Below are 70,979 nucleotides of genomic sequence, written 5' to 3'. Positions count from 1 at the left end.
CAAACAATGTAATCTAAAGCAACTCAAGACTGTTTTCTTTGACTTTAATTGGCTAGCAGTTTAAGAATCTTAACTAACCTGAGTCTCAGTGTTGTGCTCTAATCCATCCCTTTAGTGCTGTATCTACTGCTGTCACTGCAGTGTACACCTACAGATATTGCATCCACTGAGTATTTAGGCATAAAATCTGGTCTTCCTTTGCAGCCCAGATTTCACTAACAGCTTGTTGAATCACTGTTTGGTTGTTTTTTTTAAACAGGGTGGAAGATGCAATTACTTGCCACACATCACATTAATATTTCTGATTACTCCATTGATAATCAATGGTTTATGCCTGAGTTTTTCAAACTATGTGATATGAGAAAACCTGCATGCTCTGTTTTCAGTATTATTGCTTCTTGTGAAGAAACATGTTTAGTTAATCTGCCTAAATGGGTCTTTAAAAAAACCCAAAACAAACCAAAAACAGGAAAGCAGAACAAAGTTTTTAAATTTTTGAGAGAAACCTGCTTTTTCTACAACAATTGCAAAAGCCATATCAGCAGGACAGAAGAGCATCATACCAGGAAAATGAGCAACTAACCCCTGGAGACCTTGCTCTTGATATGTTGGATGAGTACCTGAATGCTCAGGAACGTAAATATTAACCTAACATATTCAAATCTATCTTCTTCAGAAATGTGACTCTTCTCAGAAAAAAACTGATTTGTGTGAGTGAGCCTTGGAATAAGTGACCTTTGTTGTTTTTCCATCAAAGTAAATAATCATCCTCTTTTCTAGATGTACTAAAGATTTCTGTTGTCCAGTGGGACACTGGTTCTTTCTCTCTTTTTGTCATTGAAGCAGGGGGAATACCTTCTTCAGATTAGAAGTACACGTACTGGTGTATTATAACACAATTTAAGAGACAGACCTTCTTGAACTATACCAGCATATAAAATCACTGCTATGGGTCACTTAGTTTTATGTTATGAAGTTATGAAGTTATGTAGTTATGAAGGATCCTTTTTTACCCAAACTCACAATTTCTGATTACTTTCATTTCTCCATCTTTCATTCATATTTCCATTTTGCACAGCAAGCATAAACCTGCTCAGTCTGGAACAGATGCAAATGACTTAGCAATTGCAACCACAAATATCCCGTTATATAACTGCATACATGCTTCCTATTTTAATCAGTGAGGCAAACTAGTTATTGTATAAATGTGCAATTAAAACCCTGCTGATATGAATGCATGATAGAGAAACCTTCACTTCTGAGATGCCACTAGCCTCCAGCTGAACATATCATGTCCAGTGCAGTAGTTCTTGTTTGTAATGACACACTACCTAGCTCACCTGTTTACGCTTTAAGAAATGTGCTGAGTTGTAACTTTCATGCCCTTTTGAAGAAGCAAGAGGGATTGTGATGCCTTCATTTGGGTGACCTCTGCGGGCACAGAGATAATCAGTTTGTTGCATTCGAGGTATCATATATTGATCCATGGTAAAATTTAGCTTGCTCAAGATCCTTTTAGACTGCGGGTAGCTGACCTCACAGTGAAAGAATTAGCTATTTATAGAGAAAGAAAAAGGTTTGTTTTCCCTGTTTGCATTTCTTTATTTTCTTGGAGAGATGATTTCAAGACTACAGATTTTCTTCTATTCTCTATGTAACAGTGATGAAACAGAAAAGCCTTGTTAAGGACTGCCATGCTGGATTACTCTTCCCCTCAAGTTATGGCTAATATTCTGAATGCCAACACAAGCAAGAAAGGCATGCATGTCCTCTGACACACACAGAAAATTAAAAATTATCAACAACCAGTGACAATCTATAGAGAGATATCAACACCTTTGAAAAGGAAAAGCACCTATATATGGGGGGGGGAGTAATTTCATAAAGTTCTCTCTCTAATTTTAGACTTACTATTATTAATACTTAAAATATTTAAAAGTATTATTAATATTTAAGTATTATTAATACTTAAAATACTTTAAAGTATCACTATTTTATTGGTTGTCAAAGCTCAAAGCTGCTTCAAGAATGCGATACATCCATATTTAACATGCTTGTTCCAGGAAGGAAACAGAGTTTTTTTGTTTTCATGTTCTCTCCCTTTTTTCAGCATCTAGTGTATTAAAAATGTACAAATGCAAAGGGCATCCATGAATTAAAGATTCCACCAGTTCTGTAACCAGAACCATATGTATTAGTGTCCAGACCTGCAGACTGCAGTAATGATGACTGCTATCATTTTAGCAGGGAGAGCCCTACAATTTAAAGTCCTCACCAATTAGTAATAATATCAACCCAGAGACATAAATTCCAACCCAGAAAAATTGGCAGAATATATACTATAAGCATCTAAATTACAGGGAAAAATGCCTGGGTTCATTACAACTTCCTTACAGCTTTTTCTACAAGGTTCTTTAATACCAACATCAATATTTTGCAATGTAACTATAGTTAAGTATATAGTAAATACCTAGTATATAACCTAACTATAGTTAAGTATATAGTTTAACCATTGCAAAGTCCTCCAGAATTAAAATGCTGCCACATGTGACTTTCAAAAATGGAAGCGGTATTCTTAATGAAGCCCCAGAATTTCTTGAAATATTTAATTTTTCCTGTTGGTATGATGTCATGACTTCCTGATGTTAGCTTTCAAGTTTCATCTAGTGTAGAAAAAAATGTTTCCAAAATCCTGCCTGTACCATGATAAGATATTAATCAAATTAAAACCATACTATGATATTAAACCAGATCTTGTTTTTTATTTCTGTACTTGTTACAACATAGAGAGCTTTCAGTCTACCTTATTTTTGTACTGAAAATGTCTCACAGTATCCTAACTAGTGTAAAGATGCTGAAAAACAAACAACTAATGTTCTTGGCACCAAGATGATTTACAAGCACTTAGAACTTTAGAATAAAAACATGTCCTAGGAAACTGGCTTTCATTTCATAGATTGCTTCTCAGTCATCTTCTATAGTATCCTAACCCTTCTTCTGCCCATAAGCAAATCTAACTTTTGAAGCAAACCATTGTATTCTTGGTCTGCCTCCCTACCACAGCCATTTTAGAACTCATCCCTCTCCACTTTAAAATGCCTCTATCACACCAGACTAGGTTTGTTAGATTATCTTTTTACCACTTTTGCTAACAAAGCAAATTAACCTTTTGCACTGAAAGAACCTGTAAGCATCTGGGACACAAAGTACATTGCAAAAGAATCAAGTCACTAGAAGCATCTTTTGAAGGCAGCTCTGGGTACATGTGTAATTTTGCAGACTGGCATAAGCACACCATCTTTCCATGTCTCTGATTAACTACCAGCCACCTTCAAACATTTCAATATGTAATTCAAAATACAGCATGGAGATCTCTCTGGTTTCATAGTCCATACTGATATAAAACCTGGTTATCTATCCATCCAGTGATTGCTACCTCTCTTACATGAATGTGATAGATCCTGCGGGCCACGCAGTATCCCTTATAGAGACAAATAATAAACTACACAGATTTAGGTGGATTACTTATGCAAATAATTTGAAAATGTCTTTAGAAGGGCAAGATGAAATGATAACCCAAGAAATTCCAGGAAGTGGAAATAGAAAATATGAGGTTGGAATAAAAGCCTTAAGAGAGAGAGAAAGGGAGCAGGCTTTATTGTCCATCAACATTACTATTTTCCTGTGCCCAGGATCCAGTAAAGAACAGCAGCAACAGCAACCAATCCATAAAGGCCTGGCATCATGCTTGCTCTTTCTTTCTTTCAAAAAAATATTTCCCCCTGTTGCCTGGTGGATGTCCTCATTCATCCCATTTATCAGATTTTATGACAGGACTTACATTACTGTTTTCTCCTAACAGAGTGGCAGATGAGCAGCAGATGCTGATTGTAATATCACCTCTAATATGAGCTGGTTTTGTGTTTCCTCACAGGTGTTTGTCTTCCACATGACTGACAGCTGAAGTCAGTTCAAAAAGGATCATTAAGGCTGCAATAGGTATGAAGCCAAGTTTCCTCCTGGATTCTCTTCCTGCTGTGCCCCATGTGGCTGTGAGAGCTTTGTCATTGTACAACAGAGGCTGCTGGAAGTGAAATCTTCTTAAGGAGACTGGCTTTTGTTCAGTTTTGATTTAGGCTTCCAGCCCAAACTCTGTTGAGCAATCTGCACTGAGAAAGCTTTCTGTGCCTGTGTATAAAGTTTGTGTTGGGTTTTTGGTGGGTCTTTTAGAGACTTCCAGTCAGAGTCAATCTCTGGTGGTACAGAGAATCATTTTCTGAAAGACTGTGTTCTGGGCAGAGGATCTTCATTATCAGCCTTGTGCTAGCATAGTCCTTGAAATTTACATGAAATTAGGCTTTCGATTTAGATGCAGATGAAATTATTCTTAGATATCTATGCTTCTGTTTCTTTATCTGGGCAGATTGCAGAACAAATCAGGGAGGCATACTGTACTCTTTCACTTCTTACCTACTAATTAATTAATTCCTCTTTCTTTCCCTGTACAAATGTGTGAAAAAAATGGTGTTTGCACGCTACATTTTTTTTTCTGATAAAGGAACGCATGATTCAACAGCTCATTTTCTGTCACAGCCATAATTTCATCATGTGAAATCCAAGGTTGCTCTGTGCTCTCAAATAGTCAGCATGTTCCTCATCTTTTTGTGGACATGCAAGAGGCCAAATAGTTTCATGGGTTTTACTAATCCTTTTCCACTTCTCTTGGCATGACTTCCAGAATTCAGTATCTGCTATATCTTTGCACAAGTCTACAAACTGAGACCCTCTTTAGCAATATAATTTTTTGGGTGCACTCATACCAGCACAATGTTCACAGAGCATTTTGTGTAATTGTTGAAGGAGTATCTCTCTTTCATTTTATTAGTGACAATAGTAGACAACCACTCCTGTCTCTCTGTTAAAAGTTATCATCACCTCTCACCCAATCTCAAAGCATTTCTAGCCAGCCTTTACCTGACAGATATTTTTTTTTAAATGCTTTGGTGAAACATATAAAAATTGTATGTACCTTTTGCTGCAATATACACTTTACAGATCCTTCACTTACTTCTTCTCCAGCTAAAAAGAGAGGAGTGAGGACTTTAATTAGATGCCATGTTTCTTCATCTAACTGTAAGTCCCAAAATGCACATTCACCTCACTATCTTTTTCTGCAAAAGGCAGTTTTAGAACGGCTACAAGCTCCTAGGTAACAGCTTTTTTGTTATTATTTTTAATCACATCTAAGATGTTTGGTTTTCCCCCTTAATTCTGTTTTCCCCATCCTCATTCCATCTCAAGAAATCCTTTTTCCTCTGCTTCTTCCTCTCTCTCTCCACACTGCTACATGGGGTCTTTATCCTGAAATAATTTAATGGATGACTTTTGCCTGGACTTAATTTGTTACAAATTGTCACATCCAGGCTTGAGCTCCTACTTTTTAAACACTTTGACAATATATTGCTTCTTGAAATGCTTCTATTTTCTGTAAGAATACATGAATGTACCAATATCTCAAATACCTTAAAAGCAGGAAAGCATACAGGGTAAGTGAAAAAAGCCAGAAAAAAAACCTGCAATTGATCCACAGTGGACCTGATTATTTTGCCAGAATCACTATGAATGGGGAAGAACCATTTGAATTATAGAATGGTATCAGCTGGAAAAGCTAATAAAGATCATATTGTATTAGTCTTCCTTCCGTGTGAAGAAAATCCTTCCACTAAGCACCATCCTCAAAACCTTCCTCAAGCCCCATCCAACCTGGCCTCAAGGACTTCCAGGTCTGGGGAATCCACAGCTTCTCTAGGAAATCTGTTTTAGTGTTTCACCACCCTCACAGTAAAGAATTTCTTCCAAATATCCAATCTAAACAAACTCATTTCAGCTCAAAGGCATTCCTTCTTGTCCCATCACAACATGTCCTTTTTCTCTCTCTACAGCTCTCTTGCAGGACTCCTCAGACACTGGACAGCCATTAGAAAATTGTCTTGGAGCCTTCTCCAGGCTGAGGGTTAAGGTTAGGGTTGGTTTTCTAGGTTGCAATTGTACATTGCTGGGTCATGTCCGGATTCTTGCCCAACAAAAACACCCCAAGACCTTCACCCCAGCGCTGCTCTCAATTCATTCCCTACCCAGACAGTACTTGTACTTGGGATTGCACTGACACAGGATATTACACTTGGCCTTCATGATGTTCACATGATCCAACTTCTCCAGTCTATCTAGGTCCCCCTGGATGGCATCCTTTCCCTCAACTCTGTCAGCTGCTCCACACAGCCTGGTGTCATCAGCAAACTTGCTGAGGATGCTCTCAATCCCACTGTGTCTTGTCACCAACAAAAACATTAAATAGTGCTGGTTTCAAGATTCCATGACAAACATTGTTTGTCAATGGTCTCCACCTGGACATTGCACTGTTGACTGGAACTCTCTGAGTGAGACCATCCAATCATCTCCTTATCCTTTGAGTGGTCTAGATGTCAAATCCATGTCTCTCAGTTTAAATATAAGGATGTTGTGTGGGACAGTGTCAAATGCTTTGCACAAGCCAGGTAGATGAGGCCACTCACTCTTCCCTCATCACCTACCTCTGTATTTCTGTCATAGAAGGCAACCAAATTTGTCAGGCACGATTTGCCTTTAGTGAAGTTTGTCACCGATCACCTCTGTATGTTCCATGTACTTTAGTTACCAGAAAGTTAGCTTCATGTTTTTGCCAGGCACTGAAATGATTGACTGTTCTGTAGTTCCCTGTATCTTCCTTCCTTATTTCTCTTTTTAAAAGTACAGATTATGTTTCCCCTTTTCCAGTCAGTGGGAACTTCACTGGACTGCCATGACTTGTAAAGTATGATGGATAGTGACTAAGATACTTCCTTCACCAGTTCATCCAGGACCCACACAAGAATTTTGCTGGATCCCACTTCACATGTGCACCTTCAGGTTTCTTAGATATTCTTGAACTTGACCTACAGCAGGCAGTACTTTGTTCTCTCCATCCCTGCCTTCACCTTCTGCAATTTGGGTGGTGTGACTGGAGAACTTACTGGTGAAGAAATAGACAAAAAAGTCACTGAGTACCTTGAGCTTTTCCATACCCTGAGTAACCAAGTCTCCTATATCCATCCTGAAAGACATCACATTTTTCTTAATCTTCTAAGTCTTCTTTGTTTTCAGCAGTGTACCTATAGAAGCTTTTCTTGCTGCCCTTGATGTCCTTGGTCAAATTTAATTCTATCACTAATTTAGCTTTCTTAATCTGATCCCTGGATATTCAATCTCCCCATATTTCTCCCAGGCTACTTGTCCTTGCTCCAAGCCCATGTGGGCTTCCTTTTTATGTTTGAATCTGTCCAGTTCATCCATGCACACCTCCTAATGTTTTTACCTGCCTTCCTCTTTGTTTGGCTACTCCTGAGCCTGAAGGAGGTGATCCTTGAACATTTACCAGCTTTCCTGGGGTCTTCTTCCCTCCAGGGCTTTACCCCACGGCACTCTACCAAGCAGATCTTTCAAGGTCAAGACAGCTCCTCTGAGGTCCAGGGCTTGCTTTGCCCTTCCTCACTGCCCTAAGAATCTCAAACACCACCATTTCATGGTCACTGCAGCCCAGCCCAAGCTGTCCTTGAGCACATCCCACACCAGCCCCTCCTTGCTGTGCAAGGTCCAGCACAGCACCTCTCCTTGTTTTCTCTATCACTTGGAGAAGGAAATTGCCATTGAGGCATTCCAAGAAACTCCTGGGTTGCTTAATGCCCTGCTGTATTGTCCTTCCAGCAGATAATAGGGTGGTTGAAGTCCCCCATGAGGGCCAGGGCTTGTGAACATGTGGTAGCTCCGACCTGCCTATAGATGACTCATGTCCCCTGTCCCTGACATTCCTTAAAGCCTGGCCCATCATCCATGCCCAGGCAGAATGCCACACATTCCAAGCTTCCATTGACATAGAAGGCAACAGGTCCTCCTCATTTCCCTTGCCTGCCCCTTTTTAAAGAGTAATACATAAAATACGGAGAATCATTATTTGTTTTGGTCTTTTAAAATGTGTCCACTGTTATGAAGCCATGATATTGGTTCTAATACCAATACCTTCAAACAGTTTCTGTAGAGAGAATAATGTATTTTATTAGGTCAATTATGTATAGTTGTAAAGATAGTAAGTTATTAAGTATTATCATGGTTTAACCCCAGTTGGCAGCTCAGCCCCACACAGCTGCTCACTCATTACCCTAGTGGGATAAAGGACAGAATCAAAAGGGTAAAAGAGAGAAAACTCGGCTTGAGATAAAAACAGTTTAATAGGCAAAGTAAAAGCCACACATGCACGCAAAGAGAAATAAGGTGTAGTAGTGGAGATGGATGTGACTCACCCCGCCAAGGTTCATACAACAATTGCAAATTTTATTGAGTACAGCTCCTTTTTATAGGGTTTTCAAAAAATCATGCATTCAATTTAGCCAATTGGCAAAAATGACCCAATGGTCATGGATGCATTCATGCTCACTGGGGATTGGCTGACATCTCTTGTTTGAATTTGAATCTCTCAGCTCCTCAGTGCCTTCTTCAAAGACATGTTTACTTTTTTCCCTTAACAGCATGGGCTGATTGAGTCATGGTCAGGATTACCTATGACCATGAGGGTTCCAGGCCAGCTGTTAGCCATCAGAGTTTCCCCTTTTTGTTTTTAAACTACAAAAATTGTGCTTGCCCCTCTGTGGGGCCCCTTGCAGAAAGGATAACAAACACAGCACAATGAGGGAAAAATTTATACATAAATGATAAGCCCAGTTCTAATGATGCTATTCACCCAACTGAACAAGCCTAACCTTACCAGCCTATCTGGCTGTGGTCTATCCCACACACCATCAAAATTTTTACAATCATGTCCAAGACCTATCAAAAAAGTCACAGTTTTGCAGGGTAGTATGCCACACACTATTCACATCTATGGCTGGATTATTCAAATCAAAAAAGTTTCATTTACCTTCGTTACAACAAATAAATTCAAAAACTGTGAGAGGTATTATTTTGCTGCCTTTTCTCAATTTGATCTTACAGGTCATGTCCGGTTGTATAACTAAAAATTACATGTCTTTCTGCTAGTCATGTCTTTAAATTGTTTGACTCTTGAAGTTATAGGTAAACTGTCATACAGTTGTTGATAACATTTCATATCCAATAAATATCAGTTTATTAGGTCATGTTGAACGTGATTGAAAATTTTAAGAACATCCAAGGCCTTTGTAGGGGGTATATACCATTCCCACAATCCCCCTTCTTTGTTTTAAAAACTATGATGGGAATATATTTCAACTTATTAAATTTAGGAGAACTTCCAATACAACATGCACCTTCCTCATTATGAATAATAAAACAAGACATCTAATAAACAACAAACATTACTGAACAAAAATCAACAAGGTAATATTTACAATTGCCTAAAAGTTTTACCATCACCCTGGCTCTGCCATAGCTGGGAAACCACACTTCATAGCAAGGACTTGGAAAGCCTTTGCTGACAAAGACATCCAAGTTTACCTTGAAAAGAGGGTCCAGCTTCAAGAGACCAAATCCACAAGTCAAAGTGACTTGATTTCATTTTTAGGACAGGAACGCCTGGGTCTGATGGCATACTTCCCCTGCCTGCCAGGGCCAGCGCTTGGCCAGAGCCAAGACCTTGACTGGAATGATTTCCCTAACATACCTTACAAACAAACCTCTATTAATATCTGCTGAGAAAGTTTCTTAACAGGAACAACTTGCAACTAATCAAAGGAATGCATATAAATAATATCAAATAATATCTCATGGCTAGATTCTTCTATGTTATAATATATTCAGAATCACTGGTCATATTAATTGCTTCTTGTGTAAAAATATTTAAAGCTAGTACTACTGCATGAAGTTCACTCTGTTGAGTGGAACCAACTGTTTGAATTATTGCATCATGATCTTCTTGCCATCTGTTTAATTTATTTCATACTTCTATTAATGATCTTCTTGCCATGTAAAGACTGCCTTCACTGTATATTCTAATCTGTGTGTCACATGAGTTTAGTTATGGCACACAAGAGTTAGTGGTAAAGGCAAGTAAACAACATTTCTGCAAGTTTGTCTGAAGGTAAAAAGCGAAAAAATCTGTGCCACGAAATCCCCCAATGCTGTGTGAAAACACATGAATTTTTTCAAGAGACAGTAGTATGGTATACAGACAAACACAAATTACAACTCCTTGCCTATGATATTTCAGAGGGACATTATCAATTATAAGCTAAATTATTTTGTCTGGACAACAATGTATTTATTAAGCTATGGCAAGAACAAAATCTTGATTCAATTTGTGGCTACCTTAAGGACAGAATCTCTGTAGGCACTATTACTCTTAAATATGAGTATTCCTGGCATATCAACAGGAAGAAAGCATTAATTACAAAAGTCAGTGGAAGTTAAGAGTAACCACCAGAGATCTCTAAGTGCACTTTTTCTTCAATGACTAGATTCAAAGTTGAGAGTGCCATTTCAAAAATTTCAGATATAACAGAATTTAACTCATTTGGACTCCATCATTACAAGACAGATACTGATAATTTGCCATACAATAGTTGAGCATCAGTGAATTCATTTATAAATGACACAGCAGCAACTGCAGGATGTACTGGAAAGATTATAAAGGTGTGGCAAATACATTGTGAATTTAGTTAAGAGAACAGGTTATAGTCAACATTATTGAAAATTCCTGTTCACAGTCACTACTTTTTCTGGTATAAGCATAAGATTGCCAAGATTTTTCAAGGAGCAGATTTACTCAGATAAATGACAACTTGTACATCTGGGCAAGTGGCATTTGCAACCTGCCTAGTTTGCAGATGGCAATACAGGATTTTGTGATTGCCAGTACAATGGATTTGAGCTTGGCGTATTAAAGCTAATGAAGTACAGATATTTAAGGACAAAGGACTTAATTATGTGGTCCATAAATGTTTTGATATCAAGTTCAATTTCAGTTTGTAAGTGGTAAGGAAGAATAATTACATTTGAATCACTGAACAGCTGTATCAGTTCAAAATGCTGTCAGATGATTTTTCATGGCGTAATGTTCACACGTAAACTGCCATTCAAAGCGTGTCTGATTATCAATTCTTTTGAAGATCTCACCAAAGGAGATTTCCTCAATGCATCCTAATTTTGTGATTAGTTCTGTGTCTGCTTCTATGTCGGGCACTTGCACCCACGCGGGCACCATCCAGTTTCTGGGTTCCGCTTGCGTGCTAAAGGTCTAAGTGGGTGTGCAAGCAGTGTCTGGGCTGTTCAGTCAGCCATAGGCAGGGGTGGACCGAGTGGATTTATGGTGATACAGGGCATGGAACAAAGTAATGGCTCAGGCAAACCTGCACACAACACAGGTGCACTTGAAGCTGGCAGTGGGGGTCTCCAGCAGCGCAGCAAGACGGTGCTGCAGGACTAGGGAGTTTGGACAACAGCTGCTCCCCCTTTGGCTTCTCAGCTGTCCCCCCGGAGCGGCCTCTATTCCCCTTGCTACCCCTGCTCTCCGTCCTCACCGGACATTCCAGTGGGCGGTGCCCATGGCACCTCAGCAGCAGCTCTTGCACTCCATTCAGCTCTGATCTACTTTAAGCAGTCCAACACTGTGCAGGCCAGTAAGCCACCCAGCAATACAACCACTGTCCCCTGGAGAGAAAGCCTTTAGGCTCCAGTTTACCACACTCCCCTGCAGGGAGAAACCCTCGCTAGTAGCCTTCAGTTGTGGTGAGCAGAAAGGTTATCCCCAACATGCTTTTCTTCCGTTTGCAAATTGTTTGTATTCCATTGGCCCTTCCCCTTTGCTCTGCCCCTGAGCCCTCAAATGATTACCCCTGATGTTCCACCCTGGCTCCTGCCTTTCCTATATAAACCCCTCTTTCCTCTGACTCCCTGGTTTTTTGTCCCTGGATCCCTCCAAGGAAGAAGCTGAATAAAGCCCCCCAAGGAACTCCATACAAAAGCTCCATTTCTTTTCTTCCACATCACCCGGCATTTCACAAAAGGGCTGAAATCACTCAGCAGCAGCAGATGTGCTTGTGCATCCAGGATGTCCTTTTAAGGAACCTTCTCCAGGAAGGTTGCAGTACTACAACCACCACTGCCTGCTGCAACACAACACCAGCTGCCAGGTCATTAAAATGTCTTTAGCTGCTTCGTTGCCTCAAGAGGCTGATTCAAATAGTAGTTGACCAGCCCACTCCCATGTTTGGACATTAAGTGTCTTCCATGGTTGTGTCCAGTTCATGGCTCTTGCACCATAACAGCAAGGCTTGCAAGAGCCTGTTCATCATATTTTATCCCCAATTTATATAAAAAGAGGATACATATCTGTACTATGGCTTTTTCCTCTGTCAGGACTTAGGTTCCCACGTCTCCAGCAACTTCTATTTACAAGGTCCGGACCTTTGCAGCAATCCCTGCTGCCAGAAGCTTTCCCAGCTGGGGTTCTGTCTCCTGCTGCTATTCTCAAGGCCTGGCTATTACTGATCACGTTGGGATCACCACTTGTCGCAGCTGAGATGGACATGACTCAACACACTAAGGTTCATATAGCAATACAGAATTTTATTGAGTGCAGCTCCTTTTTGTAGCATTTTCAAAAAATCGTGCATTTGATTCCAGTGCGCATCAAGGATTGGCTGGAATCTGCTATTTGAATTTGAATCTCTGGGTTCCTCAGTGCCTTCTTCAAAAAGAAGATGTTTACTTCTTTCCCTTGATGGCATAGGCTGGTCAAGTTATGGTAAGGATCACCTATGACTGTGAGGCTTCCAGGCCAGCTGTTAGCTGTCACAACAAATAATTCACTCCTTCCCATAGACAGGCAGCTGTCCAGCCATCTCCAGGAAAGCCAGGCTTCATCATGCATAAGAGCGACTGGAGAATACATATGCCATCTCTCTGAACCTCCCTCTTTTCCACCTTCCTTGTCTTCCCTTAACTTCATATGCTGAGCATGACGTCACAAGGTATAGAATGTGCCTTTGGTCAGTGGAGGTCAGCTGTTCCAGCTGTGTCACCTTCTTAGCTCCTTGTGAATCCCAGCCCACTTGATGCTGGGGTGGGGTGAGGAGCAGAAAAGGCCTTGGCTTTGCACAAAGACTGCTCACCAAGGAAAGCATCCTGAGTTATCAAACACAGTTTACAAGACAAGTCCAAAACCCAGCTCCATACTAGCTACTGTGAAGAAAATTTACTCCATCCCAGACAAAATCAGCACAATTTTTTTATAATGTGTTATAAGTACCTGAAATTTAAGTGAATAAAAACACACATGGAAACACAAGTCTTTCTTTCATTTGGTAAAGTGCAACAAGATTATCAAAATTCAGCCATGACTGGGAAAAAAAACCCAACAAAACAAAACAAAACAAAAGATGAGCCACTGGGAGGAGTTCTTTGGGAAGGAATCTTAAAATGCTGTGTTCAAAATCTGGCCTGGGAATCCTTTGGTGTTCCTCTTTCATTGTCTCTCTCTTCCTGGGATTTTCAGCCCTTCCCCAGATCCCTCCCCTTTACACTGTCCACTGAAGTCCAGATTTGGACTAACAAGGAATGATCTTTTACAAATCCTGAGCACGCCAAGTCCTAATGAAATGAAAATAATTTGAGATGGTCCTACTGTCGTACCCTAGCACTACATGCTGGGTAACAGGGCTGGGGAGGAAAGCACCTGTTTCTGGAGAAGACTGGGAACTGTTAATGTTCATGTTCATGTTAATGTCTCAGCCAGAGATTGCTGAGAGTGGGTCACATCTGCCACGGATGCCAGAAGAGAGAAATGTCAGGCATTTCCCATGGGGTAACACTTCCTCATTTTCCATGGAGCAGCTTTTGCAGCTCCCTCCCTGCTCAGAAGACGGATGATTGTAAGCCTCATTGCTGGAGACCTCTATAGGTTAATTGCATGGACTCCTGGTATATAAAGGGATGTATAGCTTTCACTGCTGAACTGTAAACCTGAACAAGGTGTAGGTGCTAAATATTTCATTCTGTTGAGCTATGCCTACATTATGTTTGGCCAAGATTGCTACTATTTGCATTAATATTTTTAGCTTTCTGATATCCATTTATCACTGAATTGAAAGAGCTAGTTTCAGAGGACAAAAACCATAGGTACTGAATATATTTTGGACAGGAACTGAGAAGAGGGAACTAAAGGAATAATTATTTTAAACGGAAAGAGAGTAGGTTTAGACTGTATTTAAGGAAGAAGATTTTTACCAAATGTTGGGTGGTCAAAACACTGGCACAGCTTGCCCAGAGAGGCGGTAAATGCCTCAGCCTGGGAAACACTCAGGGTCAGGTCAGATGGGGCTTTGAGCAGCCTGGTTTAACTGAAGATGTCCCTGTTCATTGCAGGGGCATGGACTAGATGACCTTTAAACATGCCTTCCAACCCCAACCATTCCAAGATGAAACGGTCCTATGTAAATTGTGGTGACCAAGAGCTCCCTCTTGTGTGTCACAGAAAGAGCAGCAGGTCTTTGTCTTTTACAGGTCTCACCTTGGACCCGTAAGTAAAATCTTTTTCTGACATTTGCAATCATGTTGAGTTCTCTGCCCTGTCTGAAAAGAAACAAGCAAACAAATAAATAATAAACCACCATGGAACAGACATTTTGAAACAATTTCTAATCCATTCAACCTTCTTCTGTAGAAACACATTTTTAAATTATGTTGAAAATCAAAGGACTGTGTTTATACAAACATAGGTTCACAAACTCTTCTTGTCAGTAACTCAGAACTCTGCCAGAGTGCAGGTCAGGTATTATAGCTGGCAAGAGGGGTTACATCTTTCTTGATATTCTCCCTTCTTCCAACTCCTTGCACTACAGCAGCTCTCAGCCTGTTCCTCTGTGAAGCTGTACATGCAGAAAGACAGAAAATGCTTCATTTTAGGTGCCCCTAATTTTGCTTTTCATCTAAATCCTTTATTAGACTTTGTTATTTTCTCAGTGTATTCTGGTAGAAGGTGTTTGGGCTTTTATATAACCAATTAACATAAGCACAGACAGTAGTGCCCTGACTTTTTTGACTCTAACAAGCTCATTTCTTGTTCCCTCAGTTTTGGAAACATGAGAACAGAGGTTAGAAAATGCACTGAACCTTGAAAAAAAGGATAAATTCAAGTAGTTTTAAGGTCCAGTGAATTTTTCCTCCACAGCATGACTTTGCACAAATCATACCAAAATGGTGTGATGAAAATGTGTTAGTATACTTGACTGCACTTCAAGTGTTTTTTGCAGGTGCCAGAGTTATTAGATGCTGCTTTTTAAAGTATGAAGGCCAGTGAAAAGAAAGACCAATCTGTATTTTAGCCTGTCTGGTTTATTTTAGTAATTTTAGCCTATCCAAAATTAAGCACTATACCGGGAAGTAAAGAGGAATTATCTTGACATCAAGATCTATTATTTATATAAAATCTGCCAAAGCAAGCCCACAGTAAAGGCTTTTAAAGGAGAGGTACTTAAAATGGGGAAACATTACCATTTTAGGTAGTTTGAGTAGCAAGATAAAGCGTACTGTGGAATATGTTTTAAATGAGAATTAAATTAAAATGACAAAGTGGATTTTTTAAACTGTTACACACAAATAGATTTCTGGAAAGATATTAAAGGACTGTACAGAAGAATAGTTTGGGTTTTTTTCTTTCACTGTTTAAACAACAGGAAATGTTATTTTAGTCCCAAGATCTTATTTTATAAGTCTGCAATTGCATCCATATCTACAACCTCTAACATGGGTAACGGTCTGTAACTACCTCAGGAGAAAATATTAGAAATTTGGTTCAGCTACTAAGTAGAGAAGAAACACTAAGACCTGAATATCCTGTGTTTTTCAGTTTTCTTTGTTCTTTCTGCAGTGGCTTCCATGTATTTCTGAAGGAATGAGAACTGCTTGTGCAACTATCATTCATTATCAGCCTTCAGGAGAGCATATTTTAACTGTCTTCACAAGAAACACTTGTCTATGTTAATTTAAATTTTCCACATAGAGAAAGCAGCAACATACACTTACAGATCAAGCAAACATAAAAATAAAATGACCTCTTGCTTTATTTTCCTAGTCTTTGACTTTTCACATGAATAGTCATGTACCTATGAATGCTGGTATGTGGGAAGTTGTAATACAGACTTCTGATTGCAAATATTCTGTCATAATAGAGAAAAAAACTATAAAGATTTTTCTCAGCAAGACCTATGCTGAAAGCACCTAAAACCAAGTCTCAACCTGTTTAAACAATTGTCCAGTAAGAAAAGAAAACTCTTCGTATGGCTCTCTCTAAAACATATTTCTTGGACTTACTATTATATTTATTGAACTTATTTCAGTTTCAAGATGTAAAAGAATTACTGAAATTCATATGCAGTTCATAGTGCTAGTAGCTAGTTCTCAATTACTATCATGATTGCTATGTATATAAAACAATTAGTCCTTAACAAACCTACACCAGACGAGCTGCAAGCACACCACAGAGAGGAGCTAATGCTATGTAGTGGTGTAATGAGGAGTTACAAGGCTTAAGGGGACCAGGCTTGAGAACTTCTTGGATGCAATTTGCCTTTTTCACTCTGGTGTCTGATAATCTCTGATCCCAATCCAAAAAGAAAAGGATGTAATCTCATCTGCTTTCCCTGATTTATTTTGGGGATTCAAACATCATCTGGGTTTTTTGCTTATTCTGCAGGTTCCACCGGGTTCCTTTCTTGCCTGCTCTGTATCTTTCCCCTTCTGGGCTGTTGTTTGATTATTTGGTGATAGGTTTCCAATCATCATTTCTTAGGTAAGCTTCATTTGGCCCATTCAGTGCAACTTTAAGAAAACGTCTGGAAAGAATGAACTAGGAAACTGTAAACTGTACATGATCACTTCAACTGATGTGAAAAATCACAGAGGAAGTCCTCCTGAAATGTATTTCTTGCCACATGAAGAAGGTGATTAGTTGATACAGTTCCTACAAGTCTATGGTCACTGATTTAAATAAAATTACTGGAGCTGCATCATTTGGTCCAGATATATAACCTGCTTTTGATATATAACCATCTCAGCTATCAGCCAACACTTAAATGCCATCTAAAAGAAAAAGAGTGTTTAAATGAAAAAAAGGAAACATCTGAAGATTAATTGTAAATGAATGATGTCTGCCTCGGCTGTAAAGTGGGTACTTGGTAAAGTATCTGCCATGTCACTATAATCCACATGTGCAAATCTGTCTGAGCCTTCTACATACCAATTTTGGGTACCTCTGCCCTGTGAAATCCGCAGTCCTCAAACTGATGCCCAGGTTTCTTACTCAGTGGTGAGGATGAAAATCATACATTTCACAAGCTAGCACAGAGTTCTCTTCAAGGCTAGAGGATTATGCAGCAGCTCCTCAGTGTGGTGCCTTTTTCGGCAGAGGTACTTCACACAAGTTCAGCCCCTCTTTCAGAGGAGCAAAAGGGCTTACTAGACCTACTCTTACAAGCTCATACTCCTGCCTGGGAGGTTTGAGCTGAGTTTTCCTTTTCCTACTCTGCCTGATTTGCCACAGAACTTAATAAGTAAGAATGGAGGATTTTTTAAAATTATTATTATTTTTTTAAATTTGTAAAAATAACTGAGAAAGGCTGAGAGTGTTTGGGCTAGAGAAGCAAAGGCTGTGCACAGAGCTTATAGCAACCTTGCAGTATATGAAGGGGACCTACAGGGAAGCTGGAGAGGGACTCATCATCAGGATCCGTAGTGGTAGGACAGGAAATAATGAGTGCTAACTGAAAGAGGGGAAACCTAGGTTAGATGTAAAGAAATAATTCTTCACAGGGAGGGTGGCGAGACACTGGAACAGGTTGCCCGGGGAGGTTGGGTATACAGGTTAGGGATACTCCAAACCTGTGAGTGTTCAAGGCTAGGCTGGATGGGCCTCTGAGCAACCTTATCCAGCGGGAAGTGTCTCTGCCTATGGCAGGTGGTTTGGGACTCAGTGATTTTTAACATCCTTTCCAACTTTTAACATTCTACGACTCCACGACTGACTGGAGTGGAACTTGAAAGTCGACACTCAGCGTGAGTACTTTAATCCCTGATTTAGATCTCTGTTTATTAATTAATCTCATTATTAATTCTCTCTGCAATGAACGTTCAAGGATCCGCGCAGCAGAACTCTCCAGACTCCTCCTTGTGCGTCCTGATTCTCGGAGGGCGCTCTTTGCGTGGGCTCGACCCCAGGAACCCGCCATTTCCAGCTCGAGGGCCTAACGGGACCCTCAAGAAACGCTACTGGCGAGCCACAGTCCCGCAGCCTGCCGCCTCAACACGGAGGGGGAAAGGCCGAGGCGGTGACCACCCCTTCCCCCCCGCTTCCCCGCCCCTTCCCCGCCGGACACACGTCCCGGAAGCGCTCCAGGAAGGCGCTGCCGCCGCGCGGGCGCTTCCGGGTGCGGCCGCTCGTGCCCTCGGCCACGCCGCGTCCCGCCCGCCGGCCCGAGCCCCGCCGCGCCGAGCCCCGAGTCCCTCCGCGCCTTCCTCACCTCCCTCCGCGCCGGGCGATGCCGCCGCGGGGCTCTCGGGGGCCGCTGCTGCCCTTGCTGCTGCTCTGGGCGCTGGCGGCCTGCGTGGCGCGGGCCTCCGAGATCACGTTCGAGCTGCCAGACAACGCCAAGCAGTGCTTCTACGAGGAGATCGCCCAGGGCACTAAGTGCACCCTCGAGTTCCAGGTACCCCGGCGGGAGGAGCCGCCCCGGGCGCGGCGCCGCGCTGGGCCGCGGCCCCGATCGCCGAGCCCAGGCCGCTGCCGGGGGGGGCTCTCGTTCAGCTCCCTTCCTGGAGGGAGTATCTGGGAGTAGGCCCGGCAAGGGAGCTGCGGCTGGATCCAATGAGAGGTTTCCAGCTTGACTAAGGAAAACTCTGTGAATCTTCCATTTAGTGCAGGGCTGAGTGAGACACAGAGTTGGCCCTGAAAACTGGCAGTGCCGGTACCCTGGTCGCTGCCATGTAGTGCCTCGCCTGAACAGCGGAGAGAATATCTAAAGCATACCTGACCAACGAGGTGCAGCAGACGTAATTTCCTTGTGGTTCGTGAAGCATCGACAGGATGAACACAGTACATCTTAAGAGCTAGCTTCGTACTTCAGAGACACTTCAGATTTGGGTTACATGCTAAACAATGGAAGTGTCCTAGGAGAAGGATGCGGTACAGCATCGCTGTTTTGGTGCCTCTGAGTGCATCAGCAGGGTTGGAATCTTTCAGTCTGTCACTTTAGTAGAGGAAGTCACAGAGAGTATAATAGCAGCGTAAGAGAAAAGTCATCCCCGATGACAAAAATCACAGTTATCTTTGGGGGCTTTTGAAAGGATTGCATAATTTTTATGGGCTGACTTTTCTTGCTGAAGTCCTGCATTTTCTAGTTTCTCAGTTGCTGTCCCATCTCAAGTATGGGGAGTGTTGCTGCCAAATACTAGTCCTTGTTACTCTGTCCTATGTGGTCTAGGTCTTGGATATCTTTTTCCCTACTCAAATATTTCTTCTCCATGACTGTTTCTTCCATACAGTCTCTTCTGTGCAGGACTTTCCCCTGAAGTTTTGAAATGGGTATCACTGGACAGATAAGCCTGCTCTTGCCACTTTTATTGGTGATCAGAACAGGATTAGCACTGCTAAAAGAAATGTCTGGATTTAACTAGCCACTGGCAGCCTGAAGTGCTGTCTGAATGTCCTGTGGCAGTATGTCTCAAAGGCCAGCGGGAGTTGCAAGCAAGTTCCGTGGCTAGGTATCTTAGGGAAACTAAAGCTCTGGCCAATCTTTACTACCTCTATGTAAACCAGTATTTTCAGAGTGCCTACACAACTGAATGCAAGTAACTTCCATGTAATTGGTGAAAAGCACATTCTTATCAAATTGTAGTTTGTATTTCAAAAATGAAGAGCTGTGTTATTGCTTGCCAACTAGATACTTCTAAAACTTTGCCTTTGTGGAGGAGCTGCTGCTCCAATATGTTATTTCAGTTGTACCACTAATGTGATCATTTTAATAACCTGGTACTTCGGTAAACTGAGGAGCATTTAAAAATGCCATGTAGACTGAAGTGCAGATACACAGATACTAAAATATTTCACTGATTTCTGTACACATGTGAAATAAGCTTCTTCCTCCTTCAGCATGCTTTATCTTAAAAGTAAAAAGTTTGCAGCAAGGATAAAGTATAAAACTGCTGTGGTTAGAATCATCAGAATATCAAGCTGTGAACCTAAACTCTTGATCAGTCTTTCTGGAGAATCTAGGTAATCAACCAACAGTAATCAAAACCTCAAAAACCCCATTGGGACAATAGTGAAGTTTTGAGTCAATTGCAGGCATAGTCCAGGTGTGCTGGTTTTTGGAAGAACTCCTGTGTCTAACTGCAGGAGGGAAGTGGCAGGTCCCCCAGAGCATTGCTTTGTTGGCAGAAGCAGACAGGAAAACTGGACAGATTGAAATTCCTGTTCTACTGGTCAAACACCATTCCTGCAGCCTAATGCAGCTGATATAGTAGGGCAGTTAAGCAGGAAGGAAGTGTCTTGCTGCATGTTAGCAGTCTCAGCTGGATGAATGAATTCCACAGAGGATTTGAGTGTACAGTAAATGTCAGACTCATTGTCAGTTGTGTCTTTGCTGTACCGTGGAGTTTCACCAACTGTAGCCTTTGCTGTTGTACAGTTAGTAATAACAAAGTAACTAAAATTGCTCTCCTAAGGGTTTGAAAATATGGTTGACATTGCATATGCCGAACCTAAAGCATTTTAAATTCTTTTCTGTGTGTTTTTCATGGGAAAATAATTTTCTAGACTTGCTTTGAAAGATTCTCAAATGAATGCATTTTACTTTAAAAGACCTGTTAAGGCAAAAAGCTTTGCAGTCCCATCTGCCAGACCATACTTCTTAGCAGAAATATATAAATGTCCATGTTTTTTAAAAATGCTATTTCTTGATCTTTGTTTCCAGGTGATCACTGGAGGTCATTATGATGTTGACTGTAGGTTGGAAGATCCCGATGGCATTGTACTGTACAAAGAGATGAAGAAGCAATATGATAGCTTCACATTTACTGCATCCAGAAATGGAACATACAAGTTCTGCTTCAGCAATGAGTTCTCTACTTTCACACACAAAACCGTGTACTTCGATTTCCAGGTTGGAGAAGATCCACCATTGTTTCCTAGTGAGAACAGAGTAACTGCACTTACCCAGGTAAAACGTTGTTGTGTTTTACAAAAGTTGTTAGGTGAAGGCCATTTTTCTTGAAGTTCACTTGTTTTAGTTATCTACATCACTTTTGAAAAGAAATGAATTTAAACTTCTAAAATACTTTAAATTGAGACAAATAGGGTTTCTTTGTAAAGATAAGATTTGTAGAACAAAAAACAGTGCTGAGAAGGAATCACCAATGGTTAAGAAGAAATGAGGACAGAAACTTAAGGGCACTGTTTGTGGTTTTGTTGTTTGGGTGGTTTCTGGGTGGTTTTTTTTTTTCAATTTTTTCTGTTTGGTTGGGATTTTTACAAAGACTCTCAGGGAATGTCTGTTTAGTGACATAGTACTACATCTTGACATGTGGATTTCATAAACTAGATATTGGTGGAATAGGGTTTAAAAAATTTCCAAGCTCTGGAGAAACTCTGGGAATTATTTCTATATTTAAAGCAGTAGAGTCTTTTTTTAGGAGGAGGACTCATGTAACTATTATTTTTAAAATGGAGAATGAAATTCTAGCAAAATAAATTAATGAAGTCAGCTGTATTTATCTAGATATTTAGGCTTTATACGTCTACAAAGTGTCAGAGCACTGGTTGTTATTGTATTTTCAGTATTTTACAGTTTTGTACCACCTCTACACAATCTAAATACCTTAAAACTTCCTTTGGAAGATTAATTCCTGCTGTGCTTTATTTTGAGTTCAGATTTGTGATACTATATCTCTTAATTCCTTTTCCTTGCTTCTTTGGTAAGGAGGTTCTTCTTGCAGTTCTGGTCAGGCTTATGGCATGACCAAATTCAGGCAGCCTTTCATGAGAACAGGTAAAGGTAAAACCCTAAAACCAGAATGACCTTGTGTTTAAATCCCTTTTGCAGATGAGGCTGTTCTTACAATTTATCAATAGGAAAAAGTAGTTTGGAAAAAGTAATCCTAAATTTTGTCAAGAATATTATCTTAGGCTTGTTCAGACACTTATCTTGAAAGTCATTGACTTGAAAATATGATTAGACACAGAGATAAGTGACTGAGAGCAGCCCTGTAAGGTCATTAAACATTTCCTTTATAATAATTTGTGCTGTTCTATCTTCAGGAAATACTCATTTTAAGCCATTAAAGAGAAACCTAAATTATGAGAAATAAAAAAGTAAGTCTTTTGAAGATCTATTGACTAATCTCTTAGTGATCAAAACACAATGAGGGGTACTTTTACTTACAGCATATAAATTGAAACTGCAAGAAGTTTATATAAAAAATTATATAGGGCTTGGAAAACCAATAATGCTTTTTTTAAAATGAAAAACTATTAAACTGGTCAAATTGGTAAGTATTTTTATATGCGTATGGTATTGAGAGCTCAGGAGTGCTGAAGGATAACAATTGTCTCTTCTCTAACTACTTGTACACATGACTGAGACAACAGAATGCACACTGTACAACTAGAGTGAGAATTAATCAATGAAGAATGTCACATCTGTGAAACAGAAGCATTTAATATATGCTGTATGTATCTTAGTATTATAAGCAACTGCTTGTTTTCCTGTGGAATTAATAGCTGGAGGATGACTGACATTTAAAAGTATTTCTGAGGTTCGTTTTAAATCCAAGTATGAATTTGGAATTTTTTCATTAATTCTCAGAGCTCATTGCTTTTTATTAGTTCTGTGGTTTTATCTGCTTCTGTATTTAACATCGTCACATTTTTGTGTGTAAAGTTTCATCAGTATAAGTTACGTTTTACTGTATTTACACTATTTCTAACATTGGTCTGAGTTAATTTTTAGTTTGCAAAGTTACATGACTCCTCATTTCAAATATCAAAGCACAAAACCACTAGAAGAGTTCTTAGTTCCGTGTTGTGTATTTGTTTGTTTCCCCAGATGGAGTCTGCATGTGTTTCAATTCACGAAGCTTTGAAGTCTGTCATCGACTACCAGACTCACTTCCGCTTGAGGGAGGCGCAGGGCCGCAGCAGAGCAGAGGATTTAAACACAAGGGTGGCCTACTGGTCAATAGGGGAAGCAATCATTCTTCTTGTTGTTAGCATCGGGCAGGTATTTCTCCTTAAAAGCTTCTTCTCGGATAAAAGAACCACGACAACGCGCGTTGGCTCGTAACCAGTAGCGGCAATGCTTGAGGTGCGTTACTCATTAAGATTAGCGGTTCTTCAATTAACTGTAGGTACAGAGGTCTGAATATATGCAACATTCAAATGCGTATACTCCTCATCTCTTAAAAATAACAAAACAGACCCAAAAAGTTATGAAAGGGACACATAATCTGAAATATTTTTAAGGATCCTTTGGAACTTAAGTGTTTCAATTCCTATATTAAAATATCTGGCAATGTCTAGTCTTTCTTTATTTCTACTGATACTAACCCAAACCAAGTTTGATTTTTACCAGTACAGTTAGTCATCTGCAGTGTGACACTTTAAAATAACCCAACAGTCTAGTGTCTGAGAGATATTTATGAAAATCTCAATTCATTTTCAGGCTGAATATCTTGGATTATAAAAAAGAAAATGTGATTAACTGTAGTGCATTGTTTTGATTTGCTGTTTTAAAAAAATGCAGTACCCTTTGCTTATTTGTAAAATTGTTGAGAGCTTGCCACTACATTGTGGTGCACGTTCTTTATCAGCCTGGAAAGTCTTCATCTTTGAACTTTATACTTTATTATGATTGCTTAAACGTACATTCTTCTGTATTAAAATAAATACATTTTCTCTTTTGCAATGTTTGTTTTACTGAAGAAATTGTAAGCTGAGACTACTCAGGAAATCCACTTCTGCATACAGAAAAAAAATCCAAATTTCCAAGTTTATGTAAAAAAACATGCAGTAGAGTAGGAAGTTTTCTAACTTTGTCATTGAACCTGTGCAGTACTTGCATCTGCTGCTGCTGCTGCTGCTGTTTTTTGGATTTAAGACCAGAGGTAGATTGGTGTGTTAAGCAGCACAGCACCAGCACTGGATGAGGTTATATTATGTGTTAGGCACGTACACAGCTTTTTACTAAATTGTTTTCCTAGAAAGAGGGCAATTTGATATTGCTACTGCATTGCACAAGCGCTGTGAATATTCCTCTGTGTGGTGCACTGAGACAAGACAGCCTTGTGCATCTAATTGCCACTCTGTTTTGTTTGTGGTCAGGAAATGTTTTGAAAATTTCAGGTTATCTTTTTGTAGAGTTATTAGAGTTCCATTGTTTTCTCTGCTCATGACTTCAGTAGCTTATGTATTGTAAAATTCTGTTTTATTTGGCTGTGGAAAGTAGTAAATGTATGTACATGGCCATAGCTTGAATTGAGCTGGTCATAGTAAGGCTAAACTCCTTCAGATGGCTCTGGGGAAAAAAAAAAAAGTAGGCTGACCAATGCTTAAATTGAATTCTTAAACACAAAATGAGCTATACTGAAGAATTTGTATTACTAGCTAAATGAAAAGATGCTTCTTATACAAGTTCTTGGCAAGTAGAGAAAGAGTGCTACGCCCTTATTAGCTGCCTGTAGTATTTCTAGCAAAAATTTGAAATTACATGTTCAGGTGACACTTGAGCAGTCTGAAGAATTGATCTAAGATGACTTGATTTTAAAATCATGTCTTGGTTGGAAAATATAAAAATGCTTCTGCTCTGTTTGGAACTGAATGACTGCTCTTTTGGAAACTGAAGGAAAACATCAGACAGCTCAAAGATTGTTCAGAAGGTCATGGAGGTATTAAAAAATCTTTTAAGTAAAATTCAGGATGTAAAGTTTTTCTGTCCTGTACTGAATTTTGAATACTGCAGTCCTCTTTTGGGATGCGGGTTCCTCAGAAATAGTTAGACCCACTAACAGGAGAAAACAAAAGTCTGCACTTGTTTCGTGATACAAATCTGGGCCTGCACACAACATTCTTGGTTGAACCTCTATGCTTCCTTCTTGTGTTTCAGCAACTGATATCTAGTAATTTTGTGCTGCATTGCACACAATAATGAAGCAAGAGGTACAATTTGGGTGCAAGTGTCAAATGAAAACATGATTTCCTTTTGCTAGTGTTCATTATTTCTGGAGTTTGAATATTAGTTATATAGCTTTAATCACAACAAAGGCATTTGTTTTAAGGCTTGAATTGTGTTGGGTTTTTTTTCCACTGAGTTGTTCTGTGTGCTGGCAAAATTGGTAAATAGTGCTATGAAACTGATGATGATCAGCTATTGCATACATGTCTCTTTATTCTTTCATAATGTTTGAATGTGTGAAGTGGACTGTTCCATTCAATATTACTTCCACTACAGAGGTTTAGTGGACTTGACTTTAACATTAAAGTTAGGTGTCTGAACCAGTGCTCTGGCATCCTGCTGCATAATATGCAGCAACAGCTTAAAAATGCCTTTATTTTTGTGTTGTTAAAAACATGGCACAAACACACATTTAAACGTAGCTGTATATAGTTTTTAACTGACCGAATAGGATATAATAAAACACATGCTAACACGCAGTGGGTGAATCAGTGCATTGTGACCTTTGGTTGAAGCTGCACCTTTTCAGTGTATGAACAGTTTGGTTAATGGTGTGATACACAAGAAAACACCCTGCGTTAAAGGGGATATAACTGTGTTTTTAATTGCTACATGCTCTGGGTTTCAGCTATGCGTTGGATGTTTTATGTTTACAAGACTTCTTTTTGTGTCCTGAAATGTTGGTTCTTTAGTTTGAGGGCATGGGGGGGGAAATTTAGTTTGAATAAGACAAAAAGCAGACCCTGTGAATATTGTATGGGAAAATAAAAAAATTAATATATGAATGTGGTCTGATTGTTTTGTTTGCATACGGGATTGGGGAACATTATTATTCAAAAAAGCTTTGAATCATAATTTGAGTAGTCAGCTTGTGTTTTAACATCTTACAGTTAATCTGCCTCCTGACATCCTGCCTTCAGCCATACTTAGCAAGGTATTGTGGTTACTGGCACTTTGCTAAGTACATCAGTAATGCAGGCAGTCATATTCATGAATCTCTTCATGTTGAAGTAGAATTCAAAGTACTTAATTGCAGATGCCAGGAATTATTTGGGAACTACTTCATCTTTTCGCATTAATTCTGTAGATAGAAAATTATGGGGGGAGCTGGAAAGGTGCCTCTGTTAGCATTGTCCAATTACAAGATACGAACTTCAGATAAGTAGTAACTGAATGTGTGATTTGAGGTACTTTATATTGTGTTGTTTAAGCTTAAAGAACATATAGTAGATATCACTGTTTTGTGTGGTCACCTTTCAGAATTAGTCTTCTTGCTAAGTCAGTTGCTATATAATCAAAAAATTTCAAGACTATTTGTACAACAGATTAAGTAAAGTTTTTATCTAGAAGTATGGGTAAGTTCTCTTTCAAGTTACTGTTAGGGCCAAGTAGTTGTCTGGGGCATTTTTTAGGTGCATGGCACCCAGGATTTTAAAGTAATTTAAGTTGTGATCTGAAGTGCTTTTCTGCTGAAAGTCCTACCAAAAAAAAAAAGCAAATTAGACAAAGTGAAAAGATGAGTCAGTGGATCAAGTGACATGTGTGATGATGACGAAGGCTTTTATCAAGGAGGGAGTAGAAATGTGCTCTGGACTACCACAAATTTAAACAATTCCTGAACTGCCAGGCTACCAGAGGGCACAAGGGCAGCAGTGATACCACAACCACCTCCTTCAGGGGTGAGATGAAACCAAGAGTTTAACTCGGGCCCTAAATTAGATGGATGAAAAGTCTTTCACATGCTTTCCCTTGACTTGTAGAATCAAGTTCCAGAAAGGCAAGGCTGTGCTATGTGCACACTGAGGGTGCTACTGATTTCAATCAAGTTGAAATGAAGAAAAATGGTAACTCAGATTAGCTTAATAAAAACTTCACAGTAATGATGCCTGAGGTTTTAGCTTTCATATTTTTCAGATTCTGTACTGCCTTAATGTGTGACTCTGAGCTTCATATAAAGTGTTAGCAAGTTCCCTTCACAGGGTAGCGAGACAAAACAATCCTTTTCCAGCCTGAGAACCAAGGCCACTGTTGCAGCTTCAGGCCCTGAAAGTATAAACAGCAAATTGAGGAGAGCAATCTGGGATGATGGGACTTCATAACCTGAAGCTGTAATTGGGGAATTAACCCAAATATGTAAGTGGACCAAAACTTATAAAAGTGTGAAAACTTGTGACTGGTCATCTGCCTTGCCTCTATTTGGGTCCATCTTGGGCAGAGCCCAGGCCGGGCTCTTGTACTGCCCAAGGTGTATCCTTTGAAGGCCTTTTAATTAATACCTATTTTATTCCGTTAACTCTGTCCAGCTTCTCTTCCAGGTAGCCTCTTTAGGCATCAGTATCAGCTCTCAAAAGGTTCATTATTTATATTAAAAAGTTCGTGTTGCACTCCACAAGGCAAGATGTTATGTAAACATAAGGTGGTTTTATTTTGCAACACTTCTATTGTTCTAAAGCAGATTGATTTGACTCACTCATACCTTCTCCCTCACCTGCTGACAAGAACCAACATACATGTGTGAGAGGCCTGGTAAGCATCTGTTGTGTGCAACACATTTTTAAGCAAGTGGACTGCCTTGTGTGTCCATGTTTTATGTTTCTTATTACAAGCTGGTTTGCTGGTGAACTAACAGGAAAGGGAGTGGCATGGGTTATGCTGTAGTTTTGTTGCCAGCCTCCTGTTTCAGGATGAAAAGTCCTTAAATGAGTCACCTGAACTGTGGTTTTACCAGAGTACAGAAACTAATCCTGACAGGAACACCAGGTTCTTTAATTTCACTGCTGATCATTGTGTGTTTGGTTATCAGTAGAGGCCATTCAACAGAACTTCCTCCTTTTCATGATCTGAATTTCATTGTGAGAGTCTGCCCAGCTCAGAATACAGCATATGAGAGGGAGTACAGCAGGATCCCATCCCTTCAACAGCCTGCATTTTTCAGGTGTACATTCCATAGCTGAATGTATTTTTTGGTGAGTTTCCACAAGCAGGATGCAGTAACCTCCTGCGGACACGTGTGACAGTGTATGGTCTGTTACCAGTTGCATATTTGAGATGCCTCTGCTTGATGGAGTATTCCTGGCTTTAGCAAGAACCTTTTTGTTATGGATGGTTTCTGTGCATAGCTTGGACACTGTTTCCTAAATTTATGTACAGGGATTTTCCTGGCACCAAGAACAGAAGATTTATTCAGCCTTAGCTGTAAATGAGTACTTTTTTAAACAAGCGAAAAATAAAGTATATTGATATATTTTATATGCAGGATATGAAAAGCCAAAGAGAAGCATTTTCTTCCTGGAAAAAATCAAACATGAGGAAAAAGGGGTTGGGAAGGCCAACATTGATATGAGACGAGCTTTTTTGGCACAGCACTATCCTTTGCTCTGGTGTTTGGAGAACACAGTACCACTAGGTGTCAAGAAAGTAACTCAACGGGGCCAGAAAGAGAGAGTAAGATGGGCAGAAAAGAGGGGGGAAAGGAGGAGGAGGAGTTAGGGAGTAATAAAAGGATAGAAAAAAGGGAGAGGACAGATGTGACAAAGTGGAGAAAGAAGCCCATGTGCTGGGTTTGTGAGGGTTAAGAAGTGCCTAGATTGCTCCCTATGGACAAGAGGTACTCCCTCTCCAGGTATGTTGGTGGCCGTTGGTGGCCTTTGGTGGCTGCTGCCCCCGGTACAGGTTGACAGCGTAATCTGCAAATAGCAGCTGGAAACCACACCACAATCAACTCTTCCTAATACATATTGGCACACACATGTTATCAAGTGCTCAAGCAGGAATAAGTTATAAAAGTTTTATTGAGAACTAAATAAAAATACACAAAGCACAAGGGGCAGTGCTGGGAGCATGGCTCAATGCTTGTTCACAAAATAGCAGCTCCGCCTTTTAAACACCTGGGAATTACATCAGCTACATGAATATTTATGAGCAGTAATACATATTTTAATATTTTCCTTATATACTTGGGTATATATATATGGATATATATATAATATGGAGGGAATATATAACATATATAATATAATACTATATATATATATATAAAATATGGAGGGTATCTATTTTCCTTACATATACCCTCCTCTGTTGTCCATTGATAGAGAGCTCCTCACAGGTGGCTAGAGGTGAGGTGTTGGCGTGCCAAGGTCCCCAGTGGCATGCTTCACCTGTCCCTGGCCGAGTCCTGCAAGGGGCACGTACACCCCACGTCTCTGACTACATTGACCAGAGCTGTCTGGTGGCAACAGGGATGGGAGAAGAGAGGACTGAAGGGAGAACAAAAAGGGGTCCAAAGCCAAACTACAACAGTTCAACAATATTCATATTCATATAACAGTATTCAACAATATTGAAAGAACTTTAAACTTCTTTAACACACAAAATCATTTGTGAGAGCCAATGACCTCACCATCCACCCATAATATACATAATGAGGAATTCAATGAAAATTACCCTGAGGAAACTTAGAAGGAACATGTGCCAAAGGGTATTGTTATAAATACACTCGAGAGAGTGTTAAAATTGATTAAAGAAAAGTTTTATTAATTATAGCAAGCAAGATAATAAGCAAATCACAGCGCGCTGACGGCCAAAAAGTAACCCACTTCTGGCCGTGTCTCCGTGCCCCCCCCGCATTCCCTTTTATCTGTTTGGCTCTTCTGCTGAGTATTTTCCTGAGTTCTTTTTGCGCCTGCGTTCTTCCAGCCTTCAGGGGTTTTTTCCTGGTCTCCTTCTGCCCTCTTGTGATCACAAGATTCTTCCTCCTCTGACCTTCTACCCCTTTCGGAGGTTTTAATCGCGGCAGCTTTCTGGAATTCAAAGAATCTCAGCAAGGCCATAATAATTATGCCAGCGTCAGTATCAACCTTCAATGTAATCGTGATTTTACACAACATAGCATTACAGAACATCATGTTTAGTCGAACAAAAGAGTCTCTGTTTATCACAGGTATGACAGCATATAGCTGTGACTGTATGCTTTGTAAGAGAAGGAGGGTTTGGCCACAGTGGGCAGGGTGGTGGGAAGTTGGAAGAACGGGTGGTTGCTACAAATGGGGTGTTGGGGCTTATGTGTCCTCTTTTTAGTTCTGGCTCACCTGTGGAATTTTTACCCATTAGTTCCGGGGACACCGCACTGCGGGTACTTGGTGAGTGCTGGAGAAAACATAAGGAGATCGGCTGGGCCCAGAGGGGGAAGGGGGCAGAAAAAAAGAAGGGTGGGGACAGTTTGGCGGGCTTTCTTCAGCTTCGGAGAAGGACACTTTGGGCGCGGAGGTGTTGCGGTGAGGAGAAGGGAATTTCGCCATCACCCAGACAGAGCTGCTGCTGCTTCTCCTTCTTCCGTCTTTGTTGGTGGCCTCGCACCCCCTGTCCTGCCGGGACGTGTGGCAGTGCCAGGCACCGCCGTGGAGCTGCTGATACACCTCATCCACTAGCCCAAGATCTCACCATCCTCTGCCTGAGAGCCCCTTGATTTCAGAATTATAATAATTCGGAGGGAGGTGGTCTACATTTTCATTCCAGGGGAGGCTTTTGCCCTCCCTAGCAGACACCTGTCTTCCAAAACTGAGACTGGAGGGAATGGGAAGAACAGAGAATGGTAACAACCAGGAGGTGCTGTCACCTGTGAAATACTCTGCCTTGCCTAAAACCAGCTTTTAATGCACAAACCCACAGTGACTGCATTTCTGCGTCAGTGCTTGTTGTGAACTGACTTAAGATAGTCAACTGCCCACGCATTCTGCATGTCCGTTTCCACTCACAGAGCTGCCTAAGACATTAATGACCTCACTTGTTACCACACCACACTTGTTCTCCTCTGGAACAAAAGCCATCAGAATTGAAAAATTCACAGAGCAGAAAATGAACCCTTATTTCATGACTTGCACAAGTCCTTAGGTCAAACCACTAGGGAGTTACACAGCATGGAATTGTATAGCAAATGGAATTTTCACCCTCTTGCAAGTCTCACCTTAGAACAAAATCACTTGAATTTCAAAATGCAACTAAGATCTTGAAAAAGCATTGGAACATAATGCTTTTAGGTAAAATATATGGCATTTTTTGATGTAAACATTGCAGTTTAATTTCAGTTATAGACAGTTATATTTACAATACACTGGAACACAGCATATGACAAGATGTCTGAAACATTTCTTTCCTCCAGATTACTATACTTTCCTGCAAGAATACTCAAAATCAAAAACTTCCTCTTACTTTTACCCTGAAACCCCAAGAGTTGAAAGTTGAGCTGCTGGCAGTCGAGAGTCCTGCAAGCAGTGCAATCAACAGCAGGGGAAAACACTTGTGGGTGTCCTGGGAATCCGTATCACCCTGTAGGGTTGGACTCAGGATATCCATTTCCTCTCATAATATTTTCTCATGACTTTGTGTGAAACCAGGACTGCTATAAACTAGGATTGCTTCTGAGCTCTTGATTGGAAGCAGTGATTTTACAGAAGCACTTTCTTGGAAGTACACTGAATGCATAGCAATAAAGAAATAGGATGAATGGCACTTGCCTGCAAGTGTACATTAATAGACTTCATTAATGCCAAGACACAAACGTTGCTGCCTACCTTCAGCTCATCTCTGTAGGACTGAACTTTCTCACCATAAATCCTGACACCAGCTCATGGTAAAAGAATCCCGTTAAGTATCAAAAAATTAAATAGAAATATTGAACTTCTGGCAGTATATAGGTAAAACTACATGCAGGGAAGGATGACTGATTTAGGGCAGGAAATGTTAATAGCTGCATTGGTAGGTCATCTACTTTACTAATGCATAAAGAAAACCAGTGTCCCTGGGTGCAGGTTCTGCATTGCAAGATATTCAGAAATTACAATCTTGTAGTGTCTTGCTGTAATGTTTCAATATCTGAAATCACTGCAGAAACTATATTTCTGCCTGTCATTTCCATTTACTGACAGACCAAACACTGCATTGTAGTAAGGAGATCCCTGCTTGGTGAATACAAACTGTCACTTGACATTCTCACTGCCCTTGGATGTTTGGAAAGGGAATGCTCTGATGGGCTTTTAGCACATTCAAATAGTAATAATAATGATAAACACGGTCATCTTTGTTATACCTGTGGTGGATACTGATCAGCCTAAATCCCCAATAAGCTTAGATTGAAAGTAGTTCTGAAGTCATAACAAAAGCTCTGGGAGAGTGGGGCTAGCCTGGCACTTAAGCCAGTGCCTTCTCCTCCTAGGGCACTACTCCCTCCTCAAGAGATCTGTGCATTTCATGACACACAACCATCCACTCCTACTGAACTCCCAGGAATATGGCAGGATAAAAACAGGAACCATTTGGATCACTAAATCATACCTCCTTCAGATGCATCAGCCATGAGCATTTATGCAAGAAGAACTCAAAGAACATCCAGCCACTACAGCCTTCAGGACTCAATAGCAAGCAAATGGCCTGTCATTAATATACAAGCTCACAAGTCTCAATGAAGATTCCCCAGACAGTAGTCCACTGGGAAACCTTTAGCAGATCTAAAGCAAAGGTCAGTGATGGAAAATAAAGCTGAAAGAATTAAATTCTGAAAGACCCAGAGCCATTGCACACCCGAATTTGCTCACTTAGGTCACAGACACTGCTGGAAATAACAAACCCAGCACAGCTCTGCACACAGACTGGCACCTCCATGCTTTCAAACTTTTTGTGGCTATCCCTCAGAGCCCTTCACAGTCTTTGAATCAACCAGATGTGGACACCCAGATAGCGGTACAAGATGAGCAGAAGAAACTGGTGCATTTGAATGGGTATTTCCTCTCCATATGATATACTGCAGATCCTTTTATGTGGATTTGGAGCAAGAAAAGTTCTTTTTCCCCATTCTGCAGACTAGGCAGTGGATCTGAGGAGGGCAAATCCTTCTGTCTCAAGTTCCTCATTAAGCTTGTGGAACTCCAAGGCAACACTTGAGTCAGGCTATGGAGCAAGACTGTCGCAATTCCATCTCAACTTCCAAATTCCAGGACAGCACGGCAACCCTCCTACCCATTTTGTGAAACTTAATAACTCTCAGTTTTATTCTTGTTTATGCTTTCAACCCACCCAGGCCTGCATGGCTGGTATCATGGATTAAATCACTGGGAAGTGGGAGTGAAGGCACATGGAGGCCAGGGAAAAGGGAGAAGGGATGTGCAGCAGTTTGCTTCCCAGCACTTCGCCAGTGCCTGCAGGAATGTGGAGTATCTTTGAGGCTGTGGTTATTGATGATGGTTCAAAACTGTTGCAGAGCGTCTAGCTCTAGCCTTGAGCTGTAGTTGTAGAGGCTGAAATACCATCTAAAGGACAGAAGACAGCACTGGACAACCTGTCTGAAGGTAGTGCTGCACCCCAGGGATGCCTTAAGGCAGAGCAGGTGGCTGGTCATTAATTCCAGCTCCTCAAAAAAACCCATTGATTTAGAAGATTTATTTTCAGTATGTTGACCTTCCAGTTTGGCTGATTGGCTGTCAGGATTTTCCTTCACATCTTCATTTCCAAAAACTGCTTGTAGGTGTGAAAGAAACATCCAATCTCTGGTCTCTAATATTTGTATTGCAGGACAGCAAGTGGTTGCAAAGAGTGATCTGATAATTTTTCTGTCAACATTGAGAAACTCTTAAGGACAAAAACTGTTGCTAGATGGCTTATGCATCCAGGTCTTTGAGAGAACACAGAGTGACAGCAAACTCCTGAAGCTGAGTAGCTGGGTACTCTGAGCACATCTCTACACTTTCTAGACCAATAAATAATACTTTCTGTGCTCCAGAGTAAACGGAGTAAAGACAGGATTCCATAACTTTTATGTAGCTCTGACTTTGAGTTCCACATGTGTTCCCTTGTCCTTTCCCCTCAGAGTAAGTGGATACATAGAAATTGGTTTGGGGGTTTCAAAACTACAGTGCCCTTGCTGTAGTTTTGCCTGTCCTGTAGAAGGGCTTCAAGACTTCTGTTGTGAAGATTCTTGTGCTGCATTTGGGACTCAAACAAAAGATGATGTGTTTCCATGTCAGTAGTCTAAAGAGAAAGCCTTTAGTGTCATTCAGGAATGACAGCGATTAGGTCAGTCTGGCAGTTTTGTGCAGAGTGGCTGGGCAGATGGAGAACACAGGTAAGTATAGAAAGTGTAGCAGCTGCAAGGCCAGATCTTTCCCAGACCCAGACAGAAGTAAAGGACAGTAACTGAGCAGCACTGGGAACAACAAACAGGGAAAATGCTGTGGCTGTTCACACCAGCTAAGGTGCGGAGCTGAAGGGAGAGGACAACAGAAGGTAAATTAGCTGAATTAGGAGAACTACAGAAGCTCAGACAACAGAAGCTTTCCCCGGATGGCACACTCAGGCATTCAGGAAGGCAGAGATCCCCCAAAGGTCAGCATTGTAGGGACTACTTCACAGGGGACAGTTTTCTACCAGTGGCTATGGGACAAGAATCTGCTGCTTGTGCAGAGAAGATTATTTGTTTTCTCAGTTGGAGAGCTCTCCAAATGGCAGCAGCTGAAGGAAATGCAGACACCTTCAGGAGAGTTGCAGGGCAGTAGCAGTCCTCTGAAACTTATGCCCTCCTCAGGCTATCCAAGTTTCCTAGGTAAGAGAGCAAGGATTGCAGTGCACCTTGGAGGATCAAAGGGCACAAAGAACAGCAAGGAGCAACTTGATGCTGTCAGAAAATTGTGTTACTAGACCTGGGTATCTGTGTTTGGGAAATTAAATAACAGCCAGCTGCTGGGCACAAAGGCAGCAAGCTTTGTGCAGCATCTAGATGAGAGGCTCCAGGGTCATAAATTCTTCAAAGAACAATGGCTATCTCAAGAGCTGGGATATGAATGATCAGTTTGATTCAGTGTTACCTTGCTGACATGGCAAGGAATAAGTCAGTGCCCTCCCTCTCCTCTGCAAAGCTCTGGCCAACGCCCTCCTGCTTCCCACAGTGCCAGCAGAATGCTCATCATGTCCACTAAGTGCCCTTCTGCTCCTACAGGAATGCTACCAGGGCCTTCATGGCCCATTCCCACTGTGATTCACAACTCCTGTGATGCCATCCAGTGCCTGTGCCCAGCAGGACAGGGGCAGGTGGAGAGAGGATGAGTACCAGTAAGCCCAGTGTCCACAGTTCCAGTGAGCGCCTCCTTCTCTGAGCAGGGATGGGGGCTTCCTGTGATGCTGGGTGGTGCCATGGGCAACCCCCATGGGCAGCTCTTGGGGCACTATTAACTGGCCCCAAGGCATCACTCCCCACACCCAGGAGGCCCAGAGGGCTGTCTCTGCTCTCAGTGGCCACTGGGCACAGATGAAGCCAGCTGGAAATGGTGGCGGGATGAAGTTACTGAAAGGCTTCAAAAACCTTCCACACAGCCACCTCTAGCGAGTCAGTGGACAAATGTGGGGAATGACAATCTGCACATAAAACAGTGGGGCCAGCAGCACCAGGCATTGTCCCCCTGTGCTCAGCACTGGTGAGGCCACACCTTGAGTCCTGTGTCCAGCTGGGGCCTGTTACCAAAAATCAGAAAAAATAAAAACTCCTTAACATAAATGTAGCATTAAGAAGCCAGAATTCCTTCTTCAGCTGGATGCTTGAGGGGATATCTCCTCCAAAATCTCATCCATGCTGAGTACAGAGAAAGCTCTAGTTTATATACTCTATTTTACTTACATATTGATAGTTTTTCCTAGAAGAAACACAGATTTGAGAATAACTTCTCTGAAGTCATTAACATATGCTCCTTCCCCTCTATCCATGTGTTCTTCTTTCCTGGGGGTCTCTTTGGTGATCCTTGGTGGTCATAGCTGACACCCTAGTGAACTGGCAAAGTTGGGCTGGTTGCTTTCCCATTTTTCTTCCTGCAGAATAAGGATTGTGCAATTCCACAGGTCAATGGTCTATAAAGAATAAGCATTGTATTAACCCACCAGGTGCAAACAATTCTTCATCTGCCAACAGGCCCCTATCTGCAAGGATACTGAGGTTCTGGAGTCATATTGAGGTGCTGGATGAAAGGTCTGGAGCTCAAATCCTCTGAGGAGCTGCTGAGGAAACTGGGCTTGTTTAATGTCAGGAAGAGGAAACTTGGGGGACTTACCACTCTCTACAACTGGCCGAAAGCAGGTTGTAGACAGGCAGGGGTTGGTCTCTTTCTCCCAGGTAGCAAGTGGCAGGATGAGAGAACAGCTTCAGGCTGTGCCGGGGAGGCTTACGTTGGACATTAGAAGGAATTTCTTCATAGAAAAGCTGCCCAAAGAGGTGGCTAAGTCAGTGTCCCAGGAGTTGTTTACGGAAAGACGGGATGTGGCACTCATTGCTACGTTTTGGTTGACATGGTGGGATTCGTTCACAGGTTGGTCTCGGTGATCTCAGAGATCTTTTCCAACCCGACTGCTTCCGTGATGCTGCAACAGTTGAGCCACTCCAGCGCACCCGCGCGGCGCGCCGCTCTGGCACGGCGGCACATCGCTACAGCCGCCGCTGAGGGCTCGGGGCGGGCCGGGGCGGGGCGGCCGCCGGCCCTGCCCTTCCCGGCTGTGGGCGGTGGCGGCGGCCATTGGCCAGGTCCGGTGCCGACATGGCGGCCAGCGCGGTATCCAACCCGTCCCAGCTCCTGCCGCTCGGTAACGATGGGGGGCCTCCCGGGGCCCCACACTCGGGGCCCGGCCCGGGGTCCCTCTCCGGGGGCAGCGGTGGCTGCGCGCCCCTCTGTGGGCCGGGCCGCTCCGGCGCCTGGCGGGAAGCGCGAGGGCGGCTCCGTCAGGCGGCGCGGCCCGCGCNGGGATGGGGGTCTGGGGGCTGAGGTGGGGTGTGGGGCTGTGCGAGTGTCTGAGGGAGGCCGGTGGGGTTAAGGGTGTCGGGGGCGGGCTAGTGCGTGTGGGAGAACGGAGGGGGAATGCGTAAGAGTCTATGGAATGTGTCTCTCTGTGAATAAACGCAAAAAAAAACCCTGTAAAGCAGGAAAGACTTCCTTTGTAGAATGTATGCTTTTCTGTTTATCTACAGAACTTGTGGATAAGTGCATCGGTTCACGCATTCACATCGTGATGAAGAGCGACAAAGAAATTGTTGGGACACTTCTAGGATTTGATGACTTTGTCAGTATCCTTTGATGGAAGTGTAAGGCAATCTGCTTTATGCTCTGTTCTAAGTAATTTATAGCTGTTGAGAGTTTTGAGTTCGCTGAATAGAACCTTTTTATATGAATCGGTCGTATTCTATTTTCAACTTTTAGGTAAAATCACTTTCTGGTATAAAATTAAAATAGCATTAAATACTCTTGTTTTAAAGTCTGTGCTTTATTTTCCTTGAATCTGGATTTTCAGATATGGTGCTGGAAGATGTTACGGAATTGTAAGTATGTTTTCTGCCTTTTGTTGCTATTTAATGTTTGGTTTACTGAGGCAAAATAGTGTGTAAGGTCTGCTAGAAAAATGTTTTTACATTTTTTGAATAATTGCCAGCTGACTAGTTTAACCTTGGACTCAACTATAGGAAAAAAAACTGTAGAAGGTGATCTGTTCAGGATGGCCATGCCATACTGTAGCTATTGTATGGTTTATGCTTGTATGGGGATCCTATTCGCAGTCTTAATTTTGCATGGGTTGTGTGGCAAAAGTTCCAGGAGTTAATTTGTTTTTACACTTCTTTACGACACAGGCAACAATTCAACAAGGTAACAAATATTTTGACTTTGTCATAACATGTTGATATGTCATATTCAAGAATTTGCCCAGCTTTAGAGAGTGAATATACATCTCCATGTACTGAGCAGAAGAGACGTTTTTAGATACCAGTTAGCTTTCTGTACCTAGGTGCTCCATTTATCAGGATCATGCTGCAGTGTGGCTGATTTATGTGTTAGTTCCAGCAATGGTCACCTTAATGCAGAGATTTCTCTTGGTTCTGTGGACAAAACTGGAGTCGTTACTCCCTGGTTCTGTGTTCTTACTGTTTCTAATGCTCCTTCAGTGAGATCACACCTGAGGGCAGAAGAATCACAAAGCTGGACCAGATTCTGCTCAATGGAAATAACATAACTATGGTGAGTCATCAAAGGCTGCATGCGTTGACTTTCTGTGCCCGTAAATCGATTGGCGATTGTATTCAACTCCTTTAAGCTGAGCTTTCCTGACAGCTTTGTTGCATCAGGAAGTTTCAAGTAGCTTGTTTGCATAGCTGGCCACAAAGCCTGGCCTTCCAACACAAGGGTATTCCTAATTTTGTAGAAAGGCCCAAGTCGGAAGATTTGTGTCTAAGTTGGCTCTGTATGAACGAGAAATTGTCTCCATTGTGTTGTTTTACCTATCTTCCACCTCTGCAATGTGTGCCTGAGCAGGTGCCATCCTGTGTTAATTTCTTAGCCTTTTTCTGCTTTGGCTATTGTTTTGCATGTTGACAGACAGGACAGCATATGTTCTGAATCCTTGCATGGGGTGAAATTCCTGCCATCCAGTCAAGCTGGTGGTGAGTTGCCCTTGGAGAAGAGCCTGTTTTTTCAGCAAGACATAGATACATTTCTGAATTAGATCTCACCTCTCTTTTGGAGACATGTCTTCCCACAACAGGAATTCCATGCTTTAGACTTTTTCTTATTTTGATCCCAAATCCAGTGAAGCTCTTTCTCTTTAGAAATGCTCAGCTGATTAGGATGAAGATACCAGTAAAAGGAGTAGTTAATCCTTTTTTTTTCCTTACGCTTTTCCTTTTGTATTTCTTTTTCTCTTCTTCGGTCCTTTGCTTCCTTCACAGGGAGATGTTACGTTGATTTACTCCCTGCTGCCTTTTTGGTGTGTGTGTGTCTCTGGCAATAACTTCCTCTGTTGGGAGAGTCTTTTGTGGTCTAGCCACTTTTGTGGTCCATGTCCTAAAATGTTTGCTGTAAAGCAATAGCTGTCATGCATGGGTTTGTAAAGCTGAACTCCATTGCACTAATACAAGAATCTCTTACTCCTTCATAGCTGGTTCCTGGAGGAGAAGGACCTGAAGTATGAAGACAACAATATTCATACGTGTATATAAATGCAAAATCTAAATACAGATTTTGGGGTAGAAGTGTGTTTGGGTGTGGATCATTCGTTTGCTTTGCTTACAAACTTGACATTTTACAAAAGACAACTCTAAGAAAGGGGCTGGTGGTAACGTTGACTTTGTAAGTTGAAATCATTACTTTTTTGTAAAGACACGTAAACCTCTTCTGAATAAAAGGCTTTTTCTTTGTTGGTTACTGTGTTCTGTTATGTAAGTGCACAAGTTAGATAATTTTATAACTACTTGAAAGAGTAGAAAAATGTCAGTTGTGTTTCAGTTGCCATCAGTCTTCATTTTTCCTACATCTGTTGCATTTCTTTCTGGCCCAAGTCTATATAATACACAAGTCATGAGCCAGGATGTTGCTGTCCTTTGGCATACAGGCAGATACTGAGCTGGGTGTTTTATTCAAAGGCTGTGTCACTTGAAACCATGTGGCTTAGTTCTGAAAGCCCTTCAGACTGGGTGCATCTCTTTGATGCTCAGCAGCCTTTGGTTCTGGTGGCCTTGAGGTTCAACTCTTGTGGACCATTTTGCTTGGCTTCCTTAGAGCAGAGGCCCTGTAATGGCATTTGGCAAGTAAGAACAGACAGACCAAACCTGTTTCATGTTCTGGGGGTGAAAATCCCCAAGGCTGGTGTTAAAACTCGCTGGTGTCAGTGGTGACTCTGCTTCCACCACTTGATGATGCTGTGTATACTCAAATTGTGTGTGTGGCTGTCTGTGGCTGCTTGCACAGTTTGGAACACTAATTTCAGAATAAACACGAGTTTCTGTCTTCATCTGTTCTGTGATATAAAAGTGTGACAGATGTTGCAAGCTACTATTGTAGGATAATTTCTGTAAAGAAATGCTATTTTGTTCTGATGCCATGCTCCCAGTGCAGCTTATGCTTCCATAGTACACCTCCCCTGGCTTACATTTGTCAATGTCTTTGGAGAGGAATCACAAAGACACCGTAGACACCGTAGACAAGCAGGGTGCAGCATGGGCTCACGTGGACAGGATGTGCTTTGCCTTCCCATCACGAGATGAAAGGGGAGTTGGAAAAAGGGGCTCAAGAGCAAGATTCTGCAAGGAAGGTGCTGTACTGATCTTTCTGCCTTGCTTAATCTGACAGAAGAGCTGCCTTCTGTTAGCTGGGTGTGAGCTCACAAAGCAGTGAGAACCTCTTGCTGTTTTTTAAAAGGGAGAGGGAGTCCCTCTCTACAGGGAGTGTGCAGCTTCTGGCTCATTATGTGTTCTGAATAAATAATCTGTGATTGCAGTGTTCAGGTTGTGTCCTGCCAATCTATACTATTTACTCCCTGAATGTGTTTTTTCCCTTTCTGTCTCAATTTCTTCCTCCAGCTTTGTTTAATACATATATTTTGAAAAGGTACATTTTTTGAAACTTAGATTTGATTGAAGCATCATCTGTGTGTATTTGCCTTACTTTCCTAGAAATAACGAGTCTTTTCAGAAGAAATTCAAAGATTTCTAGTCAGGGCAGCACTACTGTGTTGAGATATTGTTAAATAAAATTTTGGTTTTGTTCCAGTATAGGCACTTGATTTGTACTTCACTCGGTGTTTTGAAAACAGTCATGCTTCTGAGAGAAGAGTAGATCTTGACTCAAAAGCAGCTTTTACTTTGACAGCACAAACATCTTGTTCTCTCAGGAATTTGTTGCCTTGAAAAAACCCAAACAACTTGATACTGCCTCAGTTCTTGCTTGATTGGCTGTGTTTTGTTCCACTCACTGCAGAAGGAGTGCTAAGACTTACGTTTTCTGAAGACAGTTCTTGACTCAGGGGTCTGCAGAGATTCCTCTGAAGACTGTGTGTAAACACAGTTCTTTCTAAGATTTCACTCTCAGCTGAGAATATAATGTATTCCCAGTGGGTCTGGTTTGCTTTGCATTCATTATTCTTGTAGCCTGTTGCTTTGGAAGCACAGCTAATAAGTTTATCCATTCATTAAGTAAGTAGTGTTTTTTGTTCTTCTTTCCATAGAAATCCAAGTGCTTAATTATACTACACTGTCCTGCTGTGGACGCTAGTGTTCTCCAGTATGCTATTCAGGGTGCCACCACTTGTAGGTCATTTAAAATAATAACCATAGGCTTAAAAAAGATGGAAAATTGAATGAGGCTTTAAGTTTAGAGCAAGATGGCTGTCAGGTTAAAATCATTTTGTGGTTAGGCCATGCACAGTGGTGGTTCTATCAGATTTATGTTTGTTTAGCTTTCTGTTTTTCTTCAGGATAGTACTGGTTGCAGTGATTTTTAGTTCTACTAACTGGCTGTCTGCCTTAGGATGGAGAAAGTTCCCTTCTGCCTAGTCTTTCAGTATGCTTGCTCATTTTGGTTTGGGTATAAATATCCTCTGAGTAACCTCATTGAAATTATTAAAATGAGTCCCATCAGTCCCAGGTCACTGCAAATTCTTAACACAGTCAGTGCTTCCAAAGCATATAATTGTAATTGTAATTTATATGCTTTGGAAGTCTCATCAGCAATGTTTTGCAGTTGTAACATTATGTTGGTCAATTGAACTACAGTCAGAGAAAATGTAATCAGAGAACACTAGAAGATTTATTCCAGTTTCAACTCCAATGAATCTGACCTTGAGGCAGTCGATACAAAGAGTCAGCAAATATTTTCAGGAGCTTGCTTTGACATTTTCAAACTACTATAATGAACAGGAATCAAAATTCAGCTTTGTTTTGACTGGCGCTGCATTAAAGCTGGGCCACACTTTTGCTTTCTGCTGAAAGAGAGAATAGATTTGAATTAATCACTTATTAACAGATGCTGCAGCTTGATGTCATTTTCATGAAGACACTAGGGTTGGTTAATTAAACTTAGGAAGAAAAACTATGCCATTTTATTTCAGAGGTCCTTACTTACATTTGTGCAATATATTGCATAACTCTCCATTTTCTGCAGAACCTAATATATATTTCATGGCTATTTTCTATAAGCTTTTAGAAGCTCACATTCTCTTGAAGCCTTCTTCTAGAAGCTCAAAATAAGAATTAAGTATTTGTTGCTTTAACAGGAAAACAATTACAAGAAAACACAAAAATATACCTGTTTAATCCATTGTGAAGATGGTGTTGGGGCATAGGGCACATCTCCAGCCATATAGTGGTTGGTTCCACCACTATCAGCACATAGCACTTGCCTTGGCAGGTTTGTGGGACTGCAGTCTAACTAGCCAAGCCTCCCCATATTTGTAGTCTGACCACTGTTCCCCATGCTACAGAGGCTTTACTTGCCCTGCTTTATTGCAGTGCATGTTTCAAAATTAAGAATAATCTGGGAAATAGTGCCCATGCTTAAGTTCACTCCATGGTCAAGTCACAAACCCGTCTATATTGTTGCATCTCTTCCCTGATGACCTGAAGCATCATAGGGCCAACGAGCCAGAAATAATTCACCCCTTTTTTGCCAGACCAGATCCATCTGAGACGCTTTAATCTTGGCAGTCCAACCCATCTGTGCATTGTTGTGATGTTCTTCAGTAACCCAAGTCCTGGGTGTGGGTGGATCTACATGACATGCTTTGACAGGCAGTGGTGTCTTGTCAAACTGCAGCAGCTCAGATGGGTTTACCTCTGTGTTGCTAGTTGATCTTTTTCCATGGATCCAGCCACCCCTTACGGAGCATACAGAGTGTACAGATAGGGTGTTGGCCATTTCTCTTGTTTAGTAATATCTAAAGCCATCTGGATGGCTTTCAGCTCTGCATATTGACTTAATCCACCTTGCCCTGCAGTAGCTTATGCAGCTCACCATGCAGTACTCCATATAGCAGCTTCCCATATTTTATTTATCCCCATGATATGGCAGGAACAGTCAATGATGAGGGTATGTGGCTTTCCTCTTTCTGGTAGCTGGCTATAGGGTGGGGCCTCCTCAGCACATGTCACCTTTTCGTCATCCTCCTCTGATGATTGTCAAAAATGTTTGGCTTCCTTGATTTCTAAGATCCCTGGGTGATCAGTATTTCCTATTTGAGCTCACTATGTAATCAGCACAACTCACTTACTCCATGTAGCATCAGTGGCATGATGTGTGGGAAGGACTTTCCCTTTGAACATCTAACCCAGTGCCAGCAGGAGCTGTGCTTTGGTGCCCATCACTTCCAAAGCAGCTCAAAATCCTCCATAAGCTGTCAGGATCTCTTTTTCAGGTGGGGTGTAACAGGAATTTGATCTCTTGTATCTCTGAGTCTGGAACCCCACTGGTCATCCTGAAGTCTTCCTGGGTACTTTTTGCCAGACTCCAGGAAGGACCATTCTGCCCATCTGCCCTATAGAGCAAATTTTTCACATCTGCTCCTATCCTGACCGGCCCAAAGGTTACTGCATGAAGATCGCCTGTTCAGTTAATTCAAAATCTTGTTGCAGGACCCCACATGAAAATATTCTTCTTTCACATCACATGACAAAGAGAGGGTATACAATCTGACCATAATCTGTAACCTGCATCCTCCAGAAACCCACAGTGTCTAGGAAAACCTGTGCTTGCTTCTTGCTGGTTGGTGGGGACATAGCTGCTTGTTTGTTGACCACATCCATTGAAATCTGATGACATCCCACTTGGCATTTTACTTCTAAAAGCTGAATTTCCTGGGCAGATCCTTTGAGTTTGTTTTGCTTTATGGCAAAACTGGCCTTCAGGTGGATCTGGGTTATTTTTTTCCCCTTTCTCGAAAACTTCCTTTGCTGTGTTGCCCCATACAATATCATTGATTTACTGTAAGTGTTCTGCAGCGTCTCCATTTTCTAGTGCACTCTGGATCAGCCAATGGCAAATAATGTGGCTGTTTCCACCCCTGGGGCATCTGGTTCCAGGTGTACTCAGGCCCTGCCTCTTCTGTTTTGAGGGCTCTGCTTCCACTTCATCCCTCATGAAATGAACTGACTACGTGTTGGATTTCTTTTTCTGTATAGGGGTGACTGCTACTGTCAGGGGTTGTTCCTCTGGCTCAGCAGCAGTTTGAGTGGCCATGGTGCCTGTTGGTCTGCTTTCTTTCTCCTCCCCTGGAGGTGATGTCTACTATTGAGCAGCTACCAGTAAACAGTAGCCAGGACAGAACATGTTGCGTAAGTTCATGCCTCTCTGGAGCTACTACAGCATTTTTCTTTGACACATTTCATCCTTTTAACAGGTTCCTGTAGTTGTTGATGGGTGAACTGCAAAACCGTTGGAGAAGTCCTCCTGGCTCATATCCTACGTTCCATACCACTCATTACTATCCTGCTTCAGGGCAGATCTCTGAATAACCCTAGAAATTTTGTTGGCTCTAAATATGGTGTGCACTGCACTGGAAGACCTAGCAACAAGAACATGCTTTCCTTAATATCTAAAGGGAATTCAAAATTCTTAAAAGCTGTTATAATAGGTCTGAGGGGGGGAAAGGGGGTGAAAGCCTGGGGAAAATCATCCTCCTCTTTTCTCCCCATAGACTGGATACTTTTAATTGGACTCCCAAGGGTAGTGCCTTAGTTAAGGTTGGAGGTCAAAACTGAATACACATCCAAAATGACCCCTGGTATTATCAAGTCATGATACCACACAGTGCAACAGAGCAATCCTGATCCCTCTCCATGCTCTGAAAAAGAGAATCATGATGGGCACACAGTGCATGTATAGAAACATATTGAGTTTCTATTGCCCAGGTAGGTATTTGTGCTGGGGGCTACAGGTATGTCTTCTGTGAGAACCTGCTGGAACCTTCCTCACTGTCTGGCAGAGTCAATGCCAGCTACATCCAGGACAGGGGTGTCACTGCCAAGGCTGGGCCAATCAGAAATGATGGTAATGCCTCTGTGACAACATATTTAAGAAGAAAGGAAAAAAAAATTATTGCACAGATGTAACTGTGGCCAGAGAAGAGCAGAAGAATATTTGAGAGGAACAACTCTGCAGACACCAAGGTTAGTGGGGAAGGAGAAGGGGAGCTGAGATCCACCTGCAGTCTGTGGAGGAGAGCAACTCTGGGGTGAATGATGAGAAGAGGCTATGAATTCATGGGAGTCATGTCCTGAAGCAGGCTCCTGTCCCAAAACAGGGATGTCCTGAAGCAGGGACCTGTGGACCTATGGAGAGAGAAGCCCATGCTGGAGCAGGTTTCCTGGTAGGACTTGTCACCCTTTGGGGGGACCCATGCTGGAGCAGTCATTTCTTGAAGAACACTGTGGAAGAGTGATCCCTGTTGCAGCAGTTTGTGAAGAACTGTTGCCCATGGGATAGACTCACACTGGAGAAGTTCATAGAGAACTGTCCTGTGGGAGGAACTCCATGCTGGAGCAGGAGGATTCCTCTTCCTGAGCAGCAGCAGAAACATACAATGAACTGACTGTCCATCCCCTGTCTCCTTGCAATGCTGGAGGAGAGGATGTAGAGCTGGGAAGGAGCGAGAAGTGAGGGGAAGGTGTTTTTTTGTTTTATTTATTGTTATCATTCTCTGATTTTGTTTGTAATAAATTTGATTAATATCCCTAATTCTAGCTGGTTTTGTCTGTGACAGTATTTGGTGATCTCAGGATCACCAGGATTGATCTCTCCTGGTCCTCATCTCAGCTCATGAACCCTTTGTTACATTTTCTCTCCCTTGTCTAGCTGCAGAGGGGATGAGGCTTTGGCGGGTATCTGCCATCCAGTCAGGGTCAGCCCACCAGGGGGGTTAGCTAGCGCATCCACATGAGCAGACCAAGCAGCATTGTGACCAGTGACTCTGTACCTAATACAACAAATGCTTAGATCAAATTGTTTCCAGGTCACACTGGGCAGATCTGTTATTATATCAACCCTTCAAGCCCTGAAGACAGATAAGGGTGCTGTGGTTTAGGAATGGTGCTCCCCAGTTCAGTGCCCCCAGTGAGACTTTACCAAACTACACACTGCTCTCTCTTGCTGCCCACCTTGCTGCAGCATGCTGGAGAGGAGAATTGGAGGCACGAAAGGTAAACGCCATTGGTTAAGAACAACTTACTTGAAAGAGCAATGAGATACAAATCCAAATGTAACAGCAACAGTACTAATGTCAGAGGGTATAAGAAAAGAAACAATTCACGCAGAAAAAACCCCAGATAATAGACAGTATTAGACAGCTCCCTCCACCACATTTTCTTGACCGGAAGAACTCCTCTCCCTAACAGAATCCCATTTCCCTGCTCCTGGCAGTGATGTGAGGTGGTGTGGAATAGGCTACTACTAAAGATTAACCTTGTCCTGGCTAAAGTTAGGACATATATACTGACTTCAGCATTTAACACCTAGTAAAGGGAAAAAAAAAAAAAAAAAGCAAGCCTCTTTTCACTATTTTCTTGACATTGCTGCCCCTTGGAGCCCTGGCTGACCAACCATGCAGGTCAAGGGCCCTGTCAGAGGACACCAGAGCTCATTCCTGACCCACCAGCAAGTCAGCTGTTCTCTTTCTTTCCTCTGGGAGTGGGCACAGGTAGGACCTTGTCCCACCACTGAATCTGTACCTCCTCTGGCAACTGTGTAGCCACTGCAGTTCCCTTGCAATGGCTGCAGCCATGAAATCTTACTGTGATTTGAGTCCTTTTTCCTGTGCTCGGTGAATTCTTATATGCATGCATGAACAAGATATAGAGAAAATGATGCTTTCAACAGAAGGCACACTAGAACATTTCCTACAGCAATACATGTGGCAGCTTCAGCAAAAAAATAAATTTTATTTATTGTCTCCTTTACACTTTTGAAATCAATCCCTAATCCTAAGTGGAAAGGACTAAGTAGGCACACAGGCAATGCTACAGGAAATGTATCTATAACTTGACAAAAAGTTAGAAGTTATTAATAACCACACTTTGTTCACTGTTTAGAAAATTTTATTTTCTGTATATTTTTTCCTGTATAAAATAGTTCTCCCTTAACTGAATCAACTAGATTGACTGCCTTGTTAATGTTTTTCTGCTTACATCATCATTGGATATCTGATATAGATTTCTAAAGGTCATAAAATACCTGTATCCAGTGTTTTCAGAAAAAAACAAACAAGTCTAAACACACTCTTAACAGCACTATTCTCCCTAAAGATTACTCAACTCTTGTTAAAACCTTAGTAACATGACATCCAATTTAGCCCTCTAAAAGCAGATTTTAGTTCCCAGCACTTACTTTCCTGCTCTTTTTTTTTCTTTAAGCGCTTTGTCCGGTCAATGGCAGCCAACTCAGCTTTCAACAACAGGTAACGTTTCCGAATTTCCTGCAATTTTGCTTGGAGAATTGTTATGCGCTCGGTGCTACTCAAATTTTGCAAGTCAGCTGCAATTTAAACAATTTCTTTTAATTATTGCACTGCAGCATTTCCCAGTTCTTCAGAATTTCAGTGAAGGGGGAGGTACTCAAATCTTAGTGATGTGCTTTGATGTAACAGGCAGCAAAGCTGAGGAACGGCAGGTGCTGTGTATTATCACTATCTTGACTGACACAAACATAGTGAAACCTCTTCTTACAAGAAATACTAAACAATTCCTGGTTCAAGAAGGTAAAATGGAAGGGGGAGATTAAAAAATGAATAAAAATTAATAATCTAAGAGGCTGAACAGAAGCAGAGAACAAGGACTAAAACAACAAGAAAGAAGAACTATCAGGATATATGACAAAATTAAGCAAACTGAGGATGGAGTGATTTTAGAGGGGTAAAACCCTCAAAACCAGAAAATTCCAATAGGCTTCTATAGTATATAGCAAGACCACAGGAGGCATGTTTCAAAGACGATACTTACACTCTTGAAAACTCCATTTGCAACCTTTGGGCAAATGATTATCGTGTTCTTTTAGATCAGATTCCCTCTCTTCACTTTGCCCACATTTTCCTGTGGGAAGGTAGATTGTTACAAAACAATGCAACTTTCCCACCCAACCCAAAGCTTACCAGGAGCTGTCTCACTCTAACATGACAGAATCCATCCTGTGGTAGCAGCTTGGTACACAGCTCTCTGCACCACAGGTGCACAGGTACAGGACCACAAACCAGGTCTGTAATGGGGCCCCTCTAATTCTGGCATGCTGGGAAAGGGAAACCTTGCACTGGAAACACCGGCCAGTTAGTTGTTGTGCACGTAGACTCAGATCTGTTCTGCGGATTTATGGGAACCAAAGTCCTACAGACCTAGAAGGTTGATAAAAGTAGCAGACTGTGGCTCCACAATCCATCCCGAAAACTGGCAAGTATTTAACTGGAAGCGTGTTTACATGAGCATAAGGAGGTAGGGTAGGGACACACTTCCTGGAAGGAGATTCTTGAATACGATCCAGCTGCTCAGGGTTCGTATAGCCACAGTCCATTCTAATCTCCAACTGGATCACGACAGCAGTACACTTATTGCTTTAGAATCACAGCCATAAATAAATTGCCTGCATCAGAAAATAAGGCAAAGAGGCACTGTAATGTGTTCATGTAGGTGCCAAAATTGTCTACATCTTTCTAGTTACAGAGCTATATAGTCTTTAAAAGACTTTGCAAGACTGATTATTACATCCTAGCTCTTGTTCACCTTTTTAAATATTATTTTCAAACAAATGGCACTTTCACACATTTTATTTCACATTGAGCTGCTGTACTTACTAATTTTATTCTTCTTTTTGATGTTCACAGATGTTTTGAGGCTTGTTTTCTGCTTTTTGGAGGAGCTGTCTCTTCCCTGAGCATCTTGAAGATTTTTTTGGCCTCTAAACACTATAAAGGAGGAAAAATATCCCAAAAATAGAAAGAAACAGAAATAACAACAACAACAAATAAAAAAGCCTTCAGTTCTGTGTGTTTTTTTTCTCCAACTATGTATATCTGTGATTAACAAAGCAAAAGAGATATATTTGTTGAGGCCTGCCCATTGACCTCTTCCAAACTCTCTCCTTTGTTGAAGGAAACACATTTTGTTGCATTCTTTTAAAACAACACTTCCAGATGAATGATAATAGTAACACACTTTAAGGGCATTTTGAGAAAATTCAGTTAATTGTTTAACTGAAGTCTGTTGCAATGAAAAAACAATTCTGTCATTTCAGGAATATAGTCAGACACATATTATCTTCCTCAGACTTAAAAATTTTTTAGATGCTGCAGCACACTTAAAGCAGCTGTATTTTTGATGAACTGCAAAAGACCCAGTCACTTTCACAAAAAAGCTTTTGGATGCAGCCTTGTCAACAGTTAAAAAGCAGGCAGCAATACACTGACATCATGTGCACAATTGTTGGCTGTGTTTATTATCCTCTGTTCTCTGGTGGTCTCAGGATAAATCTCAAAATCACATCTGAATGTGAAGCCCAGCTAAGAAGGTCAATGTTTGAGATCAGCTTAACTTCCATTTTTCAGAACATTAACTTCACAAGGGGCAATGGTTGCCCAAACATGCAGTAACTGGTGCTTCCCCCTTCAAATTAAATAGCTTACAGAGAATCAAGATTTATGCAAGAAACAGCATCTTCTATTTGTAAGCAGGGCACTCAAAATGCTTTCATCTTGCTACAATAAGTATTTCTTACACAATGTATTACATCGTGTTTTGGGCCTTTCTTGTCAGGTCCAGTATGAACATCATTCTTTTTCACTTTTTTCCTCATTGAAACCATCACAATTCCTAACAAAAGGTCAAGAAACTACCTGGCAGTTGTATTTTATTCACTAGATGATTATACCATTTCTATGCATTAGACAGTAGACTACTATTTCCTACAAAAATTCACTTCCCAGCAGCAAAACTATAGCAGAATGAAGATACATCCACAATAGTAAAAGGAGACTTGTTTAAGTTGAAGACAACTCTTTTTACCCTTTCCTTTACCATTTTCAGCATGCTCTGGCTCTGATTGATTACCACTACTGGAGGTGACACTGGCATCAAAATCTTTCGAAGAAATATTCCGCTCAGATTTGAGATCTTGCATCTGCCCTGCAGTATTCTGTATCTCTGCTGTGCCATCTGTTTCACTTGTGATGCTTTGCATCTCTTCTTGATTTGGTGTTAAACTCCCAGAGACAGTGACAGTGGATTGATGGTAACTGTACTCTGCTTCAGCTACAGTGGAAGGTGACTCAGGAGTTGAAGGAGAATTTTGGACTAAAAACTCCTCTTCCTTCTCACTGTCAGTTTTATTCTAGGTGAAAGAATACAAAAAACCCTCCTCATCTGAGCAATTACAAGATTGCAATCCTAAAATTACAGCGCTTACAATTATGTTAAACATTTGATGTGTAGAGGAAAGATCTCCTCTTCATTTGAAAGACTACAAGTACCTTCCTACAGTCCATGCTGAGAGCTTTCTCCTGAAGACAGAACCTTTGCTAACACCAAAACAAATGTGAAAGCAAACACAGCCCGTGCTGTAGAAGCCGTGGGGCCGCGGGGTGACAGGCACAGCCCGGCAGCCGTTGGGCAGTTGGGCAGTTTGTGGCCGTTGGGCTGTTGGGCTGTTCCTTGGCACTGAGGTTCCAGAGGGAAGGAGGGTGGGAACATGGGGCAGCAGGAGCACTGACTCCTGTGGCAGAAGGTAATTCTTCCTTGCAGCCCACTGCTGGAGGAAGCTAACCTATGCCTCAATATCAGTTAAAAAAAAAAAAATAAAAAAAAATATATTTTTTAAAGAATTTCTCTGAAATAAAATGATACAGATACACATGAGTCCTGTTTGCTCTCCAGAATCAGCAGAGGGATCTCCCAGATTTCACCCCATCAAGTAGGCTTCCAACATGGATGAAATGGATTCTTCTCATTTGTTTTCTATTAAGTCATACATAAATTTAATTGACAAAAGAAAAAAAAAAAAAAAAAAAAAAAAGAAAAAAGTGAAAACCCCAAAATCTTTATGGGAAAAGTTTTCATTTTTTAAAGGCTGGGAAGTCACTTTTCCTGTCATGAATTCATACGTCAATCAAAAGGGAACAGAATAGGCCATACTTAAGAATGTGCCAAGCCAAAGTTGGGGGTAACAAGAGCAAAAAAGGCAGTGAAACTACCTTTATTTTCTTTTATTCTAAGTTTGGTACTTCCCCTTGGTCTGCCTTTATCCATCATACATAAACAAAAAAGTAAGTTTTTACAAAAAAGTAAGTATACATTTTTGGCTTCTAGCAGCAAATTACGACATTTGTAAGAGAAATTACCAGGGAAAAGAAGAAAATCAGGAGCCATATAAAATGGAGTTTGGATTTGAATAAAGAAGTCATTTGTGTGCTTTTCAATTTGCTAAGTTTCAGCTAAGGTTCAATTCTCCATGTCTTGGGACACAGATGATAAAGGGTTTTCTACACGGACAGGTAAGAGCAAAGGTGCGGTTTTTCCAGTCGGCATTGAACAGTAGGGTTGAACAGGTAAAACACTGAACAAGTAGAACACACCACCCAGATGAAAATTCAGTATGGATCTCTAGCAGATTTAATTTGTATATATACTGTAAAAATTTAACAGTAAGATAAATTCTTACAACTAGATAAAATATGACCAGGTAATAAAAAACCACTTCTGAGCCTGAGTGTCTGCAAAGTGGGAATTTGGGGTGATTAACCCACTTGGAGTCACTAACTTTCAAGTCACTTACTTTTCACAAAGACTTTTAAATCCTTTTTCAGTTCAAGGCTTCCACTTTATATCAGAATGATACAAAGCAAACACTACTCCCTAAGCACCAAGATAATAACAATAGACATCTTATGATCTAGGGCTGGGCCTGTTCAATGTAAAAGCAAAGAGGTACATTCTTAGAGATTGCTTTGTAAATCCTCCACAGAATTGCTAGAGGGAAAGCAAGGAAGAAAGAGTATTTTTCCGGCTGCTAGATTGATACTAGCAAAGGTATCCCATTCTTAGGAAGACAAGGCACCTCAAGGAAGTAGCAAGCCTTGGCAAATTCACTGAAAAGTTCCAGTATTCCTCTGTGTAGCTCATAACATGAAAGGATCAAACTATTTTTCTGGCTGTGAGCAAAGAAAGGAGGAGAGTTAGTCTCATATCCAAATACTGGAATATTAGATGAGGGATCTGTTCTTAATTTAATTTATTTTAAAATAATTTCTCTTCTTCCCCCTTTACCCACCCCAACATACACTACTCTTCAGAACTTGAAATTTCATTCTATGTGTTCCTGTCTTATTTCAGTGTCTGACTATAAAGTACAAAACTTGTATATTGGTAAAGCTTCGCCAAACTGAGAAAGAAATTAGTATTTGGACATCCAGCTTTCTGAAGGGGAGAAAGAAAAGTGTTGACAAGCCTAAGTTTTAAATGCCTGAAGCACTCAAAAATAAATTTTGTGATATTGTACCACAATGTTACAGAGTTAAAACAACCATGACTCATTAGTATCTGGACTTCATTGCTCATTATGCTTAGAAATGATGCTTGAAGGCACTTCATATCAAAGATACACTTCCTGTAAATCACTGTATATACAGATCAAAATCCTACAAAAAATCAATGTCAAAACCAGCAATAGTGAGACTTTTCTCTTTGGAAGTGGCTTAGGTGCTCCTGGAAATCACCAGGCCTAGACACAAAGATGTGTATTCAGGGGAGGAAGAGAACCACCATGCTTAGGTCTAACTGTGACCTTTGCTAGCAGATCTTATTAGCAGTTAATAAATTATGTTTATCCTGCTGTGAGCCAGAGCCAGGATGGGAATCCAAGTCTAGCTGACAGAAGAAGATCACAAGCCCTCAGCCTTTCCAGAAGAGGAAAAATACAAAGTAGCATGAATTGGCATTGCGTTTACAGCATTTTTTACAGATCTATAGACAAGTGATGAAGCTTAAAAGATGACAGCCAAGGGCAATCAACAGATACACTGAAATTGCGTGAAGAGGAAAGAGACTTGAAAATTAACTTAAAAGCTACACAGAAAGCTTCTCTACTTTTTTCAGTTGCTTCAAATTTTAAATAGCAAAATATTGGAGTACTTCAACTTATTTCTATTAATTCTAGAATAAAGACAATCAAAAGCATCTACCCCTGCTTACATTAAGTTAAGCACAAGAAGCCATTAGATTAAGAAAAATTGTGTTTAGAAGGCTGAGACAGCCTTAGAGGTAAGAGGAGTGGGGAGGTGTGGCAATTGGGCATGTGGGCACCACTCAAGGAGCATCCAGTCCATAAGCAGTCCCTCGCTATGGGTATCTCTCTGATGGAGTCAAAATGGTGCTATTAGAACTGTGTCCCCAGCCCCTCTGTTACCATTGTCCACCCCGCAGCAGGCAGGGAGGCTGGAGAGGTAGTTTTAAGCTTGCCAGACAAGGTCCTAAAAACGAGGCTCTTTCCCTTTGCTGAGATGGCAGTTGCAGTTTTATTTCTTGGGATCCTTTGGGGTGAGATGGCAGGAGGGAAAGAGGGGGAGGTATCGATAAGCAGCTCTTTTTCAAGGCAGGGTAAAGGGGTGTGAGGGAATTACACAACCAATAAGGGGAACTGGGGAACAAGATAAGGGACAGAACTTACAAGTCTACATTTTTGGGGGTACGTTCTTTGGGTCATTCCATTTTTCTTAACTGCATTACAACAAAATGGAGTCACAGCTTGGTGGGGAAAGTGCTGGGGGAGTGGGCTGTGGGTAGTGGGGACCTGTTTGATGACCTCCTCTGTCAAACTGGTCACTGATAGGTCGCTGACACATTGTGTGCTATTCAACACCCGGCAACAGCAGCTGGGCCAAGGTGTGGGAAGAGGCCAAGCATGCAGCAGAGTGGGAACCGTGCCGTAGGCCTTGGTGGCAGCACACACCTGTAGGGCATTAGGTTGGCCAGAGGGTCCCAGGAGAGTGTCTGGGATGAAAAGGGAGGAAATGAGGAGTAGGGCGGATGGGCCGGATGTCACTATGAGAATGCCATTACATCCCACAGGTGTCATTGAGAGGAGAGTGGGAAAAAAATAGTAATTCCTGCAGATCACCCTCACATCTTCAGGACAAGAGGCTGCCAAGAAGGACTGCACATCTGCCCCCTGTGGTATTGTCCTGAATGTGAGCTCATTACCTGAGGTACATAACCTGGGCGTATCTCTCACCAGCCCATGGCCATTTCCCAGTTCAGGTAAGCAAAGCTCTTAACCTCAGCCTATTTTTTGGGCCTCTGACAGGGACTGTCCAGCTCACCTACAGCATGGCAAGGAAGGGAGTCTCCCAACACTCTGGGTATTAAAAAGTTTTATTGCAAGGCCAGTTGAAATAAAGTTATGAAACAAACTATCCTGTAACTAATTCTACATCTTCATCATTCTGTACTCCAAGTGACCTCTTCATGCTGACTGCTTGTGGCACAGGTATGACCCAGTTCCACAGCATAGCAGTTTTCCTCTCACAGCTTATATATAACTATGAAACTTCATCCACTTCTAGAAAACAAAGCTCAGAGATTCCTATATTAATAACACTCAATTCCAAGGAAAACAATCCTCCACTATCTAAGTTTTCTAAAATCTATAGCCCTAAAAAGTCACTCCCTATTTTCCCTAAAATTATAAATTACGCATTTGAGAAAAAAAAATAAAACAGAGGTATAAACTGAAAGCAGCTAAATGGACAAAATTAATAGAACATAAACTTCCTATCAAATGAACACCTCCTTAAGAAACTTAATGGATGGCTGACTCTCTGCCTAAGCACCATCCATCCCCTTTGCACTCCTCGGAGCTGGAGCGGCACAAAGGCTTCCTCATGCGCAAGCCTCTCCTCTCCAGTCTTCCTTCGCTTGCTTAGCTGAGACAATGAGAGCAGCCAGGCTGGAGGTGGGCTGGCCTGAGGTCACAAACGGATGCTGCCCAGACAAAAAACAAAAAAGAAAGGGAGCCTTACTTTCCAAGATCATAGATTCCTCTTCAGTCTCTGGTGCTCCAGCAGGGTTGCTGGGCTACCAGAAAGATGCACCAAGAGGACCCAGAGCACCCTCTGCCCCTGCGCCTTCCTGCGCCGCTCACCTGGCTCACCCAGACCCACGTGGCTCACAGTCCCCTTCGTCCCCTCATGCGGCTGTCCTCAGCTCACAGGGCTTCTTGCCGCTTCCCTTTTGCTTACCTGCAGGAGCTCCTGGGCAGACCAGCGCCTGTCTTTGTCCGCCTGCAGGCAGCAGCGCAGAAAGTCGCTCAGGAGAGCCGAGTGGTGCCTGGGGTTTTGCAGTTTTGGGGGCCCGTTCCTTTCAATCAGTTCAAAACCCTATGAGAAAGGCAAGGGGACGCTCAAGCTGCTCCTTTCCTAGCCACAGCAGCTCTCTCCACACAGAGCCCCCTTGGGAAGCTGCACCTTACCCTGAACTTGGGCTCCCTCTGGTAAGGAGCTTCCCCTTCCACCATCTCCAGCCCCGTGATGCCCAGGGACCAGATGTCCACTTTGGGGCCGTAGGCTTCTCCTCTCACGACTTCCGGTGCCATCCAGCTGGGAGTGCCGACGCTGGAGTGGCACCTGCTGCACTCAGGGCTGAGCCGAGCACAGAGACCAAAGTCAGCTGAGGAGAAAGACAAAGCCTGTCAAAGACAGCGACCGCTGGCAAACCAGCCATGAGCATTGCCCACTCCAAGCCTGACAAGGCCATGCTCAATCTTTTTCCTGGCTGGAAAAGCTGCGGTGCTCTGCTTCCGCACGGCTGCAGCCGGGGAAATATGAAACTTTACTTCAGAACCGCCCTCAGCATGGCCGCACTGGCCAAGCAGCACTTCTGGGTGACTGGCAGTCACCCCAAAAGCAGCCCCACAGCACATGCTGGCTACGCTGCGCCTGACTGGCCATACTCACCCAGTTTGACCAATCCGTCCATGCCCATAAGAACGTTGCCGCTCTTGATGTCTCTGTGGATGACTCGGCGGGAATGAAGGAAATGCAGTCCTTGCAGGCACTGAGAGAGAAAGGAGGGAGGCAAGGGGAAAAGTTCAGGCCACCCGATTTCATGCCACAAGAAAGGAAAGGGCTCGAGGAGATTGACAGCTTTCTCAGGGAATTTGTGAACGCAGCATCATGCTATCGGCAAGAGGAAGAGCTTGCTGCTTCAGCACCCTTAGAAGTGTTTTCCGTCTTTTGAAGCAAAGGCATCTGAGCTTCCAAGAGCCTCTCCTGCCTTTGTTAGAAAGTGCAGGACATTTGGCTGGCCAGCAGCATGGCAAAGATTTTATTGGCAGAGCTGCGGCAGCAGAGGAGGAAGCAGCACGATAGACCTGTTGCAGAATCCAGTGCCACCTGGGCTGCAGTGCTATCCTTTGAAGCTCAGCACATTCCTTCAGCATGCCAGCAGCACGCTGCCTTGGAGCAGCAAGGGGCGCAGGACAGACAGACACGCTCCAGGCACATGCGGAGAGGCAGAGGTGCCAAGAGGAAACAAGTGAAAGCAGGCGAGTGAGCGAGCATGAGCGTCAGAGGACAGACGCCATGTAAGAGTGTGAGAAGAGAGCCTGGACAGGTGCGGGGACAATGGCAGGCGGTTCCCTTCAGATGCTCGCTCTTCTCCTGGTGTCATGACAGCAGCACCAAAACAAAGGCATGAGCAAGAATCCTCTGCTCTTCTTCCCCACCTGCTGACAAGGACCATCCTGTGCAGGCCAGGGCCAGCACAGGCGCCATCCCTCACCTCCCGACAGACAGCGCCTATCTGTTCTTCCTCCAGGTACACTGCCCTGAGCACATCCAACAGCGTGCCGCCGTCCATGAATTCCATCGCCAGCCAGAGTTCCTCTTTGACCAGGTAGCTGCAAGAAGAAAAAGTACGGCATGGGGAGAGAGCAACAGACAAAGCTCAGTCACCCGAGGGCCTGAGCCAGGGTTTTGCCACTGCTCTCCAAGCTACATATGCCGGAAGAGATTCTTGCACAGCAACTGCAACCTCCTCCCATGTGCTGGACACGAGTAGAGAAAGCACAAGCAGCTCCGCTTTCTGCCGCTGACCAAAGGGGTTGGTCATTTCTGCCTTGCACTATCTGAAGGAACGCTGACATGCCAATGCCCCAACCTGTCTAAGTAGGTAACAATATTGGGATTCCTGTTGTCCCTCATGGCCAGGATTTCATTGACAGCCATCTCCTCGGAATCCTCCTCTTGCAGTGTCATTTTCTTGATAGCCACCTAAAAGGACATAGAAGACTGTTCACTTGACAAGTCGCTCCTTGCAGCAGATCACAAGGAACACAGAGCGAGCGCTTGTGCGACCACGCAGCCGAGCTCTGCCAAACTGCCTTGTTACTAGAGAGCAGAGCTTCAGAGAAGCACCAAAGCCCGTCCCAAATGCATTCTGCATGCTGAGCCCAGGCTGTGCTTCAGACGAGCAGCCTCTGCTACAGAGACGGAGCGACAGGCCAAAGCTCCAGCCATGGTCTCCAGCAGCGGGGGAAGCACTCTGGAGCTGCAAAATCTGCCGGGGCTGCTGACCCTTTACCTGTTTCCCTGTGCTGGTGTCCAGGGCTCTATAAACAGCTCCAAAGCCCCTAGAAAGAAAAGGGCAGCAGAAAAAGCCCTTTAGTCCCTGGCACTGAAAGCCAGCCTAGGCAGGAGATCTCCCCAGGCTGCCTGCTGCACTCTTTCCAAAGAGCTTGGCTGCAGCGTCACTTCAGCCAAGAGCACATCAGCCCAGCCGCCCTTTGCCATGCAGGCTGTCCAAGAGAACACTCGGGTCCAATATGAAGACCAGGGGCTGCTGCCAATCTCCAAGGCACACATGCACTCGCTTCTGAACCAAACGCTCGAAAATGTAGGGCTCTTAAGCCTGTGTGTCTGTGTGCGTGGATGGGTGTATAAAGTGGACAAGACTAACTTTGGAAACAATGTCTTTGAGAGCTGTTATCTGGCAGCTCTTGTTCAGCAAGGTGCTCTGGTGGCCCATAAAGCTTGGAGGGCCGGAAGATCCTCCAGCTCCTGCTCCTTGCCGCAAGCAAGACACTGCCAGCACCAAGTTGTCTTTGATGATGCCATATGCTTGCTCTTGACTCAGCTGTCCGGAGAGGTGGCAGGAGGAAAAGCCAGAGGTGGACCGTGTTTGAACTTTGCCTGACTTGGTGCTGGATGTGGCACCAGCAATAGACCTGGCCCACACTGCTGTAGAATGAGCAGACGTCCCACTTACCCTCGTCCAAGTTCTACAAGGGCTGTGTATTTCCTCCTTGGCTCACCCGGGCTCACAACGCTCCCTGAAAGACAGAAGCAGTGCAAGGCACTCACTCGCAAGCAGAGACGCCGCTTCCCAGACCATCCAAAATGCCACCCCTCTGCCAGTCGGCAGCTTGAGAGCTCCCTGGGGCCTAGCCACTCGCTAAGTGCCAGCCTTCTGCTCAAGCAGAAACAATCCCTGCCTGTGTCTTTGCCGCAGAAGGCAGCCCAGGCAGAGGCAAGCCAATCCCAGCTGCCCTCAGAGGCAGCAGGAACACACCGAGCGCTCTCTCGCTGCCTGGAAGAACAGCAGCAGGTTGTGCAGAGAGGCCTAAGGGCCTCTGAGACACGAGACCCGGGAGGAACTCGTAGCACAGCCTGCACCGAGACGTGCGGCTTGCACTCTGCTCTAGCCCCCCAGAAATACAGCAGACGTACTCAGTCTCATCAACCTCTGCTCCTGTCTCATCTCGGCCGGCTGGGCGGGGCTGCCGGACCCAGTGCCGGCAGCTGCGGGAGCGCCGGCTGCCTCAGGCCCTGCTGCTCCAGCGGCACCTTGGATTTCAGAGCGTGTGTCCAGCTGCAACAAGAAAAGGTGGCCCGTCAGAAGGCTGGCTGGCAGGCCCAGATGCCCCGCAGAGCGCATGGCGAAAGCAAGGCCTCAGGCAGGTGCTGTTAGCCAGCGCCAGGCCTCTTCAGCTGGGGGGCTTTGGATGTCCCCTACTCCAAGGCAATGGGAAAAGGCCAAGGGCTACTCTGCTACAGCAGCTCTTGGTGAGGTCCACACTACATTTTATCAGCTCTTCTGCTAGACTGCTGCCACACGGTATTGACACAGTTGCAAAGAGCCAGAAGGAGGTGGGAGCATGACCCCAGAGCCTTGGTGCTTTCCTCCTGCTGCCTTCTCCTGGGCAATGAAATCAACCATGAGCTGGCATGCAGATGTCAGACCAGACGTCCACAGCATGTCCCTCTTGTCATCTGTTTCACTCATTTCCCCTCGCATTTCAGGCTTCAGGGAGCACCCCTTGGCAGCTGCCTTCCTGCCCTCCCGAGACCCAGCCGGCCTTTACAGTGTGGAGCTGCGTTGGTGCGGATTCTCCTCACCACACTCTGCTCTGACCACATGCAATTGAAGCACAGCCTACGCTGCGCCTGAAGCTCCTAACACCGTGCAGAGGGCCAGCTCCCTGCAAGGGGCCAGGGCCTCCCAAGTATCCCTCAAGGCTGTCAAGTGCGTCTTGGGACTGCTCTGTCCACTGACCAGTGGCAGCCTGCACTGACACTGGGCACCAAGGGGCTCACTTCTACACCGGCAATCGTTTCACACTGCCCCTGCTCTGATCCCGAGAGACATGCCCGGGGCCTCTCAGCATCCCAGCCAAGTGCTGCTTAAAAGTCAAAGCTCAGAAGCCATTAGGCAGGGCTCCCCTGCTTGGCTGGAGCAACACGAACGTCATAGCAAGCGCACAGCCCCCAGCATCTTCAGCCATGAGCACCAAGGCCTGGGTGATGTGCCACTTGAAGCTTGGCCCCGCACCAAAGGCAGTGCCAACCGCTGGTGCCACTTACTGGTTCTGCCTGTTTGGGCCGTGGAGGGACAGCAGCTGGGGGCTTGATGTGGTCTTGCTCCTCTTCAGCCTCTTCCTCACCAAGAGAGGGAGCCAGAGGAGGTGCCGACCCTGCTGTTGAGCCCTGCAGACGGACAGCAGTGAGACACACTGGCAGCAGCCAATCCTTCAAGAGCTGCTTGCTCTTGAGCTGCCTGAGCACCTGGACTAAGGGGAAATGCTAGACTTTGATACAAGTGACATTCTGAGCCATCAAAACCCTACAGAGATGGCTGAATTGGGTGCTCCTCCATCTTGCCGCATGTTTCATCTTCCACCCTGGCTAGAATCAGCAAGACACCTTTTGGGCTGCCTCCCTTGGCTTTCCTCTCTTGAAAGGCTCTTCACTGGAAAATTAGGAAAGAGCCAGTGCTGCCTTTGCTCCCGCTGATACCAACAGGCAGCTGGGCTTTCCTTCAGCCTCCCCGCCTGCCACTCCCCACTCTACTGCAACAGGCCAAGCTCACAACTCGCTGCACAATTCTTACACGCCAGCAATGTCAGAGGCTCCTTTGCCACTCACTCACCAAAGGACAGGCTTGTCTCCACGCGCGGGTGAAGTGACCTGCAGCCAGCAAGGGGAAAGGAAGCAGAGGCCCTCAGAGAAGCGCCTGTGCTGGTGACTCCCACAAGACAAGTCAGTGCCAACAGAGAGCATTTCCCTTCCCCAACATCCCTCCCATCAGGAGCAAGAGCTCTGTCCCACAGCAAGCAAGCAAGCAAGCAATCAAGCAAGCGAACAACAAGGACACCGTGCTAGGCTCTGTCTACATTTGGGCCTCTTTTGCCAGGAGAGAAATAGAAACAGAGGCATGGAAATGCCAGCTGTTCTTTAACAGCCCCTGCTTCTTTTGTCGCCCAGGTGTCATGGAAGAAGTTAGGTGTCGCTGTTGGACACAAAATGATTCACACAAACAAAACGGAGGCAGCCCGACAATCAGTGGACAGCTCCTCTGGGTGTTCTCTGGCCTTAATCTCCCAAAGAAACGGCACACGGGAAAAGAGGAGCTTGGCGTCAGGAGATAAGCCAACACCTCCCTGCCCCAAAGGGAGCTTGGGCTCCCAGCGGAGTCACAGCCAACTTCAGCAGGCACCCTACGTGCTCAAGAAGCAGCTGCGCACTGCAATACTGCTGGAAATTGCAGGTGATCTCAGGGTGTGCATGGCCTGTGGTGCACTTGGGGCTCCCTGTCAGCTGATGCCAAATGCCTTCCTGCAGAGGCCAGGGAGAAGCTGCAGCCACGCCAGGCTGGGAAACAGCCTTGCACGGCATGAAAGCAGCAGTGGACCGTGCCGAGCATGGCGTGTCCAGATGTGCAGAGAAAGCCCCCGGCTGCTGAATCTCAGGGGGACGCTGAGGGACATGAACCCACCAGGCCCTTTCTGCAGTTCCTCCACAGTTTCTTTCCAGATGTCATTTGACTGCAGGGATTCCTTCTCTCCTGTACGTTTGTCCTTCTCTCTCAGAGGACCTCAACAGAAAATATTTCCATTTCCCAGTGGATCCCACAAAACCAGTGCTCTGCCTGTGGGCTCAGCAGGGAGGCACTACTCACCCCTGCGATGGAAGTGGGGCTTCTGCACACTAATCAGCAAAGGAGCTGGGAAAGTCCTCTCTGCAGACACACCTGTAACTCAACAGCCACAGAAGTCTCTGTCACCTGGTTCCTGCCGGGTTGTCAATGATTATTTCTCCATGGGACACTGAGAATATACCTGCAGGCGTCCCAGAGGGCTTCAAAATTTTATGCAGCCAAGCTAGTGGAGAAGCCTTCCCAGGAACCTTATGTGGAAGAGAGCACAGATGAGAACCTTTTTCAGGGTGTGCTGGCATCCCCTTCTGCCTTAGGGAACTGGGCACTGCAAGGGGGTCAGGTAAGGCCGTGGGAGCCAGGTGTCAATGGACAAGGCCAAAGCTGCAGAGGGGCCAGGGGAGCTGTGGGCTGGCTCCTGGTCACTCTCAACACCCTTTCCATGCCCTGTGCAACATCCCTGAAGGGCAGACACTGCCAAGCAGCAGCAATGGCAGCTGAAGCCTCAGCAGAGCTCAGGCCCAGAGGCACAGCAATTACTTCGTGTGACTGTGCCTGGCATGGCCTCCCTTCCTGCAGCAGAAATCACTGATTTCTTCAGAAAATGTTTCCTGCTGCACAGGCTGTCATTTCTTTTCTGGAGAATGGAAGAGGGAGAGCTGGTTCAGATGGAGCTCTTCCTCCTTGCAGATGTGCCATCTTCAGGAGTCAATATTTGTGAAAGGCACGGATAAGGAACAGCCAACAGGCAGGATTTCAGGACCACCCCAGGTTGCTCCCTTCTCCAAACAGCCCCTAGACCTGATCTACCCAGAGATTAGGAAATTGCAGGGGATGTCAGGGTGTACATGGCCTGTGGTGCACTTGGGTCTGGCTCCCTGTCAGCTGATGCCAAATGCCTTCCTGCAGAGGCTGGGGAGAAGCTGCAGCCAGGCCAGGCTGGGAAACAGCCCTGCAGGCCGTGAAAGCAGCAGTGGGGCTGTGAGTCTGCCATGGATCCCTTCCCACTGTGCTGGGCACGGTGTGTCTGGATGTGCAGAGAAAGCCCCCGGCTGCTGAGTCTCAGGAGGAGGCTGAGGGACATGGACCCACCTTTTGCTCCCTGCTGCATTTCCTCCCTCATCCCATTGTTGGTGATAGTAAAAGGTTTTAAAATCATAGAAGATTTGGGGTTTTGGAAACAAAGTTAGTCTTGGCAAGCCCTGGGAAAAGTGTTAAAAGTAGGCCCTGGGAAATGGTAAACCTTGTGCTCGCTAAGATCTTGTGAAACTGCACTTGTGTAGTCAGTATATGATAAATGATATCATTGTTAGATGTGATTAGATAGAATTATTGTTTAAAGTATCCTTAGAAACTATGTTAGGGGCTTTGGGGGGATCACACACAATCCGTGCTTGCGTAAAATCAATGCATACAATAGAACAATGTAAGTTTAATAATTAATATGTAAGTTATATAATGATAGAGTGCAAAAACATGTTCAGCTCAAAACCAAGTAGGGTCAGATTTGGGTATGTGTACCCCTGACACCCAGAGCTCTTAATAAATCACCTCCTATAATCATACCATGATTATGTGTATTCCTGAACACTAACATTTTGGCCACAGAGCTGGGAGTTTGTGAGTGCTGCTGAGTGAGCTCACAACCCGCTCAGGCTCCAGCTGGCACCGAGGGATTCTCAGGGAGCCCATTGGCTGCGACCGTCTCCACGTCTCCACTGTTCACAGCATCCCCGGGAGAAGAGGTAAGGTGCTTTTACTTTGGTTTGGGTGCCTACCAATAAGATGGAGTGAAAGCTAAGTTTGGTTGGGCTAAAGGAATTTCTAGTGGTATTGCCTAGGTGCAATAGTCAGATGTCTAGTCGTCAGACGACTGCAAAAGCGTCGTAGGTTCAACATTTGTGGTGTATTGTAGTTGAAATATGGAGAAGATTAAAGGGGTTTTTGGGCAACAATGCTCCCATACCAGGTACTTCTCCTTTAGGGTGCTTTTTAGTACATTGGAAACTAGGTAACTTTGGGGAAGAATTACATAAGGCTAAGTTAATTTTGGCGAGATCTCCCCATGGAGGAAGACCCCAGCGACCCTGTCTCGTCCGTTGGTAGCTGTAATCCTGCTCTTCTCTCTCTCTTTACTTTGTTTTCTTTATCTCTCTCTCTCTCTCTCCCCCTCTCCTCTATCGCATAACCCTTGTTGTTTGCACTAAAATAAAGGTGCATTATTGCTGCTGTGATTTAAACTGAAATCCCTTTGTGTCCTTTTTGCACTCTGAGATCAAACAAACTTCTCATGACTCCCACTTGCGTTAGCGAATCATGACATTTCAACTGGAGTCATGGACAGGATTTCTGAAAGACAGAAGGGGCTGCAGGTTTCTTGTGCAGTCTGTATTAGGGGAAAGATGTTTTTGCTCCAGCCACACCTAGCCCAACACTTCCAAAAGAGTGAGCGGTGTCTAGAAAGCAAGGGGGGCGACTTGAATTTCCTGGAAACTGCACGCACCGAGGTGAAAAGCATCCCACACTCGCTTGAGGGCTCTGTCTGCAGAATTTTGCAGAAGATCTCTTAGTGCAAAAGGGCAGGACTGTTTTTTTGTTGTGTGGATGAATTTTGACTGCTTGGTGTAGCAAAGAGACAACCAGAATTTTAAACTGAAGGAGTACTTCCCAAGCAGATTTGGTCTTTTCACCCATACAGGGAAGCAAAAAGCTCTGTGTGTGTGTATAATTTAAGTTTATACCTCGCTGTAGAGGTTTTCCCTTCGTAAAAAAAATACTGAAAACAGCAGTGCGGAAGTTAAAGCTGCATGTTATGCTCTGTTAGCAGAACACAATGCCAGACCTTCTCCGGGAGGGGAAGAATGGGTGCTTAATAATTGGTTTCATTTGGAAAATGTGATTGATAGAGTATGTTCTTTATAACATGAAACCAAATTTAAACTGGGAAAAGATAAAACTATACTCTGCTCAGTTTTGGGAGCTTGTCTTACAACAGCTATAGAAACTCGCTGTAAGCGAAGACGTGAGGCAAAACTACACTAGACTCCCTCCAGAACCTAGTTCAAATTTTGCAAAAACAATTGGACGAAGAAAGGAGTAAGATCAATCTGTTGCGAGCAGCTCTCCATGATAAAAATTCAAAAAATGTTGACTTGCTAAAAGAAGCAAGAGAGGGAAACCCCTCTCATTAATCAAATTTACCCTCAAAAGGAGCTAATTCAGATAAAAATTGTGGGGAACACTGGTGTTCTTTTGAAACCTTTAATTAAAACAGAATATAATTGTATCAATGATGAAGATCTTGATCTGCATATAACCACTAAAAATAGAAATACATAAAAAGAAAAAAAAAAGAGAAAAAAAAGGGAAAAAAATAGAGAAAAAGGGGAGTACGGGCATCTCCCTCATGGTTCAGAATACGTATTCTGAGTGTCTCTCACTGGAGGTGATCAAATTCAATTGAGAGAACGGGAAGCCAGTGGGTACTGGGGACATGGAGTCTTCTTAACAGCAGGAGACAGATGTAACGCATGGTCCCTAACTCAGCACGCAGCTTATTGGGCAGGGGGGCTTAGCCCCTTGGAAAGGGGGAACCCTATAGCTATAGTGAGTACCCCCAACCAACTACTGGAAAACATTCACAAAGCTGCCTGCTTGCAAATGATACACAAAAGAAAATTAATTGCTGGTTATGAATCACCAATGCTGTTACCTGTGAAAACTGAAATGATGACCCCTTTACTTCAATGCCTTCCAGAATCACTTCAACCTACAGCAATTTTCCTCCAAAAAAACATAGCAGCTGTATCTCCTGTGGATGGACTAGATAGATTTTTTGGGAACCCGACTGATCGACCTGGTTCCACTGATCCTGGGTTTACTTCCTTCACCACCCCTTCTCAGCCTCCAGGTTCACAATTGCGTTCTCCTGCTAGGAACCACAAAATTTGGACATGGAGCAAAGCTGCAAAAGAGCTAATTAATGACAGTAGAAATTATGGACCTGTAAAAATCCCAGAAGAAAAATCAGAGAAAGCAAAGTGTGTTAGATACATTTGTTCTCTTAACGAAAACACAGACAAGAGAAAACAAATCTCTAACCGCCAGTATTGGTGGTCACTAGAGATAAAGAAGGGGGTCCCCAGAGACGTAATGGATGGCTTATCACTTAAAAGTTGAGTAAAGTAGTTTCTAATTGGCACTGTCCCAAGTTCATTGTATCAAATGCCCCATTTTATAACCCAGCACACCTCCACAGGCTCTGGGCTGTGAGCCAAAGCAGTCTCCTTCTCAGCTTCTGGGAGTGGAGCCCAAACAGCTTTAGAATCAGGGAAACTGGTAACTCTGCCTCTCATGGGTGAGCAGAGAGGCAGAGGTTGGTTGTATTTAAAATGCTCACTAGAAATAACAAACTGGAGACAAACTGATAACAGCAATAGTGGGTCCTAAATGCGCACCTATTACTTCTGTAATTAACACTACAGCTGTGATAGATTGGCATTTAAGAAAACAAAGAGAAACACCTAAGGAAGTTAAAACCACTGGAGGCTGATGGGAGTTTGTCTCCTAGCCAACAGCTGGCCATTTCTAAGAATTGACAGCAGTTTTGACTATTGGAAAGTGAGATCAACCTGTGAACTCCACCTTAAGACCTAAGCCTGGAAATTTCTTTGTCTCTTTGTTTCCTGGCTGTGAAAGGTAACAGAGCTCCAGCTGGCCTCCCGTTCCCCTCCCCAGGCCATGCTGCTTGGGCAGCGGCTGGGCTGGGCCTGCCACGGCTCCCGGCCAGGAGATGGGGCCTGCAGAGCTTCCCCCAGGCTCTGGCCAGGCCAGGCCGGTCCCTGGCTCGGCTGCAGTTTTTGCTGTGACTGAATTCACCAGAGACTGCTGAGTAAGGAAAGAAAAAAGCTCTTGACCTGCGACAGGCTGAGACAGTGACCACACTCTCCAGAGCTACCATGAAGAATCTTCCATCGCAGACAGCTCCAGCTGCTGCTCCGGCAGAGATCACAAAACCATCTACAAAGCCTGGGCAAGATTTTAAGCCTGTCATTACCCAGATGAGACTTGCAGATTAATCCTTTTTTTCCAGAGAGAGAAAAAGAGAGTAATCAACATGTAAAGAGACTTTATAAACTATTAGAGACAGTAAAGAAAATAATTAAGCTTCAGAAGAGGTAGAGAATAAGGAGATGCTTTATAAGCTGAAATATTTTTCAGTTAAAGCTATGGAGATGGACACTAGTGTTCTGAAAAAACTCCTTTAATTCATGACAGAGTATATTGGGAGGAATGGAGTGTTCAAAGTGTGGATTTTGAGCAAAAGGTAGAGTAATTGTGATACAGTGAGGTGCAGGAATAGAGGGGGGAGAAGTAATAGTTGAAGATTTGGGGCCATTGTAGAGGCAAAGAGAAAACTTCTGTTTTCCAGAGAAGCTCACAGAGACAGATGAAGAAAACTTTTGCCTTTGAATAACTCATCCTTAAAAATGACATCCCTAGACTCATTGACCCATACACACCTCAGAGTGATGTGAAATGGGAGGAGTGAAGTGATGAGAGGATTTCCGGGCAGCTGGCATCAGAAAAATAGAAAGCTATAACAACAGAAATAGCTTTCTTGTGAGAAACTCCATAGATTAGCAAAAGAAGACTTCTGTTTCTCTACAAAGGCTGATGGAAAGACTCTAGCAGTCCCAGAATTGGGACTGTTTTAAACACCAAAGTTCCAAAGTTTTTTGTCTCTATGTTGTCATGTGAACGAGGGAATAGTTGAGTAGTGGGGGATAAAAGGGTATTCTGGAAGTTTATTCTGGTGTTCTCATTCTTGTAGATTTGTTAATAAACTTTCTTTATTCCTTTTAAGTTTTAAGCCTGTTTAGCTCTTGTTCTAATCCACATCTCACAGCAAGAAATAAGTAAGTTTTCTAGTAATTTTTTAGTTACTGCTTTAAAACCATGACATTTATTTGGTGCATTGGCCGGGAAACGGAATTGACAAATCTAAACCACTACAAGATCCCAATTTTCTGTGTTGACCAGTACAGACTAGTACAGGCTTTGAGAGCAATAATGGAATAACTAAAGATATTTACCCACGGGTAGTTAATCTTTGCACATTGTTGACATCCATAAAAGAGAAATAGAAATGGTTTTCTGTAATGAGAAAAAGATGCCTTTTTCTGCATAACCCTTGACAAAGAAAGTAGGAAACTGTTTGCCTTTGAGTGGGAAAATCCAGAAAATGGAAGGAAAACTCAGCTCACCTGAACATGACTCCCACAAGGATAGAGAACAGTCCAACACTATTTGGAAGGCAGCTGGCTAAGGAGCTGGAGATTTGGATTGAGAACGGGCAAGTACCGAGAGAACAATACCTGCTGTTGCAGTATGTTGGTGATATAATGACAGCTAGAGAAGAGAAAACAAGCTGCATAAAGGTAACAATTAGAATTTTAAATCAACTGGGAATGGGAGGCTATAGGTTGCCTAAAGAAAAGGCACAAATTGCCTGACAAACTGTGACAATCTGGGATATGAAATCTCACAAGGGCAACGAAAGATGGGTACTAATCATATTCAAGCTATTTGTGCTATTTCAGATCCCCAGAACCTGCATGAGCTACAAGTTTTCCTTGAGATGACAGAGTGCTGCCTGTGGATCATGGACTATAGACTAGTTACAAAACCCTTGTATGAGGCCCAGAAGGCGCAGCCATTTACCTGGGGCAAACCACAGAAGGAGGCCTTCCCCAAACTGAAGGAGGCATTGACAACAGCTCCAGCATTAGGACTGCCTGACCTATCCAAAGATTTTCAGCTGTTTGTACATGAAAGACTACACCTAGCACTGGGAGTGCTGACCCAACCTTTGAGAAGCTTGAAAAGGCTGGTAGGCCACTTTTCCAAACAGCCTTACAATGGGAGTGCCAGATGGCCTTCATGCCTGCGGGCAGTTGCAGCCACTGTGATGCTGATACAAGAAGCTAGAAAACTCACATGAGAAAAAGACATGAATGTCTACATGCCACATAGGGTAACCACTGTTTTAGAACAAAAGGGGGGCCATTGGCTATCTCCAAGCAGGATGATGAAATTCCAGGTAATCCTGACTGAGCAGGATGATGTCACATTAAAGACAACTAACCTCTTGAATCTAGTTTTGTTCCTAGGTACCACAACTGAAGAAGGCCCACTAGAGCATGCCTGTGTAGAAGTAATAGAGTACAGCTATTCAGCAAGAGAAGACCTGAAAAACATCCCACTGGAGCAACCAGAATGGGAGCTATTCACAGATGGAAGCAGCTTTGTGGAGAACGGGACCAGATACGCTGGATATGTGGTAACAACAGTCCATGCAGTAGTGGAGAAAAAAGCATTATCACCAAATACATCTGCCCAGAGGGCAGAACTGGTTGCCTTAACCAGAGCACTAGAATTAAGTGAAGGCAAAGGGTAAGCATATGGACTGACTCAAAGTATGCCTTTGGAGTAGTATATGTACGTGGTGCCCTGTAGAAAGAAAGAAGACTACTGTCTTCTCAAGGTACACACATTAAACATCAAGATGCAGTCCTGCAATTGATAAAAGCAATACAAAAACCTGAACAATTATACCCTGTAAAGCACACTAATCAAGAAACTCCAAAATTTGTGAGGAAAATCGAAAAGCAGACTGAACAGCTTGACAGATTGCTCGAGAAGTGCAAGCAACAATAGCATTGATACCTTTAAAAGTTAATGTGTCTCAATTTAATTTGCCTCCAAAACTGAAATATTCAATAGAAGATGAGAAATTGGGACATTTGCTAAATGCACAAAAGAATTCAGAAGGGTGGTACATAACTGCACAAAGACAAATAATGTTAACCGTGTTGATAATAAGAAAAGTTCTACAGATTAAACATAACAAATGTCCATTGGGGTCCAGAGGCATTGGTAAAATTGCTAAAGCAAAAATTAATCTTGGTAAGGATGCTAACAACGGCAAAATCAACTCAGTGGCTAGACACAAGCACAGCTAGGAAAAATTAGGATATGAATAGAATCAGGATGACACTTGGCAAGAACCCTCTAGTGAAGTGAAATTTGGGTGGGCCCTAGAGTCTTTGCTTGGCCCTATAGCAAACTATCAGAGTAGAGAAATGTGGTACAAATTTACAGGTTAGGTCGGTAGACTGGCAAGAGTCACCCGGGAAGGATTTAAAGAACTAAACGTACAATTACAAGCCACCACAAAAATGACTTTACAAAATCAATTGGCCTTAGATTTACTACTCCTGGAAGAGCATGGAGTGTGTGGGTTTTTAAAGGGACGGATTGATCATTGCTGCATCCACATCCCAAATGTAACTGCAGATGTAGAATATGACATCAATCAGTTGCAACAAATAGAGCAAGAAGCACAGGAAGAGCAAAATGATTTGACTACAAGTAGGTTTGGCAAAATCTTCAAAGGGTTAGGGTGGAATGTGAGGTCATGGATTAAATCTATCATTGAGAGTGTGATAATTTTACTAATTGTAGTCTTAGTAATTTGGTTAGTTTACAACATTTTAAAGAGAGAAATAGAGAAGAAAACATCCTGGAACCAGAAAATAATAAAGGCACTGACACGAGATCCACACCCACCATCTTCTGGTTCTCCAATTCGTGACAACATCCAGGACAACCTTTATATCAATCAAGGATTCGAAGAACATCAAGTATAAACTCAGAAACATAGGACTGTATCAAGTAAAAGTATTTGCACTTAGAGCGAAGTGAAAATTCTTTCAAAGGGGAGAATGATATTAAAAGGTTCTAAAATCATAGAAAATTTGGGGTCTTAAAAACAAAGTCTTGGCAAGCCCTGGGAAAAGTGTTAAAAGTAGGCCCTGGGAAATGTTAGGCCTTGTGCTCGCTAAAGATCCTGTGAAACTGCACTTGTGTAGTCAGTATATGATAAATGATATCATTGTTAGATGTGATTAGATAGAATTATTCTTTAAAGAATCATGAGAAACTATGTTAGGGGTTTGGGGTGATCACACACAATCCATGCTTGGGTAAAATCGATTCATACAATAGAACAATGTAAGTTTAATAATTAATATGTAAGTTATATAATGATAGAGTGCAAAAACTTGTTCAGCTCAAAATCAAGTCGGGTCAGATTTGGGTATTTGTACCCCTGACACCCAGAGCTCTTCACTAAAGCACCTCCATATAACCATGCCATGGTTATGTGTGTTCCTGAATGCTAACAGTGGGACAAGAGAAAAACACTGTAAGAACATCTGTGTCTTGTTTTGGGAAACCAAACCTTATTTTCACAAATGGTCCTTGAGAGAGAAAAAGTTCTCAAAAGACTTTCCCTTGGGAACCATCAGCCCCTGAGATCTTGAATGTTTCTCAGTTTCAGAAAATCATGTCCACAGTCAGGCTGTGTCCCTGGAGATGCTCTTGATCGTCTTTTCCCGGGCATGCCAGTGGAGGAGGCC

General features: G+C 43.0%; 2 protein-coding genes and 2 long non-coding RNA genes across 5 annotated transcripts; 2 read left to right on the top strand and 2 right to left on the bottom strand.

The window, feature by feature from the left end:
• Positions 1–18,491: 18,491 nt before the first annotated feature.
• On the top strand, positions 18,492–26,047 carry TMED7 (transmembrane p24 trafficking protein 7). The gene is made up of 3 exons (XM_015616220.3): positions 18,492–18,743; positions 21,009–21,254; positions 23,139–26,047. Exons 1-3 carry the CDS (start codon positions 18,576–18,578, stop codon positions 23,373–23,375), a joined length of 651 nt encoding a protein of 216 aa, XP_015471706.1. The 5' UTR covers positions 18,492–18,575; the 3' UTR covers positions 23,376–26,047.
• Positions 26,048–29,771: 3,724 nt separating this feature from the next.
• LOC107198936 lies at positions 29,772–36,741 on the bottom strand. Its single transcript, XR_004495690.1, has 2 exons — positions 36,350–36,741; positions 29,772–36,110 (listed from the first exon to the last, which is right to left on the bottom strand). It is a non-coding gene; the product is annotated as an uncharacterized LOC107198936 (long non-coding RNA).
• Positions 36,742–36,763: 22 nt separating this feature from the next.
• LSM5 (LSM5 homolog, U6 small nuclear RNA and mRNA degradation associated) lies at positions 36,764–49,032 on the top strand. 2 transcript variants are annotated; one of them, XM_033511600.1, is made up of 6 exons: positions 36,764–36,875; positions 37,258–37,353; positions 37,578–37,605; positions 38,224–38,296; positions 47,449–47,492; positions 48,906–49,032. In XM_033511600.1, exons 1-6 carry the CDS (start codon positions 36,830–36,832, stop codon positions 49,015–49,017), a joined length of 399 nt encoding a protein of 132 aa, XP_033367491.1. In that variant the 5' UTR covers positions 36,764–36,829; the 3' UTR covers positions 49,018–49,032. The 2 variants fall into 2 exon arrangements, with proteins under 2 accessions (XP_033367491.1, XP_015471705.1); XM_015616219.3 differs by lacking the exons at positions 47,449–47,492; positions 48,906–49,032 and adding an exon at positions 39,213–39,478 and having other exon boundaries at positions 36,765–36,875.
• Positions 41,840–48,176, bottom strand: LOC107198934. Its single transcript, XR_004495691.1, has 3 exons — positions 48,034–48,176; positions 47,423–47,569; positions 41,840–42,032 (listed from the first exon to the last, which is right to left on the bottom strand). It is a non-coding gene; the product is annotated as an uncharacterized LOC107198934 (long non-coding RNA).
• Positions 49,033–70,979: the final 21,947 nt, after the last annotated feature.

This window comes from Parus major, unplaced genomic scaffold, assembly GCF_001522545.3.
Source record: "Parus major isolate Abel unplaced genomic scaffold, Parus_major1.1 Scaffold377, whole genome shotgun sequence".
In the NCBI taxonomy this organism is placed as follows: domain Eukaryota; kingdom Metazoa; phylum Chordata; class Aves; order Passeriformes; family Paridae; genus Parus; species Parus major.
Note: the sequence above shows the minus strand (reverse complement) of the source record. Positions and strands in the feature narration are given on the sequence as shown.

What these genes read in the sequence shown, in the direction of transcription:
- LSM5 (XM_033511600.1), top strand. Translation starts at nt 36,830, where the DNA reads ATGGCGGCCAGCGCGGTATCCAACCCGTCCCAGCTCCTGCCGCTCG. An exon ending in GTCCCAGCTCCTGCCGCTCG is followed by an intron (nt 36,876 to 37,257) that starts GTAACGATGGGG and finishes GTTTATCTACAG; the next exon opens with AACTTGTGGATAAGTGCATC. An exon ending in AGGATTTGATGACTTTGTCA is followed by an intron (nt 37,354 to 37,577) that starts GTATCCTTTGAT and finishes CTGGATTTTCAG; the next exon opens with ATATGGTGCTGGAAGATGTT.
- TMED7 (XM_015616220.3), top strand. Translation starts at nt 18,576, where the DNA reads ATGCCGCCGCGGGGCTCTCGGGGGCCGCTGCTGCCCTTGCTGCTGCTC. An exon ending in AGTGCACCCTCGAGTTCCAG is followed by an intron (nt 18,744 to 21,008) that starts GTACCCCGGCGG and finishes CTTTGTTTCCAG; the next exon opens with GTGATCACTGGAGGTCATTA. An exon ending in GAGTAACTGCACTTACCCAG is followed by an intron (nt 21,255 to 23,138) that starts GTAAAACGTTGT and finishes TTGTTTCCCCAG; the next exon opens with ATGGAGTCTGCATGTGTTTC.